At 37.4% G+C, this 51,694-nt stretch overlaps 1 protein-coding gene and 2 long non-coding RNA genes across 3 annotated transcripts; 2 read left to right on the top strand and 1 right to left on the bottom strand.

Annotated features, from left to right (window-relative positions):
• Positions 1 to 5,162: 5,162 nt before the first annotated feature.
• On the top strand, positions 5,163 to 9,536 carry LOC149817904 (uncharacterized). Its single transcript, XM_089986111.1, has 4 exons — positions 5,163 to 5,354; positions 5,806 to 6,078; positions 6,250 to 6,363; positions 9,357 to 9,536. The coding sequence occupies exons 1-4, from the start codon at positions 5,163 to 5,165 to the stop codon at positions 9,534 to 9,536; spliced, it is 759 nt and encodes a 252-aa protein (XP_089842237.1).
• A 30,768-nt stretch (positions 9,537 to 40,304) lies between these two features.
• Positions 40,305 to 41,257, top strand: LOC149817903 (uncharacterized). Its single transcript, XR_016427035.1, has 2 exons — positions 40,305 to 40,414; positions 40,879 to 41,257. It is a non-coding gene; the product is annotated as an uncharacterized LOC149817903 (long non-coding RNA).
• A 6,817-nt stretch (positions 41,258 to 48,074) lies between these two features.
• On the bottom strand, positions 48,075 to 49,038 carry LOC149817902 (uncharacterized). Its single transcript, XR_016427034.1, has 2 exons — positions 48,938 to 49,038; positions 48,075 to 48,455 (listed from the first exon to the last, which is right to left on the bottom strand). It is a non-coding gene; the product is annotated as an uncharacterized LOC149817902 (long non-coding RNA).
• Between the last annotated feature and the right edge of the window lie 2,656 nt (positions 49,039 to 51,694).

The raw sequence follows: 51,694 nt of genomic DNA, 5'->3' as shown, positions 1-51,694 counted from the left end.
ATATTTGCTAAAGCCTGCTATTCGGATTTAGTGCTAGATCTTGAAACTGTTGACTGCTTCTTGGAACTCCATGATATTAAATTTGTTCCAACATATATAGCATAACCGCTTGTGGATTTTCTGTCATCGGGGTTCCCTGCCCAGTCAGCATCTGTATAGGCATTAATAGAGTAATCTTGATATTTCTTAATAGAAAAAACATGATCAATAGTCCCCTTGAGATTTCTGAGAATCCTTTTGATCGCCTTCCAGTGCTCATCAGTAGGGGAGTGCATATATTGACATACCCTGTTTACGACCAAAGATATATATGGTCTAGTAAGAGTGGCATATTATAGAGCTCCGACGATGCTTCTGTAGAGACTTGGGTCTTTAAAATTTGAGCCTGACTTTGCCGATAAAGGAGGGGATACGACCATAGGAGTATTTGCAGTTCTGGCTTCTAACAATTTTGTTCTGTTTAGGAGTTCTCCATTGTACCTTTTCTGAGACAAAGATATTCCTTGAGAGTTTTTTTTTACTTCAATTCCTAAGAAAAAATGCAGATATCCAAGATCTTTAAGATCGAACTCTTGTCCAAGCCTGCATATGAAATGATGAACAAAATCTTTCAAATTTCCAGTTATTATAATATTATCAACATAAATGAGTGCATAAACAATATATTTATTATTTTTAAGAATAAATAACAAATTATCTGTTTTTGCCCCTATAAAGCCAAGTTGTTAAAGGAAAGTACTGGGTCTAGAAAACCATACATGTGGTGCTTGTTTAAGACCATATAGAACTCTTTGGAGTTTGCAAACATAATCAAGATGTTTGTTGTCTTCAAAACTTTGAGGTTGACTCATATACACTTCTTCCTCGGTATACTCGTGTAGAAAAACATTCTGGACATCAAGCTGTCACATATACCAACCTTGATCAACGGTCAGAGAAAGCACAAGTCTAATAGTAGGGGGTTTCACGATAGGACTAAAAGTTTTGAAATAGTCAATTCCTTCTTGTTGACTATAACCCTTGGCAGCCAGGCTGGGCTTATGTCATTCTAAAGTTCCATCAGCCTTTCTTTTGATTTTATAAATCCACTTGCATCCAATAATGTGATGTTCCTTGGATCTTGGAACTATGATTCAGGTGTGATTTTTTTTTCAATAAATCAATTTCCTTTTCCATGACAGAGGTCCAATTAGAATCTCTTATGGCTTCTTCAAATGTCACATTTTCTTTATCTTGAAACAATGAGGCAAGTAAAACTCTTGGTAAAGAATACTTGGACATGCCATATACCTTTGGTTTCAAGGTTTCATCTTGAAACCGAGTTATCATGTGATGAGTGCGTGCAAAAATCACTTGAATACTACTGTTAGCGTCATCGCGGACTTGATTTTCAGGCATCATGGGCTGAGCGAGCTCTTGGCTGTTGGATGACATGGATTGAATGTCCTCACCTTCAAACCGAGATTCTTCAGAATTGGACTCAATCATAGAGTCACTGAATTTTTCTTTGTTTGAGAAGAGAAATCTTAAAACAATGGGATCTTGATGGATCTTTCCATTCAACTCAAAGTTTTTTGTCTTTGTTTCTATATTCATCAAATATGACATGCCGAGAGATAATCATTTTTTTGGTTTTCAGGCTTAAACATAAATAGCCATGATGCTTGGGAGCATAACCCATGAACACACATTTTTTCGGATTTATCCTCCATTTTATGTTTTCTATAAGTACACAAGCATGAAAAACATACACAACAAATATTTTCGGAAATTTATAATTTGGTTCCATTTTGAAGAAGACTTTAATAGGACTTTTTCCTTTTAGAATCATAGTTGGAGTTCTATTCATAAGATATGTGGCAGCACTAAAGGCATAAGACCAAAAATTTTGAGGTATACTAGCTTCAGCCATCATAGTAAGACCACATTCAACGATGTGACGATGGCGTCTTTCAGTAGCCCCATTTTTGTTCGGGAGTGTGAGGGCAAAATATTTGATGACCAATGCCATGAGATTCAAGAAATTTCAAGAGTCCTTGATATTCACCTCCCTAATCCGAGTGGATAAATTTAATCTTAGTGCCCGTGACTAGTTCAATATGGGCTTTAAATTTTTAGAAAATTTGAAATAAATCTGATTTTTGCTTGATAGATATAGCCATGTGTACTTGGAGTGAGCATCAACAAATAAAGCATAATAATGAAAACCATCTATACTGGTGACTGAGGCTGGGCCCCAAATATCAAAATAAATAACATCAAGCAAACTGTTTACTGGTGTTGGCTTGTCAAATGGTAGATGATGACTTTTTACCACCTGACATGCCTCACACACTTTATTCTTAACAAAATCTTGAAAAGGCAAACCAAGTTTATTCAATACTTTCACCACTATATCAAGAGCAGGATGGCCCATACGCTTATGCCAGAAATCAATGGAGTCTTTTTTCGAGATACATGCTTGATTATCCCCTGCAAGAGTCATCTTGTAGAATTCTCTCTCTTTGCCCTTGGATAAGAGTTCTCCCTATGTTGTAGTCCTTCACATAGCAACAACTTGGATGAAATTCAAAAAATACATTGTTATCTTTAGCAAATTTTTGAACCGATAGAAGATTTTTTGAAATTTGAGGTACATGTAATATGTCATTCATTATGAATTTATCAAAAATGGAGGAATTGATATGCTTGATACTCAAACCTGAACCGTCTCCGATTCTGACGTTATCATCACTTTGATATTATGAGTGAATGGATAAATTGTTCAAGTCACTTATAACATGCTGTGATGCACCTGAGTCCGTGTACCAGTTGTTGTCGCTGCTCGAGTCATTGTGAGGTGTCACATGATAAGCACTGGGAGAAGGTATTGGATTGTTCTGAACATACGACTGCAGTTGATAACATGCCCAAGCTGAATGACCTGTTTTTTCACAGATCTGACATATGATACACAGTCTATCATTTTGGTATCAACCACCTCTACCGCGAAAGCAACCTCGGTTGGCACGACCTCTTGGAGTAAATCTTCCATGATTTTGGTTTTCATGGTTAGGTTTGAGTGCAGTGTTTACAGAGGCATTAAATTGATCATACTCAGTGTTGTTGATGCCAACAAGATGTCTTTCTTGAATCAGGAGAAGACTATAGAGTTCATTCAGAGAGATTTGATCTGAATGAGTTTCTATGGAGGTCTTAAAAGCATGAAATTATGAGGAAAAACCTCTTAGGAGTTGCATAACCAGATCCTCTTCAGGGACCAGTTTAGATGCAACGGTCAACTGATGGGATATAGACCTGGCTTGTTGAAAATATTCATCGATAGATTTGCTTCCTTTCTTGAGATCATGAAGTTGTCCTTTTAATTACATTATACGAGATCTTGAGTGTGCCACATATGATGCCTTGAGGGTGTTCCAAACTTCGAAAGAAGAGCTTAGGCCAATCACTTGGCAGTGAACCGATTCACTCAATGAGGAAATCAACCAACTCATTAGGAGTTGATCATGTTTTATCTAAGTAATATATGAGGGATTTAATTATGTTGATCCTTCGACATAACGAGAAGGACACAGTTTGCTACTGTCGACATATCCCATAAGATCATATGTGATCAAAATAGGTTTGAATTGTGATTCCCAAAATAAATAATTTTCTGAAGTTAATTTGATGGATAAAAAGTGTTGAAGATTAGTGGGAACCTGAAGGAAAATCAAATTGCTGACATCTTATGAAGATTGTTGATTCCTGGTGCCATTGGATTGAGAGGATGATATCGAACTTGAGGCCATGATCGCAGAGCTCTGATACCATAAAAGATGACACTTTTAACGTGGTTCAGCCTCAAGATGAGAGCCTACATCCACGATTCCCTCTCTCTCTCTCACGATGAGAGAGTGGGTTTCCATTGAATTTATAGCTTACAATGCAATTCTGATCCCTTGATTCAAGGGATTTGTTACAGGGAGATTTACATGATAATGAGAGTTATCTTCGGTAGTTTCATATTTTAAAAACTCTCCATTTGTGTCATCCTTATCTTTTCTTCTTCTACCAACTGTAGAAGACGTCAATGCTATAACCGATCTGGACTTTGGGGTGGGATCCGGTTCATGATATCGTCTAACACTAAAAAGCCCAAACTGGGTCAGGTGTAGAATGCTTGGGCTTCTAATATCGGTTCAGGTAGTAGATGGGTTTAGGTTTGGGTCGGTTCGGGTTCATACGCCATAGAACCAATTGGATTTGGGTTTCTAAGTTTTTTTTGACTCACGACCAACCCTGTTTCTCTGTTGTTCTAAATTTCACTCAACCCACTTCAACAAGTCTCAAATTCGGGTCGGTTTAGTCAGGTTTCTTTAATTGCTACCTGATCCACTTAACTAATCTACTGGATCTGCCATTGGTTGCACAAACCTAAATTGGAATGCTGAGCGCATTTAGGTTCCCGCCTTACCATTTACAACTTTAGACGTAAAGAAGCGTGCTCATATCAGGTCCCGCTGAAGTCCATGGGTATCTCCAGACCCAAATCCGAGTCCAAACCGGAGCCAATCAACCCAGAACCAAAGTTCTGGGTCGGGTTATAGACCTACATTCAAATGGATCTTGTTCATTTTCGTAAAGTCAAAGGCTATTTTAGTCATAAATATGGTCGTCTCCACATCAGCAATCAGGTCGAATTTGAATGTCCAACGGCTAGTGCCTCAGACAATTCAAATCTAACATAGATTATATATATGGGTGAGAGAGAGAGAGAGAGAGAGAGAGAGAGAGAGAGAGAGAGAGAGAGAGAGACTAAAATTTCTCCCTCTCGCATTTCCTTCCATTCACGCACCTTATCATATTTCCCCAAATTGTTCTCCTTTAGTTTTGAGTCGGAAATCTCTAGGATTTCTCTTCGACAGCCTCTTCCCCAAGTCGTCCTATCGGTTGCTAAGTTTGGGGATTCTTTTGACTTCAGGAGTTCTGGGGGATGATTTAAGGATCAAGAGCAAGATTTTTGGGTTTTTGTTCTGTCTTGGATCGAAATTCGACCCATTCGCTGTTAGGATTTCATTCTTTTCGCTGGGTTTTCTGATTCAGATTTCTTCCGATTGGCTTTCTTTGGTTTTCGACTTGTAGTGGGTGTTTTTTCTGAAGGAACTCCAGTCATGAAAGAGATGGATCACTCTTTTGTGATGGACAATTATATTCAAGAATCGATAGAGAACGCGCTCGGGCTCCCGGTATCTGCTGACACATTGCAGTCGAAGCTCTTCGCCATGGAAGAGTCAAGAGGGGTGCTTCAGTGCCAGGTTTTCGAGTTGCAGGATCTGGTGAATGACCAAAACAAGAAGATTGAGCAAGCGAAGGTGAGAGATCTCCTTCTTTTCCATTATTTTATCTTCCCCTTTTTTGTTTCAGTCATCCGATTTTTTAATAATTCTTTTGGTCTGTTTTCTTGTCTATATATGCCAAGATTTAGTCCTGTGAATGATTGTCTTTTCTTTTTTGAAAGATTTATTTATGTTACGTATCTTTGTTCCAAAATTATGGTTTGCTTTGTTCTGTTTGATTTCTTTTTCTTCTGATATTTTTTTTCTTCTACTTTCTTTGCTGGCCTCTTTTATTTCCCTGTATTTCCATATGTTTTTCTTTGGTAATTCTATCAGTTTCAAATACTTACTGTTTGGCTTACTTGTATTTGAACAATTGTGGGTCTTCTTTTTTCCCCTTTCTTTATATAGTTTGTGCATCTTATAGTTTTGTTGTCCATCATGAATAAAGAGATTTAGCCTTATTATGAGATATTTTTGTCTACAGTCTGAAGCAGCCATGAATGCACAAGCATTGAGAAAGTCAATCGAGCAAAATCAACGGTTGCATTCGGAGGTGATCGACCTAACAATGCAGATTGCAAGGCTGAATAAGGAATGTTCGCTGTATGATCATGACAGAGAGGCTCTCATGGATTTTGGGAATGATGCAGATGAGAGAGCAAAAGCAGCAGAGGTTCGAGCTCTGGTGGCAGAGGATGCCTCTAGGAGATTATCAGAAGAATTGAACCAGTCTAAGCGAGAAATCGAGATGCTGACGGTGCGTTCCAAGCTTTCTAGTTCTTCCTCTTCTTTTCATTGTCCGGTCAATTTACTGTAATTTTAGTAATGCTTGAAATTTGTCTCTTCTATACATATTTTCACAGTTTTAGGTACTTCTCTTCGTTGATGGAATTTGGGATTCACCTGATTTAGTTTTTATGGTTTCCAGATGAAAAAAACCAGGGTAACCGAGGAGCTGCAGTTGCTTAGGCACAAGATTGTTGAACTCGAAAATGCAAGCGAAGACAACAGCTTTGTTTGCTGTCAATGTTCACAGTTGAAGGTACACACAAAAGAATCCACATTATTTTTTCTATCTGGAATCCCAGGAAGCCATGTGTTGAATTGGAACTTCAATAACATTTTCTCTTATTGAACGGTATATTGTGATTGGTGTTTTATCATTTTGTATTAATTGTATATAACACGACAATTATGCTATCCTTTTTGTGAAATTAAAGTTGCCAGTGCAGTCGTGTGAGTTTGGTTGAGTTAAAACTCAAAATGAAAATAACACTAAATTACACTTTGGTTGAGTTAAAACTCAAATCATACCATACAAAAAATACACTTTCTTGCTCTCCTAAAAGGCATGGTAGAATAATCAAAATGTTTGTGTCGAAATTAAATTTACCAAGGTTTCTGTTAAAGCTTCATTTTATTTAATGGGTGGATGAATACACCAACTGATCATGCTCACTGGTAGGAATGGCAGTGGACTTGGGGAAAATGGGGCCCCGACCCGCCTCAGCCTGTTTGCACCTTGGATGGAGGACATGAAACGGGGAATGGACCGGGGATGGAGGTTAAAATCAAAACCCATGTGGGGATGGAGGCGGGAATGAACTTACTCTTTTCCCACCCCGCCCCCAATCCCCATTAAGAAAATTACTATTATACCTTATACATATTATAAAATCTTATATGTATATATTTCTAACCAACATAAAACCCTTTCTCGAATCTCTCCTCTCTCCTTCCTCTAATGAGCCGTGCGAACTCCCAATTTTCTCCTCTCCTTCCTCTAACAATGAAAGGAAGGACCGGAAAAACGGACCTCACCCAGTTTGGAGCGAGGATGGAGGACATGAAATGGGAAACGGACAGGAGATGGAGGTTAAAATCAAAACCCATGCGGGGATGGAGGCGGGGATGTAGCACAAAATTTTGAGACGGAGCGGGGGTGGAGTCCTTGTCCCCGCACCCACCGGGTCCCCTGCTATCCCTACTCACTAGTTTATGTGTAATTAGGACACAAGCACCCAAAAGGTGCATGATTTCCCTTTAATACAAATGTGGATGTATAAGTTTCCTATATTGTTATGCAACACAGTTTCTTGTAAGCAATTCTTTTATCTAGAAGATTTTGGCTGTTTTGGAAAGTGGAATCCTGAAGAAGGGAATGGAAGATTTTTTAAAATGTAGACAAGTAATAAAAAAAAGAAAAATTAATGAATTAAGAAAAAAAATTAGCTAATATGAACCAGAGTTGCTAGTCGAGAAAGCGAGAGTGGGAAGCGAATCGGGAAGTGAACCACTTATAAAATGTTAGGCAACGAGAAGCACTGGATTACTTAAAAACGAACTAGGAATCGTCTCGAAAGTGAGACGGAAAGTGAACTGTAAGCGACCTAGAAAGTGAATCACAATTCAAAGGGATAACAAAGAAGGAAGCAACCTAGAATTCGAGTAGGAAGCAAATAAGAATCGAAAGGAAAGAGAAAATATAATTATATTTGTTCTAATTTACCAAAATATAAGATTTATATTATATAACTCAAAAACATACAACCAAAAATATAAGTCATATAACTTTGAAGCAGTAAACCAGAAATATAAATTATATAACTCAAAAATATAACTCACAAACATAACTCAAAAAATAGTCAACCAGAAATATAACTCAGAAACAGTCAAACAGATTATATATGAATTACATACACAGAAATTTATACATAACAGGAACACATAATATATAATATACATATTATAATAATTGAAATACAAAATATATAATATAACTGAAAAACAAGATTATCAGTTATATATGTAACTGAAAAACATAAACTATAGCAAAAACAAGAAGATAGAGAGAGAGAGAGAGAGAGAGAGAGAGGAATAAGAAGAAAAAAACAGGAAGAAGAAAGAAAAATAGGAAAAAAAAGTAAAAAAGAAGGAAAAACAAGAAGAAAAAAAAACAGAAAAAGAAGAAAAAGGAAAAAACAAGGAAAAACAGGAAAAAACAGAAAAAATAAGGAAAAAAGGAAAAAAGAAGGAAAAAACAGAAAAAAGGAAAAAAGAAGGAAAAAACAGAAAAAAAGGAAAAAATAGTATTGCTTTTATTTTTTGGGTAAAATTTACATTTTTGAAGGCTAAAACTGGAAGCTCGCTTCCCATTAATGGGGAAGCACACTTCCCCTAAATGGAAAGTGCACTTCCATTTAAAACTTGTGCCTCCCCCACAGGTTTCAGAAGCGCTGCATTTCGCGCTTATGAAGTGCATTTTGAGGAAGTGCAATTCCTCACTCCTATAGGCTTTTCCGGTAACCCTAATATGGACAGTATTATGTTCCAATAATTTGAGTTTGTTTTGAGATAAGGATACCTTCATATCAATTGTTTTATGAAGGACACGTTTGCAAAATTGTTGTGTTTGGATTGGAAGGAGTAGCAAATCACGGCCCTTAAAGCTGATCTTATGTAGTTAAGACTTGATTTGGGCGTAACCACAATATTAGCACCTCTGTGTGTGTGTGTGTGCGCGCGTGCGTGTATTTTCAATTTCTGGTTTATCAAATTTCTCGGGGATGTAAATATTTTTAATTCCATTCGACTTTGTGAGCCTTGATCACATGATATTTGATAAGCAGTGGATTATCAACAATATTGTCGAACAAGATGAAAATCATTTCCCGTAATAAATCACGTGTATTTGAATCTTTCTACCATTCCCATGGAGGATTTTTCTGAAAAATAGTTATAGATTTTTCCAGCAACTGTAGTGTCTATTTCCCTAGAAACAATGTATTCCTGATTTTTACTCTTCAGCAGTTGATAAATGATTGCATGAAATATCCTTTCTCGTCACTTTTTTTCTTCTTGGCTTTCAAAATCCGCCTTGTTGTTTACTGTTGTCTTCTTGTTGCCTTAATATATTAGCTGAAAAATGATTTGCTGATATTGTATAAGGTAGTGTATATAGATTAATATATTTTAATTCTCAACACCAAATTATAAACACATGGAACTGATAGATTTGACCATAAAATGTCAAAGGATGGTACACTTTTCAATGGCGACAGTCTGGAGGAGAACTTACTCAATTCTTTGGTTGAGTCAACCCTCAGCAAAGACAATCGCGAGCTGGAAGAAGTTGTTGTGGAAGGGCGCTCATTTTTGGAGGCACATGCAGGAGAAGAGCCATATTGGAGGTTGATCCAACTCTGGGAAAAGTAAGCCATCCTATTCCAGATTGTTACGTATTTTTGAACATTTTAATATTTTGAATGGAAACTGTAAATTTGACATTTAACAATATTGGAGAGATCCTTTTTTTTGGGCAGTATTCTACTTTGCTATCAAGTACATAAAGCAAGCAACTCTATATTGACATTTTTCTGTTCATCAATTTTATAATGATCCTTCCAGGTTGAAGCCATCAATGCGATACATAGTAGCATTGGCTGCAGTAGTTGAATCTCTTCATCAAGACAAGGATCACCTAAGAATTAACCTTCACAGAGCAGAAGGAGAGGCATGGATCTCTCTCTCTCATGCACACATTGTTTCTATTATGGAAGTTATATTGAAGTCAAGTTCTACGTTTCAGGTTTCAGTGTTATTTGAAGAAAACAAGCTTCTGGATGAGGAGAACAAGAAATTGTTAAGACGGTGTTACAGAGAAAGAAGCCAACAAGGTTCTCCATGCAGCAATTCTGCAAAAGTAAGAAGATTTTTTGTATTTTTGCTAACTTTTGATCAGAGAATTAGCTCTTACTGTCTTCTGGATGCATTTTTGGTCACTATTATTATTATTATTATTATGAATTGAGAACAAGAAAGAATATGGACGGAATGACCTAATTTTAACTGGATATTTGAGTTTAATATGAAATCTCAATGTATATATTTTTTTTAAAACATTACATAAAACTCTTGGTTACTGTTTTTGGATTGGATCAATGTTTTGAATCAGCACCAAAAATATGATTACGAGTAAGGCATATATTCACTACAACTTGGGAGAACTTGCATCCTTCTGATTATTTATTAACCCATTTGTTTCATGCAATTTTTATGGGAAATTTCTGAGCTGGAATCCTCTTCCCTTCCTTTCCCAGTATAAGTGAACAAACATCGAATCATTATGGTCAGAAAATGCCTTGCTGGCACAAGTAGGCCCCAGTTTTCCCCACCAGCTACTGATTTTCATGTGCAAATCCTTCCATGCAGGATTTTTTAGAAATCCATGCCCTTTTCCATGAAAGGCTAGAAATGAAACAGACAAATCCTAAAGGTAATCCATACAAACATCGAATCATTATGGTCAGAAAATGCCATGCTGGCACAAGTGGGCCCCAGTTTTTCCCACCAGCTACTGATTTTCATGTGCAAATCCTCACATGCAGGATTTTTTAGAATTCCATGCCCTTTCTCATGAAAGGCTAGAAATGAAACAGACAGGTCCTAGAAGTAATCCATACAAAAACTATGACCATACAAAAACTATGAAATTTTAGGTTAGTGTCTTCATTGACAAAGGCTGCACTGCAATCAAGAATCATGACTACATCTTGACCTGTACTGACTTCTCCTTTTGAAGATCTTAACAAATTTTTTGATGATAATTGATCTGCATTCTTGCTACTAATGAAAATATTACTTCAGCCACTTCTTGGTGTCTCCAGTTTCCATTCATTTTCTCTGTTAGTTGGATTCTGAAGAATCTGCACTATCACATTTTCTCATTTGTATTGATCTGCATTCAATACGCTTTTGTAGAGCAAGAGAAAAGGGAGCCCAAGAATGAGTAGTGCTACCGAAAGAGCAATTGATTTTGATGGACCTGATTCGCCGAGGCAACCTCTTTCACCGCTGGAAAATAATGTTCAGGCATCCAGGATATACAACTGCAAGTAGTACCAGTTCTTGTGTTCATTTTTTCCCTGTATCTTTTGGGGTTGTGTTCATTGCAGTAACTCCTGAAAACGAACTCTTCTTCTCAGCATCTTTAATGAAGATGTTTTCTTTTCTCTTCTTTGTACACTTAAACATGCAAGCTCCCATGAGAGAGAGAGAGAGAGGGTCACAAGGACAAGCCATTTTGTCTACATGTCCCTGTTGACACGGGCAGACGTGTTGATTCGAACACAGATTCATACAGCCATTGTTTTAATATTTAAATAATTTTATTACTTTTTAATAATAATTCGAAAAAACATTTTTATATATTAAATATAAAAAAATAGTTTTTATTGATTGAAAATCACTCGTCTCTTTTTGAAAATTATCATGGTCGTCCCAATCATAGAGAGTGGAATTTGGACTGGATCTGGTGGGAACCACCCAAAGTCTGATTTTGATGTGGGTCTGGATGATAGCCACAGATGTCAGACATTTTTGGAAAAATGTCCCGATTTTTATAAATGAGATTTTCAAAAATCCAGTATAATCCGAAGAAAAGTGTGATCTTTTTCAAATATCACCTATTTTGAATATATCATGTTTTTATCATGATATTATCATGTTACTAATGTGATATTTATATTTTTATGTTTTTAATGTGTTAAATTTTAATTATATCAATATTTATCTAAGAAAACAAAACTTTTAAAATTATCTCGAGATTTTCCTTTACTGAGATAATCCCGATAACAACATTTGTGACTAAGGTTTAAATGTAGTTGAATGCAACATATTATAAGCTATGGTCATGATACTCAGACCTTCTAATATGGGATTAGCCATGCATGACATGTTTCTTGTGATCTAATAATTCTACAATAATTTCATTTGTTTTATTGTTCATGAGAAACTTTTGATTAGATGATTAGAGGTGCTGCGCTGCTACGCGCTATTCACTGTGCTACTGTAGAAAATACTTTATTGGAAGATGGATTCATTCTGTGCCTTTAATCCAACTCAAGCTGAAGCCACCTTACTTTATTTATTTGCCTAGGTCAAAAGATACCCCTCCATCACCAACTGCACATTGGCAGGTTCTCCGGTTGGTAAATGACCTTGGTTTAGATATTTTCAAGCCACGGTTGTGTCCAGTCAATGATTATCACGTCCTATATGTAAAATTTGATACGAAAATCTTTGTAAACTAAAAATCAATATTTTTTATTAAATTGGTTCGATCCGGAACATAATTTTTTAGTGAATAAGTAATGATAAGTACATCTACAAGTTTGGATTAAACAAACTGAATTGGCCTGAGAGATAAATGGAATCGCTTAAAATATCTAAGTGTTAGATCACGTCACATGCCATATGACGCTTTCTCATTGTCGGTCGTGCAAACAATGAGTTCCACCTAATTTTCATAACTACACTGATCACTCTTGAGATGCCAAATCACCGATGGTTGGTGATTTGGCATATGCATATCACCTAATCCGCTCCCAAGAATCTCTTTTTAAGTACCTAAAAATATATAAAAAACACAACTGCTGATGGCTGATATAATATTCTTTAATTCTTCTTTAAAATAAGAAATATCTGTGAAATATTATAATATGTAGTGTACTTTTCTTGAAAAAAAAAACATATTGTATAATGTGGTTAATTTTTTTTTTTTACATAGAAAGCTGGTGTTAGGCAGACCTCTACCAGTTATACAATTATACCATAGGGATTTGAACTTGCAACGTCCCAACACAAAGTGACATGATGCTCCTGCCACACAAACCAATTTCTATCAAGGTTTCACTCAGTTTTGCAAACCATGCTCGTGGGGACTGTTTCAGCCCACACAGGGACTTTTTTTTAGTTTGCACACAACATTTTATTTTTCCTTAACTTCATATCCGGGAGAAAGATCCATGAAAACTTTCTCTTCTAATTTCTCATGCAGGAAAACATTTTTAACATCCAATTGAAATGTAGGCCAACTTTTACTACTGGCTATGGCAATTAAAATTCGAATATAATTCATCTTTGCAACTGGAGCAAAGGTTTCAGTAAAATCTACCCCTTTTTCTTGGGTATATCTTTTGGCAACAAGATGAGCTTTGTACCTATCTATCTTCCCATTACTATGCTACTTTATTTTATATATCCAACAACATCAAACAAATTTCTTTTTAGAGGGAAGTTCAACAAGTTCCCATGTTTGTTTTTTTTCAAGAGCATTCAACTCTTCTTTCATAGCCTCTTTCCAAACTTGACTGGATTTGGCTTCTTCAAAAGTGTTTGATTCTTTGCAAGCATAAACAGATAGAAGGTAGTTTACATACCGATGATGCAGATTTTCAAAAACTACATTTTGTTCAATAGGATATTGAGTGGATTGTGAAGCACAATAAGTGTAGAAATCCCTGAGATGAGCAGGACGTCTACTTTCCCTTTGAGATCGTCTAAGAGTAGTTACCTTATTGGTGTTGTTACCCTGTTCTTGACTAGTCTCCATGTGTATCTCAGCCTGTTTATAAGCTTGATCATCTTCATTAGCATCTAGGGCCGGCAGAACATGCTTCAAACTATCAGACTCCCCCTGACGACCAACATCAACTATATGAGAAACATGATTCTAATACTATGGCTCCTTTTTAAAAAAGGCTACATCACATGAGAAATAAATTCATTGACAAACTAGATCATAGCATTTATATCCCTTTTTAACACTGGAATAGCCCCAAAAAACACATTTTAAGGCTTTTTTCAAAAACTTGTTTCTCATATGCCTTGAACATGAATAAAGCACTTGCAACCAAAAACACGAAGATGATTAAGAGAGTGTTTTAGATTCTTAAGAACCTTAAGAGGTATTTTATTGTTCAAAGAAGAACTTGGTATCCGGTTTATAAGATGACAGTGAAGTGGAGGAAGTAAATTCTCCCAGATTATTCCGGAAACATGATTCAGATGAGGATGATGTCAATCCAGCAATGTACAAGATATTTCAAAAGATGATGAAAAAAATGATGTCCGAGCAAGCTGGGGTAGGTTCAAAGAAAGCATCCTCTAAAAATAAGGTCAAGAGAATGCCAGTGAAAAAGCATGTCAGGATTAGCAAGAAGAAAGTCTAGCAGGACAACACATCGGAGGGTACAAAATCGGCAGAGGAGGATTCTGAGGAAGAACAGTTTGTGTTTGTCCCAAAACATCTGAGACAACCCAAAAAGGTGGCAGAAGAGCCTGAATCAGTAAACAAGCCTAGAGATGAGGTCTCGGTAGAAGATTCAATCCAAGCACTAACTAAGATGGTCAAGGACCTGCAAATCTGAGATAAGGGAAAGAAGGTTTACACCAGGCAAGACTTCTACCTTGGTCTAGATGGGGACATCAACTTGGAAGACCTCCCCAGAAAATTCATTAAGTTCGACGGATTCGGCAATCCAAAAGCCCACCTCGCCATGTTTTTCGCAGAATGTGCTAGGTTTAGTGAAGATAACCATGCTCTTTTCTTATGTTTCCCATGCAATCTTGAAGGCATAGCAGCTAAGTGGTATGCAGAACATATCAACTCCATCGAGTTGCAAGATTTTGATAAAGTCGTTAATCTATTTGTAGAGAGATTCATGTTCAACACTGAGGCACTGCCGACCCTCAATCATTTATACAATCTGAAGCAAGAGAACAAAGAAAATGCCATAGACTTCATTCGAAGGTAGAGAGACACATGTAATAAAATGAGAACCCCCATTTCAGAAGAGCACGCGCTCCAAGTCATCCTGAACAACTTCTCTCAACCTCTCCAGAGCCTTATTTCCACCTTCCGATCAAAATCATTCATCAAACTCATTGAACGGGCTGAATGGCTTGAGATGGAAATGGATAACAGAGTCTATGACGGTATCACCCTGGCAAGGGGCTGTCAAGATGCAAAGAAGAAAGCCCATTTCACTCTTTCTGCTAGTTCCTCATCCGACAACAAGGGTAACAAGGATGATCATGTCAACAATTCAGAAGGATTCAGAGGTCAAAAAGGGAGGTTTTTCAACAATAATAAGCCTTCCCAATCCAATCCTCCGCAATGGGAAAAGGATCAGGAAAAACCGAAATGCAAGGACTGGAGTCCTGACTGCGAGTTCACCCCTTTAGAACAGACACTCGAGGAGGTTCTGGAATATATGCTCACGAAGAACATGATCCGCCTGCCAAAAGTTGTTGATCCTCTAGTAATCTTGGGCAAATTCAAGGAACAGTTCTAAAAGTTTCACCAAACTGTGGGGCACGACACATAGCACTGCTTTGTTCTAAAAAATATCATCCAGGACTGCATCAATAAAAATCTTTTGATAGAGGATGAAGATGAAGAGCAGCCCGCTGTCCTGACCAAGCCTTTCCCAGATCATTCAAAAAACTGACAATGCTAGACTCTTTCTGCTTTCTTCCATTTTCTTTACCAACCATCCTGTAAGGGCAAGTCAGCCCGAGTCTTTTGAGACCATTTTTGGTCAAGATGCTTGTGAATATTTCAAGTCTTTGTTATCGATTTCGCTTATAAATGAAATGCCAATTTTCTTCCTATCTTTTGTCATATTGAGGCATCTTTTATTATTTAAATTACATTTACACTTAAAATATTCTGTTCAGGATAAGGGGGCAATCCCGATATCATCCACGAGAGAAATGATATTACCTATGAGGGTTTTTCAAAATCATAAAAATCTTAAAAATTTCTGCCAAATCTTCGTCATGATCGCCCAAAGTTCAAAATTTTGATCCAATCTTTTTCAAAATCAACCAACGTATTGATTCTCCTTTTCAAAATCGGTTTCAAACCATTGTTTTCAAAGAATTAACCCTTATGATGATCTCTCTTCAAAATCAACCCTCACGTTGATTCTTCTTCAAAGATCAGCTCTCGTGTTGATTATTCTTCAAAATCAACCTCACGGTTGATCCTCTTTCCAAAAATGTTTTTCTCATGAATGTTCTCCTCTCACTTTAAAGATCCCACGTGCAGGCAGGATCAAACAAACTCTTTTCTCAATTTTTATCCATTTTTCGTTTGTCAATCTTTATCAGTCTTATCAGTTTTATTCATCTTTATCAATTTTATCAGCTTTATTGATTTTTCATCCATTTTTATTTCTTCTTGTCAATTCTTATTTCAAAATTACCCTTTCAGGTTAAGGGATAAATCTGATGCCTCTTTTCCATGAGGTATTCCTTTTTTCTTCTATTTCCCACTCAAGTTAAGGGATAAACCTGAATTTCCCGCTCAGGTTAAGTGATAATCCTGAAGTCTTTTCATCGTCTTCCAAAGTATCCTCAGTTTTTCTACCAAATTATACAATTTTTATCAAGATCCTAGTCAATCTTTGTCAATTCTTTGTTTATTATTCTTTATCAATTTTATTGATTCTTTATCAATTTTTATCAATTCTTTTCGTTATCAACCTTTTACCAGTTTTGTCAAAAATTTGCCAATGTCATTCTCCTCCCATTCAGGATAAGGGATAATCCTGAGACCACTCATAGGGGCAACAATGCTACCTATGAGAATTCTTTTACAAAACAATTTTCCTCAATTTCCTTAAAATTTTCTCTTCATTTTTATCAAAATTTCCATCAATTTCTATCTCTTTTCATCAATCCTTCTCAAATTTTATTGATCCCCGTTCAGGATAAGGGGTTAATCCTGAAAACAGGATCACATACAGCAGACTATGATGGTCCATTCAATCCACGAGTTGAACCCTCCCTTCTTAAATTGTGATCTTTAGGTTGAACCCCTATGGAATCAATAGTTCGTAGTTCGAACCCCTGTCAAACCCATATGGATCACCTATTGAATCCCTTTGTGAACCAAAATTCTTTCTCAACCCATTCGATCTTTAGGTTGAACCCCTACTGATCCGCGATCTTTAGGTTGAACTCCTACTGATTCGTTGTCCTTAGGTTAAACTCCTTTAGGACCATTCCTTTAGTTGATCTTTAGGTTGAACCCCTACTGATCAACGATCTTTAGGTTGAACTCCTACTGATTCACAGTCCTTAGGTTGAATCCCTTTAGGACCAATTTTCCTTTTGTCGATCTTTAGGTTGAACCCCTACTGATCCACGATTTTTAGGTTGAACTCATACTGATCCGCAGTCCTTAGGTTGAACCCTTTTAGGACCCTTCTCTTCTATCGATCTTTAGGTTGGACTCCTACTGATCTGCGATCTTTAGGTTAAACTCCAACAGATCCACAGTCCTTAGGTTGAACCCCTTTAGGACCCTTCCCTTCCATCGATCTTTAGGTTGAACTCCTACTGATCCGCGATCTTTAGGTTGAACTTCTACAGATCCGCAGTCCTTAGGTTGAACCCCATTAGGACCCTTCTCTTCCGTCGATCTTGAGGTTGAACTCCTACTAATCCGCGGTCTTTATGTTGAACTCATACTGATCCGCAATCCTTAGGTTGAACCCCTTTAGGACCCTTTCCTTCCATCGATCTTTAGGTTGAACCCTTGCTGATCCATCGATCTTTAGGTTGAACCCCTACTGATCCGCGGTCTTTAGGTTGAACTCCTACTGATCCGCAGTCCTTAGGTTGAACCCCTCTAGGACCATTCCTTCAGTCAATCTTTAGGTTAAACTCCTACTGATCCGCGATCTTTAGGTTGAACCCCTATGGATCCGCAATCCTTAGGTTAAACCCCTCTAGAACCATTCCTTCAGTCGATCTTTAGATTGAACTCCTACTGATCCACGATCTTTAGGTCGAACTCTTACTGGTCTGCAGTCCTTAGGCTGAACCTCTTTGGGACCCTTTCCTTTCATCAATCTTTAGGTTGAGCTCCTACTGATCCACAATCTTTAGGTTGAACTCCTACTGATTCGCAGTCCTTAGGTTGAACCCCTTTAGGACCATTTCCTTTCATTGATCTTTCGGTTGAACTCCTACTGATTAGCGATCTTTAGGTTGCACTCCTATAGATCCACAATCCTTAGGTTGAACCCCTTTAGGACCATTCCTTCAGTCGATCTTTAGGTTGAACTCCTACTGATCTGCAATTTTTAGGTTGAACCCCTTTAGGCCCCTTTTCTTTCAATCGATCATTAGGTTGAAGCCCTATTGATCCGCAATCTTTAGGTTGAATTCCTATCGAACCAAAGTTCCTAAAAATGTCAATCTTTAGGTTGAACTCCTACTGATTCACAATCCTTAGGTTGAACCCCTTTAGGACCCCTTTCCTTTAGTCGATCTTTATGTTGAACTCCTACTGATCTGCGATCTTTAGGTTGAACTCCTACTGATTCGCAATCCTTAGGTTGAACCCCTTTAAAACCCTTTCCTTCGGTCGATCTTTAAGTTGAACCCCTACTGATCAGCGATCTTTAGGTTGAACTCATACTAATTCGCAATCCTCATTTCAAACCCCTTTTAGGACCCCTTTCCTTCAGTCGATCTTTAGGTTGAACTCCTACTGATCCACGATTTTTAGGTTGAACTCCTACTGATTCGCAGTCCTTAGGTTGAAACCATTTAAGACCCTTTCCTTCGGTCGATCTTTAGGTTGAACCCCTACTGATCAACGATCTTTAGGTTGAACTCCTACTGATTCACAATCCTCATTTTGAACCCGTTTAGGACCATTCTCTCTGTCGATCTTTAGGTTGAACTCCTACTGATCTGCGATCTTTAGGTTAAACTCCTACTGATTCGCAATACTCATTTTTACCCCTTTTTTAGAACCATCCCAAATCGATCTTTAGGTTGAATTCCTACTGATCAAGGCCCTTAGGTCGAATTCCTCTTGGACCTATGTTCTTCAAAAGTCGATCTTCAGGTTGAAGTCCTACTGGTTTCCGACCCTTAAATTGAACTCCTTCTGAACCCATCTCATTTTAAAAAATCTATCTGTAGGTTGAATTCCTACTGATCCATATTCTTTTGCGGTTCTCAGATTGAATTCCTATTGAACCAAAATTCATTTTTCAAAATTCCAATCTGTAGGTTGAATTCCTACTAATCCAATATTCTTTTGCGGTTCTCAGGTTGAATTCCTATTGAACCAAATCATTCTTCAAAAATTCAATCTGTAGGTTGAGTTCCTATTGATCCAATATTCTTTTGTGGTTCTCAGGTTGAATTCCTATTGAACCAAAATTCATTCTTCAAAAAATCAATCTGTAGGTTGAATTCCTACTGATCCATATTCTTTTGCGGTTCTCAGGTTGAATTCCTATTGAACCAAATTCATTTCTCAAAAATCCAATCTGTAGGCTGAATTTCCACTATTCTTTTACGGTTCTCAGGTTGAATTTCTATTTGAACCAAATTTGTTTCTCAAAAAAAAAATCAATCTGTAGGTTGAATTCCTACTGATCCATATTCTTTTGGGGTTATTAGGTTGAATTCCTATTTCATTCTTCAAAAACTCAAACTGTAGTGTGAATTCCTACTGATCTATATTCTTTTGCGGTTTTTAGGTTGAATTCCTATTGAACCAAATTCGTTTTTCAAAGATTTAGTCTGTAGGATAAATTCTTACCCGTCAAAAAGTTCTTTTGCAATTCTTAGGTTGAATTCCTATTAAACTAAATTTTCCAAAATTTTGGTCTGTAGGATGAATCCCTACAGATCCAATATTCTTTACGGCTCTTAGGTTGAGTCCTTGTTGAGCCAATGTTGTCTAATAAAACCAATGTTCACATGTTATTTCTTCCAAATTTTAGATAAAGGTCCTATCAAAATTTATATTGAGTAATTATTTCATAAAGGATTCTCGAAAACTTTACCAATCTGCTAAAAATGTGTTGATTCCAATATTTTACTGCACAAAAGAATCACCTTAAATTACCTCTAGTATTCTTTTCAAAAGGGTGAAGCTTCTCGCGAAAAGGAGTAAAATTTAAATCTTCTCTCTGTTGATCAACCAAGAGGATGTAAGAAATATCTTTGGTATGATTAGCGAAAGAAATATTCAATGATGTTGAAAGGCTAGAAGTGAATCGATATTGATCATAGCTATGACGCATGTTTGAATACAACTTTTTGGCAATCAGGTAGTGGAAATACCCTGAGCGATAAAAAGAATCCACTCAATCCATATCTCCTCATTCATTCATTTAAGCTACAATCAAATATCCGCAAAGAGGATCTCTCAATTGTCGTCAAGATGAAGGCGAATATGCGAGTTAAACCCCCGGGGCCAAAGAAGATTTGAATCATCTCCTAGATGAAAGAGTTTGTGATGGATCCTTCCAGGGAATGTTCAGATCACTGTCAAGATAAAGGCGACTGCGCTGAGCCTCCCGACAAACCCTAAAAGATATTTTATTACTGCTATCATCAAGAGATTTTTAACCAATGAGCCCATATCACCAGTATGATTCCTGAGAAAAAGAAGGATCAGAGCATCTCCAAGATGGAGTTTGTGACGTACCCTTCCCCGAAGAAAAAAAGAAAAGCCAGGACATCTCCAAAATGAAGGATGATGTAATAAACTTCCCCGAAACCCAAGAAAGCTCAATATCTTAAAAATGCCAGAAAGATCATTATGGAAAAGCCCCAGGATATCAAACTGCTAGAATTGCCAGAATTCATCTTTTCTTATGCGAAATCCTTTCATCAATGTTTTTTCACTACTTGGTTTTATGAAATTAAGAGTATTTCTTCTCTATTCATGTCAAGGAGATGGATAGCTTCCTTGAAGAAACTCAACAGCTTTAAAATTTAAATTTGAATTTGACTTTGAAATCCGGGGAGTTAACCTCGTTGGAGGAAATACTCTAGGTAAAAGAGGGAATATCTTTCGCACATACGTGCACACTTTCAAGCATTTGAATCAATTACAATTTCATCTTATTGGCAAAATTTTCTAGTTATCCAAAAATAAATAAATGCCCAATATCCATTTTGATGCAACCTACCGTTGTGCATATTTTTCAAAGAGAATTGCCTCATTCTGAGGAGGTATTTCTCCTAGTCCCATCACGGTTTTCCCCATCAAGGAACCCATGCTTTGTATATCCATTCAAATAAAGATTATATATGAACCTCGTCTCACGAGGTATTTTTAAAAAATATCCCATCATGGTTTTTCAAAATATCTTCGTCCCATCTAAGTTAAGGGCTAAACTTGTGTCTTTTTAAAAAAATCTTATTTTTGTCTCAACCATAAGACCTCTTCAAAACCTCTCCTTTTTCCATTTCAGGATATTTATCCCAAAAACCCCATCATGATTTCCTCATTTTCTGCCCAAATCACTTTCTTCTCGAGGATCTCGTTTCTTCCCAAAACCTTTCAAGATAAGGTGTCGAACCTGAGAATAATATTCCTCAAAAATAAAATTCTTCCACTGTAATTTTTAGAAGAAATACTCTTAATTTTTTATTATCCTTTGATTTCTTGTTTCAAGCCCCATTAATGCACCCCTTGTAAATCCGATTTGCAGATAGAAACATCGGTTTACACAGTGCAAACATCAATGGAATACAAACATTCCAACATATTTTCCTTTTATTATTTACAAATTTCTCGATTCATCTGTAGTCCTATGGTAACATATAGTTTCTCTGCAATACGATCAAGATCATCACCATCGATTCATTTTTATGTATTTATTTTGATTATATTCCTGTTTTTGTTTTATTTTCCGTTTATATATATTCTTATCTGCATTTTGATTCTGATTTTGCTTCTCGAATGACATCAGATCCCTTGCTTCCCTTTGGTATACTGCTTTGCATATAACCAGCATCATTTTCTCTATTTTCTTTTCTTTCACTGGTTTTAGTTAAGACATTATCACAAGCCCTCGCTTCATGAGTCTCGATATGAGCATGTGTTTATGCTTTACCATAGCATAAACATGGGCTCTGAGCCTCATCGCAATACATGCTTCTGCTTTTGCTGTAGCATAAGCTCGCATTTCCACCTTCTCTGAACCTCATCCTTTCATGCGTTTAGGCTTCAAGATAATATAAATTTGTGCTTCCTTTCTGCAAATTTCATATTTATTCTTGATGTTAGTATAAACACATGCTCTTCTCTTCCCAATTCCCATCACCATGTACAGTCCCATGTATTTATGTTGCAGTACATATAGACATTACTTCATTCCTTCATTTTATTTAGATTTGTTATGGATTATGTATCACTATTATATCTCATTGCATCGGTAGACTCTGGATTCCTTGATTTCTCAGTTCAACACAGTAGTAACAAAGGTATGTAATCTGCTTAGTTTGCTTGATTAGTGTTCTAAATGCAATTCCATACTCTCTACAGTTTGTCCCATTGAGGGCCAATATTAGATCAAACTATGGTTAGAGTTGCAGTGATCCCAAGCCCTTGATGTCAAAGAGAGCCCATTTTGAAATCCCCGTTGTACTTCTGTAGCATCTTGGATCCTGATTGAGGCTAATTTCCCATCATCTGTTTTGCATGATCTTTCTTTTGGGGGTTATTGCCTCAATAACAAGATCATTTATAGGTTGATATTGCATGGAGATGAATGAAAACAAGATATTTTTTTTGACGCACATGCACATGTTCTTGTGAAATCTGCTAGGGTTTCATGCACAAGGTACTTCTTTTTCATAAAACACATGCTTCGTTATTTTCTACTCCAATAAATCATCTTGATGATATGATGCCAACCTTCTGTCATCCTAGTGATGAACCTTTTCAATTCTTAACGATGGAGAATGCCAAAAACAACAAAAGTTTTAGTTTCAATGCAAGAAGTTGGAAGCTGTGAAATTGTGGTATTGATGAACGTTTGTACTCTAGATATATGTTACATGCTGCCATATGGTTTCAAAAAGTGGCAACTTTATAAAGATTTGGCATGAATCTTACCTTTGTGTTTTCTGGGAATCAACTTAGCAAGCAGGTTGAACTTTATTTGTTTGTATCATGCATCTTGATTAGTTCAAAAAAAAATCGTATATTGTTTTAGTTTATTCTCACCGTTAAGTATTGAGTACACCAGCCTTATTCATATCCATCAAAGAGTTTGATCTGGGTATTGTCATCTGGCATACTACTATGCTGTCTCTGAAGAGACAGATCAACCCATCATTCGTTCCGTATAACCAAGTTGCAGCCACACACAAACTGACTGGACCATCACAACTCATCAGGTATTGAATCCCTAGTTTGTCATCACCAGGCCTGTGTCATTTATCTTGCTGATGTTTCTACAACCCCTAAGGTCACCCATCAGAGGGTGGCTTTGTTTGCATAAATCAATTTGCAGCAACATTTAACAAGCGTTATTACTAGTTATTAGAAGCTCTTTGACTCGTATGTTCGTGTAGCGAGTAATTCCAGAATGTTCAAAGTAGGGTATGTGTTACCTTACCCCAGTTTTCCTTAGTACTCTTTGTGGCATTTCAGATTTCAAACCCTTGTCCATTATCTTCTAAGTCCTTATGTATTGTCATTAGCATACCTCTGTATCACCATCCTGAGTAGTAGGGTCGGTAGGTAAAGGTAGTGTTGATATTCCAGTTGGTTGACAAAGATGATGAGGCCAAAGTGGTGAAAGGGGAAAGAATGACAAAAGGTATTGATGTTGTAATTATGGCTACCGCGCCACAAGTGTTGTTTATATTCACCTGTTTGTGTTGTATAATCTCTCTAATCATGAATTTTATGCTTCGATCAAGGTTTTTTTATCGAGCATATTTTGGTATCCCATGTTATTTACTCTTCTTCCTTTATTTTTATTTTTATTTTTCTATCACAACATGCATTGAACTGCCTTCATTATTACCTGTGTATGTATTTTTGTTAATGACTTCGTATCCCATATCTGTATATTATCAAATAACACTTGTAATGTCTTGAGTATATAGCAATCATGTCCCCTTTAGTTCATGTACAACCCTACCAATCTATCCATTGTAATCAACCCATATCCCGAGTGCCCACCTGCAATACCCATGCCTCCAGCACTTAACACTGATTCCCCCTGCATCTCCTCTACTATTCATCAGCATAGCAACTGTTATATATCACATGTGTTTCAGTAAACTTCATATTTCCTGCTTCAACCTATGCTCAAACTTTATTCACTCAAATACATTGCAGCTGTTATCATGTCCCTATACACCTCTCTTCATAAACACCTCCTAATGTCAATATTTCCAGCTACCATATACTTCAAGCACACCTGTAATGCTATTAACTTTGGCTGCCAGCAATACCTTCTTTCTACATTTCCCACCATCTGTTTATCATTCAAATACTACTGCAAAACACTCCATCCACTACTGAACACCATACCACAACTACTTATTTGTTGCCTTCCCACTTCAATATTCACCTATGCTCTCATTCCCAAACCCACTTGTTGAATATATATTTCAGCACCACAAGCACCTACCTGTTTCACATGTCATCACCATTATCTTTTGCATGGGCACCTCCACTTCATGCGCACCAATAGGCCTTCATTGTATGTCATCCATTATATGTACACCCTCTACTGCCACTATGTATCCCATGTCCTTCACATTTGCAACCAGTTCATATGACCCTCACAGCACATCCTGTACATTACCTCCACTCTCTATGCCTACTTCACAGCCATCACATATTATATGTTATCTTCACTACACTGTTAACACATCTCCATCATCTCCACCCCTTGCATTGATACACCATGTTCATCGGATGCACACATCTCATCTCTCCACCACACCTTCTCACGACATCCCCTCCTCCATCTAATTCCCACCTTGCAACCTCTTGCATTCGTTGTTACAACAGCAACCTATATGATCTCAGCTGCCTCACATCATTACCACTTCTACCCACAACACACTCATTGCCTTAACTTTCATTACCTGTTAGTCTCATCACTCCCTGCATTCTTTCCAACATTTAGCATCTATGCCCTGGCATGCATCTCATACGTTCTATAATGCATAAACATCATTGAAGCTTCATCATATGCATCATAAAACTCAGTGTCCCACTAGTTTAGTGTGCATCTGAGCATCCATTACATCATTTGTATGCAACATGTTGTCTCTTTATATGCATATTTTTTTTAGCTTAACATCGGATTTTTCAGAAATTTGGCAAAAGAGATTATTCTTCCTCCCTAGTCTGGGAATTTGAACTTAAATTTAATTCAAGTTTGTAATAGTTAGATATAATGGGAATTCTTTACATTTCCTATCTTAGAATAGAATCTATGAGCATGCATATTTTTTAGAAATGCTCGTTTCATTTTCCTCTTTCGTTTCAAAAATTCACGAATGAGAACACGAATGTCACGTGCACCATTCTAATAAAAGGTGATTAAATCCTAAGTTGATGATTTGCATCAATGGCCATAGTCAAGGTGTGAACAAAACTTATGATTTTCACCTTTTATGGAATAATACTGGATCCACACTGGATCTTTTTAAAAAATCATCATATTTTCAAATATTTTCTTCCTTTATTAGAGTTTAACTTAAAATTAACTCAATATATATATCAATGGCCATAGTCAGGATATATTGAGAGTAAATTTCATTTTAAAACTCTATAAAGGCATCAAAATGTGTTTTATTCTTCACTTGAATTTAAGTACGATTATTATATAATACATCTTATGACTATGGTCAGAGATGTATTATATTTTTAATTTTATTTTTAATTCATTTAAAGAATGAGATATGATTTTCAAAACCAAATTTCAAATTCTTTCATTCATTTCATCATTTAGGATAGAATTAAATCATATTTTCAAAATTCTTTTCCAAGATCAAGTGATTTTGAGATATATTCTTCAAATATCTTCTTCACCTCTCAGGTCAATCTTCAATTCTCATTTGTAAATTCAAAATCTCCTTTCTATTCTCAAATTCTATCTTACTTCAAAAATTCAAAACTTCAATTTCAAAAGTTCAATTTGACTTTGAAATTTCAGATTCATTTTATATTCAAAGATTCAATTTCAAAGTCCCATTTGACTTTGAAAACTCAAATTCATTTCTAAATTTAGAATTCAATTCTCAATATTCCAGATTAAATTTTAAAGTTCAATTTAACTTTGATTTCCCAGATTCATCATCTGATTCCCAAAAATTTGAATTTTAAATTAAGTTTATTCTCTCTTCAAATTCTCAAATTCTTTCTGTAATTTTCTGAGTTTAGATGTTCAAAAATTCGATTCATTCTGGAAATCAAAATCAAAGCTTTTGAAATTGGCTCTAAAAATCGATTTTCTCTGAAGTTCAAAAATTAAAAATCAAAATTCAATCTGGATTCTCAAATCCAAATCCATCTTCAAGATTTATCTGGATTTCTTGAATCCAATTCCAATTTTCAAAGTTTCACCTTAAATTCTAGGTTTTTGAGATTCATCTTGGATTCTAGACTTTGGATCCAATTTCATTTAGGATTCCAGATTTCAGATTCAACTCTATCTTGGATTTCAGACTTCGGATCCAATGCCGTTTAGGATTCTAGATTTTAAATTTAAATCTGTCTTGAAATCTAGATCTAAAAATCCAATTCTGTTTTCAAATTCCACCTAGACCCAAGATCCATTCTTCATAATTTCAAAACTACTTGATAAAATTTTCAAATTCTTCTCAAAAGAACATACAACTTTTGCATTTACACAAGCATGATTCTCTGTGCATTTTTTTGACTTAGAATAAATTCTTAGATAATATTTAGGCAAAGCAAAAAGGCATAAATTTGATCCTTGGTTCGATTACCCCAGGTAAAGGTGCCAGAAATGGTCGAACCTCGTACCGACGAGCGAGCCCCGTCTCCCAATTTTCTCTTAAATATTTCAAAACGGAGGCGACTAATCTTTTTTTTTTAAATCTTTTCAGAATTTAAAGTCAAGTGAGACCTTCGCAAAAGAGTTTCTCTCTCTCTTCTTTCTTTTCTTTTCTCTTCTCTCTTCTTATCTGTCTTTTATTTTTCTCCCTTTAAAAAAGAGAAAGTAGAGGTTAGAAAGGAAAAGAGAAGGAAGAGAGAGAAATACCAAGAGAGGAAAATTTTTGCGATGATCACAATAAGAGAATAATCCTGAAATCACACCACATATAGCTAACTATGATGGTCCATTCAACCAACAAGTTGAACCAATTTCCTTCCTGGATAATCGTTCTTAATTGAACTGATATTGTTCCCAGCGAACCGATGATCGTTCTTAATTGGACTGATATTGTTCTCAGTGAATCGATGCTTGTTCTTAATTGAACTGATATTGTTCCCAGTGAACCGATGATCATTCTTAATTGAACTAATATTGTTCCTAGCGAACCGATGATCGTTCTTAATTAGACTTATATTGTTTCCAGTGAACCGATGATCATTCTTAATTGAACTGATATTGTTCTCAGCGAACCGATGATTGTTCTTAATTGAACTGATATTGTTCCCAGTGAACCGATGATCGTTCTTAATTGGACTGATATTGTTCCTAGTGAATCAATGATCGTTCTTAATTGAACTGATATTGTTCTCAGTGAACCGATGATCATTCTTAATTGAACTGATATTGTTCTAAGTGAACCGATGGTCGTTCTTAATTGAACTGATATTGTTCTGAGGATGAATCCTTATTGAATATTTCAGTTGATCTTATATCAAATACTAAATCCTTTGTTAGTCTAGCATAAATCTCCTCCTTTAGGGAAAGGTGAGGATAATTTTCGTCACGGATGCGTTAAGTCAGGCTTTAAATGCTCTCTTTCACCAAGGATTTCAAGAACATTTTGCCAAATTGTCAATTAATTACTTATTGATTTCAAAATCTTTGTTGCACAAATCTTTGCCTCAAAATACCTTCAGCATTACTCCCATAAGGGAAAGCTTTTGCGAAAAAGGACACAAAATTCAAATTCTTTCTATTGGTCAACCGAAAGGATGAAGGATAAATTCTAGATATGGCCAATAAAGAAGATGCAATATCATTGCAAAGCCATAAATGATTGATATTGATCGCAGTTATGACATATCTTTAAAGACCATTCTTGTAAAAATAAGGCAGTGGAAATATCCTGAGCGCTAGAAAAGACAGAATTCACCCAATCTATATCTCCTCAAATCACCTAAGCTGCAATTAAATATCTGCAAAAAGGATCTCTCAATTGTCGTCAAGATGAAGACGAATTAGGCGAGTAGACCCCCGGGGCCAAAGAAGATATAAATCATCTCCAAGATGATGGAGTTTGTGACGAATCCTTTCAGAAAAAGTCCAAAGCACTGTCAAGTTGAAGACAGGTGCGATGAACCTCTTGACAATCCCTAAAAGATATTTAATTTCCGCTATCATCAAAAAATCTCCAACCAATGAGCCAATATCATCAACATAGCCCCTGAGGCAAAGAAGGATCAGAACATCTCCAAGTTGAAGGAGTTTGTGATGTACCCTTCCAAAACGAGAGAGAGAGAGAGAGGGAAAAGAAAGAAAGAAAAGTCAGGACATCTCCAAAATGAAGGATGATGTAATAAGCTCCCCCGAAGCCCAAGAGAGTTCAAAAGAGTGCAGAAAGTTTTTCATGAGAGAAGCATCCCAGGATATCAAATTGCCAAATTTTCCAAAAATTTTCTTGAATTTTGTGAAATTCTATTATCAATACTCTTTCATCAATTGCTTTCATAATATTAAAGTCTCTCTTTCCTACTCATATCAAGGGAATTGATAGCTTTCTTGAAGAAGGTCAATCGTAAGCAATTTGAATTCCAAGTCTTGATTCTATAAAGTCAATCCCGTTTGGAGGTAATACTTCAGATAGAAGAGAAGGAATATTTTGCAACAATGTGCATCATTTTCAAATACTTTGAATCAACTATAAAATTTTCAACATTTTGACAATATTTTCTAGCTATTCTAATGTGAAGTGAGAGCTTGATATCCATTTTTGATGCAACCTGACACCATTTTCAATCCTTCTTTAGGACTTGATTACAGGAGTTTTCAAAATTCCTTCCCTTCTTGTATAATCTGAGTGCCCGGGCTCTCAGTCCCACCACAGGCAGTTCAATTTCGGTTTGAGGTCGAACCCCCAATCATTTTATCGCAAAAGGCAATTTCAAAAGCTGATTTAGTCTCAACAATGAGGCGCACAAGATCAATCCCTTTTCAAGCTTTAGGGACTCTATTTTCCTTCTTTTTGCAAAACCCTTGTAAGATTTATTGTGCAAAATCCGAAGGTTCCATCATGGTCTCTTCCTTCGAGGATTTCATTCAATTTCCGCCCGATCAGGTTAAGGGTACAAACCTGAGCCTCATTTGATGAGGTATTTCATTTTCCGCTCGATCAGGTTAAGGGTACAAACCTGAGTCTCATTTGATGAGGTATTTCATCTTTCGTTCGATCAGGTTAAGGGTACAAACCTGAGCCTCATTTGATGAGGTATTTCATTTTCTGCCCGATCAGGTTAACGGTATAAACCTGAGCCTCATTTGATGAGGTATTTTATTTTCCGCCCGACCAGGTTAAGGGTACAAACCTAAGCCTCCTTTGATGAGGTATTTTATTTTCCGCCCGATCAGGTTAAGGGTACAAACCTGAGCCTCCTTTGATGAGGTATTTCATCTTCTGCCCGATCAGGTTAAGGGTATAAACCTGAGCCTCCTTTGATGAGGTATTTCTTTTTCCGCCCGATCAGGTTAAGAGTATAAACCTGGGCCTCATTTGATGAAGTATTTCATTCCCCAATCAGGCTTCGTCCCATACGAGGCATTTTTTGTCCCATCCAGGTTAAGGGCAAAAACCTGAACTTCACTGCCATAGAAAGAATCTTTTCCTCTTCATTCTCCACTTCATATCTACCATCTTCATCAGGGCTAATTTTCTCATACTCGGTCAGATCCTTCTAACTGGGGCATTTTATATAGCCCAAATTTGACATGTTTTTCTTTGTCACTAAGCTCAGCCACAAGCTGGCTTAGTAGTAAAGAGGGGCATCTGTAAACACCCCAAATTTTCACTCACCTCCCTGACATCTCCACCAACCACTGTGAACCATCCTTTAGGATCACCGAAGGGCAAAATGGTCATTCTCTGAGCTTGAACTCTGCAAAACTCCATATTTCATCCCCGGTTCTCAAAAAATTTCTATTATTTTGCTCAAAACCATCTCCAGTCACTAAATCTCAAAGTCTTATTCATATCAAGAGATTGAAATCTTCAATTCTTCATGCAGTATGAAATCCCCTGAGACATGTCATTGCATATCATCACATGAGCATTTCATATCACTACACGACACATCATATCATTTTGAGGTCCATAACTCCTCTTTTTCAAAATTCTTAATCCAGATTCGAGTTTTTAATTTTTTCAAAATTGATTTCAAACCCACTAGGTCTTCAAAATTGCCAACTCTTTCCATTTTACCCCCAAGACTCTGAATCTCAAAAGATTTTCTCAGGAAAATGATCTGAATAGTTTTCAATATGGATTTTGAAAATTTTTAAACTAGATCAGCTCTACTCTAGAGAAAGGCACGAAGCTTTGAATTTAGCAATTTTATCCCAGATTTTACCCTTTTATCAGCAATTTCAAATATCATTCTTTTACAAAATCGCCCTATAGCGGCCACCTCTTTTGCCTTTATACTATGAGTAATTGTCTATAAAGGTGACAAAATACTTTTCACCCGTATAACATGGTGAAAATGGACCGCAAACATTCGTATGCACTATCTTCAACTTTTTATTGATGTATTGGGTATCTTTCTTATACGTATTAGACTGCTTAGCCTTTATGCAGTCAACACATGACTTTATATTTATGAAATCAAGGGATCCAAGGTTTCCTTCTTTCACAATTCTTTGGACTCTCTTTTTCAAAATATGTCCTAACCTTCGATGCCAAAGCAAATAGGATTGATCTTCCTTTAGACCACGTTCATTGTCAATCAATATGTTCTCAATAGAATAAAATTCTTGAATTTGGAATTCAATTTTTAACCGATATAAACCATCACAAACATATATAGAACCTATATTAATAGATTTTTTTATAATAACAAACTTAGAGTTTTCAAATTTAAAACTAAAACCAAACTTATCAAGTTTCAAAATTGAAATCAGGTTCCGACTATAGGATAAAACATAAAATGTATCAACCTAATCCAAAATGAATCTTGATTCCAACATAACTCTGCAGGTCCCAACGTTCTTGATATTTGAACGCATCTTATTTTCTGAGAAGATGCTTCTTTAAAGCTCTGTTGGTTTCCTTTTGTTGAGAAATGTCTGCAAAGAGTTGGCAATGTATACTGTGGTACCAAAATCAATCCACCAACTATGCAATGGAACATGAATCAAATTACACTCATGAGAAATGAATGACTTATTACTTTTATTTTTTAGTAATTTCTTATGCTTCAAGCAATCCACCTTCTTATGCCCCTTCTTCTTGCAGAATAAACACTTTATAGAAAAGCCTCCTACCTAGGATTTGACTTTCGCCTAAGAGTTAAAACTCTCTCCAGAGGCCTTCTTGTTCTTCCTCTTGAAAGAGTTTTTTTTTAGCCATGTACTCTATTTTTTCTTATGAGAGGCCATATATGCACTTGACACCCTCTCACCTTTCAGACTCTTCTCTTCTTCAACACACTGGGACAAGAGGTAACTAAAAGACCACTCATCATTATGTGTGTTATAGGAGATTTTGAAGGGTCCATATTCAGTATGCAACAAGGTGAGAATCAGATAATCCAAGAAAGAATTAGAAATGGCAAACTTTATGTCATTCAGCTAAGTTACAATATTTCTCATTTTTAAAATATGTTGTCGGATGTGATTGTCACTAATATATTTTATAGATACTAATTTAGACATGAGTGTACTGGCTCTTACCTTATTAAAACTGACAAATTGAGCCTCAATGGCTCTAAAAAATTCTTTCACTATCCTGCAATGAGTAATGACACCTCAAATATTCTTAGCTACTCGATAAGTCTGTTTGAGTGCTCTCACTTCTCAAAGGCAGCCTTTTGTTTGGCTATGCTCTACTCTGTAAGAGTAGGAGGTACCTCAGTTCTAAGGGCCAAATCAAGGTCCATGTAACCCAGAGTGAACAATACTATTTTTTCAGTCTAAAAAATTAGATCTGTCTAATAAGAGAATGTTACTAGAACCGTCGATAAGGTAATAATATGATACAACAAGGAACGAAAGAAAAGTCTTTATTATTGCTCAGACGAGACTTGTGATGAAAAAGTAAAAGTGAGACCCTTTATTATTCATATTTTCCGAGACAAGTATAGTTGAGTAATTATTGTTCTACTTTGGTGAAAACGGCAATACCCATAGTTGTTGTCTCTTCAATTCATAAGAAATTGACTTCAGTTGATGAAACTAGCAGATCATGTAAATAAAGACAATTCAACACTATATATTTGTCTACGAACATGATTTATGGGTTGAAATACATATCTACTATTACACCATGTGTGAATTTAGAACACAACAACCTACCTTTGGATAGAATCATTATTTCATAGTCACACACAATAATAATAATGAATCTTAATGCAGTCTAAAGAATTCATAATCAACACAACTCACATCATTTTAGTGATTGCATGAATCGGTTAATAAAAATATTTTACTGAAAATATATTTGTATTATGGAGCATATTTATGCGCACATATTAATGCATGTATATTCATGATAAAATATATATTATATCATCATTATACTAGTTAATGCTTCAACTTATATGTATAAACTAATTTTGATGATAAAATGTCATGAATTTAGTCATAGTTCATGCTTAAAAATATTATGTATAACTTAACCAATATAAAACACATGAATTAACATGCATAAGTCATGCTTTCTTAATAATGAACACATATAAGGCATGGAAAATGACAAAAACAAGCGCATATGGGTAAAACCCGGGGTCCTCAAGTTGGAACCAGTCTGAAAACACCTCAAACTGATCTGAAACAACCCTAAATCGGTTATCTTATGGTATGAACCGGTTCTAGACACAATAAACCAGTGTAAAACATGAACAAAAGCTCATAAAACCCAATAATCGTATGATAAAATCTATGTATTTTCATAAATTCATGAAAACAGGATCTCTACATCTCAGAACTGGTGAAAAATTGTAAGAAACCAATCAAAAATAGTTCTGAACCGGTCCCAAAATGGGTCATATCAGTCACTAATCTGGTTCAGGTTTAAATAGTGCTTGGACCCTATTACTGATTTTATCCGATCCAAACAAGATTCGGGTCTGACCCAGTCCAAATAGAATTCGAGTTTGACCTGGTCCAAACAAGATCCGAGCTTTCCAGATTAGACCTAGACCTGGAACCCTTATAGGTCTGGGTCCGAACCTGGGTCAGGACCGACCCAAGGAACCGGCAGACTTGATCCACCCAAATGGGTCTGGATCAGGACCTCCACCGGGTTGGTATGCTTGACCCGACCAGGTTTCAACTTTAAAACAGTTTGCAGTTTCTGAGAAAACCGAAAACCCATTTCTGTTTTCTTAGAACCTGAATGGCTCTCCACCACGAATCATGTCGCCCCACGGCGACGGATGGTCTCTGACATCGGCGGCCAACCGAAAAGCCACCGGCGATGGCAACCCTGAGCCCGACGATCTCCGGCGATGACTGCAGGATGGCCGACCAGAGAAGAAACCAAAGAGGGCAAATGCCCCTTCGGTTTCTTAAAAATTGCAAAGTTTATCTCTTCCCCACGTCGCCCCCATGATGACCCACGTCGTCGTAGGACGACCGACACCGGTGCTCGACCGGTGAAGGTCACCTCCCCCCGATGACATCTAGTGCCACTGCCGAGACGTAAGGCTGCATTGATTTTTTTTTCTTAATATAGGGTCGTCGGGGCTGCAATCGCCACCGGCGGCCGGCAAAAGGGCATCGACGATGCTCTGAAGTCAGCGATCAGTCGTCGACTTCCACCCCCGTTCGTCGACAGTTGCAAGGGAACGACACCTCGGATGCCAAAATCGCCCCCCTCCGACACCGGTGAATCCGTCGGCGTGACCTCACCACCGACGCAGGCATTGAGAGGGGCTCCACCACCAGCCAGGCCACCTGATAGTCGGGTTTCACTATACATTGCTACAGTGGAAACCCTGACTTGCGTTCGGTTTTTTTTTTTTTTTTAAATCCGAACGCCTTCGATTTCAGAAAGAGAAACCGAATGGCCTCTAGTTTACTTGTGGTTACTGACACCAACGACCGGCCGAAATGTCACCGGCGACGGTGACCCCCACTCAGCCGATGGTCTCCCTTTGCGGGTGAGTAAGGGCAGAGGCAGGCAATGGCATAAACCAGAAAATTTGTAGAAACAGGGAAACCCTGTTTCTGCAGTGACCGTCGGCTAAGCTTTGATACTGCACAGCGGCCGGCCCCGATCCTGCTACCCGACCGGTCACAGCAACTGTCGGCGGCACGGGAAAGCAACAACAGGGGAGAGATGGATACCCCGACATCAGCAAGCGTAATCTGAATGCTCCTGATGCAACCACATGCGCAGTAGAATGTGCGATGGGTAGCCCATAACCCAATGTTGGCGTATTCACAAAAACATAGCCTAAATGTAAATGTGGACCTGTAGACGCCGTGTAAATGACCCGACCTGACTTTACTAAAACCAAGCGTTCAAGACGAGTCCAAAATCTAGACCAGTAAAAAAAAGGGTGGGTCACGGATATTATAAATGAAGACCTGAACCTGTTTGGATACGACCCATGTTTCATGCTTCGTACTCAAACTGGCCCAATTCTGCACTGATGATATACACAAACACATTCTATACATTAATCAACCGGAACCGATCCTGTTGAAACCCGACTAACTATATTGTTTAGAATGGTTAATAAGCTTCTCATTTTGTTAATCTTCCTATTGAATAGTTGATTCAATTGATTTGCATATTTTTTATTGGTGAGTAATTAGGTCCAGATATCAATCAATTATGACCTGAAATGAAACACGAATCTGTGAAGACCTGAACCAATTATACCTGAACCCTTTAACTCATATGGGTTTACATTTGTCAGTCATACCCAAACCTCAACCCTTAACCAAATCAAAATATTATACCTGATAACCTATATGGGTCCATACAATTGCCAGCCATACCCGAACCTGGACCCAAACCCAAATTAGTTTGGGTCAGGTTAATTTGAGTCTAACTTTTGGACTCCGATTCGAAATCAGGTCTGATAAACTGACCCAGTTACACAATACCCACCACTATTTTGGAGCCATAAGAGCAATATGGAATGAGCAAAAAAAATCTCTGTTTGTATGGTAGAGAGCCGAGAAGAAGGTGCTGACCAATTCGCCTCAGGTTCCAACTCCCATCAAGTAAGTGGGTGTCTTTAATTGATGGGTCATGTTAGTTAGGACTTATGTATCAGTGACCCCACCAGGAGTTCAACTCGCCGAGAGAAAGTCCGTTAATTTATGTGGTAGTCAATAGTCAAAGCAGGTTATATGTTCCCCCCTGAACAGGGCAGTTAGCTACATCTCATGTTCGGGGGCCCCAAAGAGCACCACGCATGTAAGCATGTGCGTCTCGTATCCCCATGTTTGTCAGCATTAATTAGCGTTGGAGTTTGATGTGATTGCAAAGACTTAAGTACCTTCTCCTCCATTGGTGCAAAAAAAATGACGATTCTTGAAAAGGAGTGGTTGTAAAAACTTAAGTGCCCCGAAGATGATTATTTAAGACCCAGTCTCTGCACTGCAGGATTATCCGAGAAAGAAATCTCCCCTGAAGGAGGCCATGAACATCAACCCTCTCACTCTCTCTCTCCCTTCTCTTTTTGCTTTTGTGCACATCCAACAGAAAATCCAACATTGCTCCATCAAGCACCGACTGATCTGCACATTGACTGTTGTGGAGCCTGATTCAGAGTTTTTACCCTTACAAGAGGAGGGTTTGGGGGCTCCAGCTCCCAGCGTGAGTAGCATCATTCAACTAAATGAGTTGTGAATCCTGATTTAGAGTTTTTACCCTTACAAGAGAGGGGTCTGGGGGCTCCTCCCAGCATGGGTAGCATCATTCAACTTAAAGAGTTGTTGAGCCTGATTCAAAGTTTTTACTCTTACAGAAGGGGGGTCTGAGGGCTCCTCCCAGCGTGGGTAGCATCATTCAACTTGATGAGTTGTGGAGCCTGATTTAGAGTTTTTGCCCTTACAGGAGGGGGGTTTGGGGGCTCATCCCAGCGTTGATAGCATCATTCAACTTGATGAATTGTGGAACTTGATTTAGAGTTTTTGCCCTTATAGGAGGAGGGTTTGGAGGCTCCTCCCAATGTGGATAGCATCATTCAACTTGATTTGTTGTTTAGCTTAAAATGAATTCATGGACTCACAGCTCAGCAAGGAAGCACTCCCTTTTTACAAAATATCAAAATCATTTCTGAAAGTAGAGTTATAATCAAAACATGAGAGCATTAATTTCAGAAACAGAAAATTGAATTTTAACAGACAGATTTCATTAAACTGGATGTTGTAGAGGCTAAACAGACCCAATTTCTCCCAAATTTTAGGGAGAAGTTGCTTAACTCAATCAAGAAACCAACCCAATTTACAAAATTAAAAAATCGATTTTGGTTTGAAAATGGCGACTTCGAGAAGTCACTGTTTCCAAACAGGAAATGAACCTGTTACAGAATTTAAAATTCTGTAACCAGTCTCAGTTTTTAACATGTTTGAAATATTAAATGAGTATAGAAAGTTATGAAATTTTCTAGATATAAACTAGACACATAGAGGAAGAAAACCCTTTTTACAGATTTGGAAAATGATCTCTCATTAGGGAGATATGACTCTAACAAAATGAACTAAAAACTGTGTCATTCAAATAAGGCAAACTGATAGGGGTCTGGTTTTTTATCAAAATGGGATATCAAATGACCATAGAAATCACTTAAAATTTATAGGAATAAACTAGACTTCATAAAAAAGACACCATTTTTTACGGATTTGAAATCCAATCTCTGGTTAGGGAGATATGACCCTAACAAGTTTGTCCTAATTTGGGTAGCGATATACAACGATTTGTATTGCAAATCATTGTAGTGTTTATCGGAAAACACTATAAATTTGTATAGCGAGGTTCAACAACACTATAAATCACTGTGGGTCTCGTTAGAGACCCGAAAATACTACAAATCGTAGTTAAAAGATCGGACAACACTATAAATCGTTGGAGACCCAAAAATACTACAATTAGTAGTTAAAAGACTAGACAACACTATAAATTGTTAAGGGAGAAGTTGCTTAACTCAATTAAGAAACCAACCCAATTTACAAAATTGAAAAATCGATTTTGGTTTGAAAATTACGAGTTCGAGAAGTCACTGTTTCCAAACAGGAAATGAACCTGTTAAGAATTTAAAATTCTATAACTAGTCGCGGTTTTTAACAGGTTTGAAATATCAAATGAATAGAAAGTTATAAAATTTTCTATATATAAACTATACACATAGAGAAAAAAAACCCTTTTTACGGATTTGGAAAATGATCTCCCATTAGGGAGATATGACTAACAAAATGAACTAAAAACTGTCATTCAAATAAGGCAAACTGATAGGGGTCTGGATTTTTATCCAAATGGGGTACCAATGACCATAAAAATCGCTATAAATTTACAGAAATAAACTAGACTTCATAACAAAGACACCACTTTTTACGGATTTGAAATCCGATCTCTGGTTAGGGAGATATGACCCTGACAAGTTGGTCCTAATTTGGGTAGCGATATACAACGATTTGTATCGCAAATCGTTGTAGTATTTAGCGGAAAACACTACAAATCACTATAGCGAGGTCCAACAACACTATAAATCGCTGTGGGTCTCGTTAGAGACCAAAAAACACTATAAATCGTAGTTAAAAGACCAGACAACATTATAAATCGTTGGAGAACCGAAAATACTACAAATCGTAGTTAAAAGACCGGACAACACTATAAATCGTTGCAGGGATCGTTGGAGACCCAAAAATACTACAAATCGTAGTTAAAAGACCGGACAACACTATAAATCGTTGTAGGGGTCATTGGAGACGCGAAAATACTACAAATCATTGTTAAAAGATCGGGCAATACTATAAATCGTTGTAGGGGTCGTTGGAGACCCAAAAACACTACAAATCGTAGTAGGGACACATTAGAGACCCAAAAAAACCATAACAACGATTTGCTGAAGAATATTGTCAATCAAATAGCGATTTGTTGAAGGAGGGCTACAACAGTCATGATATGGGGGCCAAAATTAGAACATTTACAAAATCTGGATACAAGGTTCTGGTATTAAATCAAAATAAAATAGCAATTGATCATGAAAAATTCTAAACATTCACAGAGATGAACTAGACACATAAACAAAGAGAACTCGTTTTACGAAATTAAAAAATGATCTCTCATTAGGGAAATAAAATTCTGACAAAATGGATCAAAATCTGAGCCATTAAAATGACACAGGGTGACAGGGTTGTAGTTTTTTACCCAAAACTGGTATGAAAACACAATATAAATCGCTAAAATTTGGTATGTACAAACTAGATTCAATTTAAAAACAATCTTTTTTACGGATTGGAAAGATCATCCTTGGTTAGGGAGAAATCACTCCCGCAATTTGATCTTGATTCTGCTAAAATCCTGACGGTGCAAAATAACAGGTTCTTAACCTTGATTTTTAAAGTGGGCCAACAAATTCAGAATGATTTGATTTTTGGTGGAGAGCATGAAGACATATGCATGAAATTACAGTAAAAAATTCAGATCGAAATGAGCTCCGATTACATACAAATCGATGGATTTAAAATACACCAGAATTGAAAGTACAATCTAAAAAGCAACTGAAAATGATAAGAGCCAACTGCACATTGAAAAAAAAGTAACAGGTTCCAATGAATCCGAGAAACATCTTTGTATTCTCCTATATATATCAACTCTTCAAGTTGAACGATGCTACAGTCAGTGTGCAGGTCAGTCGACGTTTGACGGAGCAATGTAGGATCGTCTGTTGGATGTGCAAAGAAGTAGAGAGAGAAGGGAGAAAGAGTGAGAGGGTTGATGTTCATGGCCTTTTCCAGGGAGAACTCTTTGCCTCCCTTGATTTCTTCTCTAGAGAGAGAGAGGGTTTTACAGTGTTTTACGGAGAAAGAAGAAGAAGACTTTGAAGAGTCAACATCATCCTCGACTTTCTGGATGGAGGACATGTTTGTCCTTTTTTTGAACTGTTTGTTTTTTCTTTTTTGAATGAAGGGTATTTTTGTCATTTTCTCAAACCATCACTTTATGAGAAGAATAGCAAGAAAGGGTACTTAAGTCTTTGCAACAACACCAGAGTTTGATGCAAAGTTACGTCAACATACACGGGAATACGAGCCCCATGTGCTTGTATACGTGGTGCTCATTCAAAGCCCTGAACACAGACGTGATTCAGTGAATCATCGGGGGGGGGGGGATACACCATCCGCTAGTCAATAGTGGATCTACTTCTGATTTCATTGAAAAAAGGGTCATGACTTCATGGAAGTATTGCTCGAGTGGTAGAGAGCCTAGAAGAAGGTGCTGACAAATTCGTCTCATGTTCCAACTCCCATCAAGAACGTGGGTGTCTTTAATTGATGGGTCATGTTAGAACTTATGTATCAGTGACCCCACCTATAGTTTATCTTGCCGAGGGAAAGTCCTTTTAAGTGATGTGATAGTTAGTGATGAATCTTGGTCCATCCTGAACGAGGATAAGGCTTATCTTCTCTGAATGAGGATAAGGCTTATCTTCTCATAAGAAAATTCCTGAATGAGGATAAGGCTTATCTTCTCATAAGAAAATTCGTCCAAAAAGTCCTTCCCTCCTAAAAGATGTACCAGACTGATGGGGATAATGTTCAATGCAACAGTCAATAAAATGTTAGGACTTATATGAGTGACCCCACCTAGAGTTTATCTCGCCGAAAGAAAGTCCGTTAAGTGATGTGGTAGTCAGTGGTGGATCTACTTTTAAGGTCTTCAGCTGATTTCATAGAAAAACAAGTTCATGACGTCATGAAAGTAAACACAAGATCACTCCAGTTTTGTTTGCCCATGAAAGGATGTCATCTTATTTCCTATAAGTAGAGGTGTAAATGAGGGGGTGTGTTCTCCATAGAAAACAATGGGGTCCTCCAAGAGCAATGGAAGCCTTCTCCCTACCTTCCTTCTGCTGGCCTTGCTTCTACTTGTCTTGGGTACACACTGGTCTCTCCCTCTCTCTCTCTTTTTATTGATACAAGTTGACTGAATTGATTCTTTAATGAAACATTCTGTTGGATGACGGTCTCACAATTAGAATCCCAAGAGCCACAAAACTTATGCATTGAAATGATTTAAAATATAATAAAGTCAGATGTAAACGGCTACACCAAGCAAAGACTACTTACCCAAATCACCATTTGCTTATCTTCTTTCGTCTGTTTTTCTCCTCACTGCACACATCCCCGATCCAGAATTCCAACACATTCGTCAGTAAACAACTATTTTCCTTGTGAAACTGATCAAAGAAGGGAACATTGATTCTTCAACGATGCCACTATTCTCAAAGATATAGTGTAAAATAGTGTGCAACATAATTGGCTTCTTATTAAAATACAAGTATCTAGATTACTTTGAAGGCATTGGCAACATCTAATTCTTTTCTAAGCTAATTGAACAGGGCGTGTGGAAAAGGTCGAGGCAGCCACCTGTCCAAAACTAAGTGGGAAATTCAGCGGTCTGTGCTTCAGTAGCAGCAAGTGTGCAAACATCTGCCGGAGTGAAGGCTTCCCTAGCGGAGAATGCGGGGGCGTCTTTAGATGCTTTTGTGATAAGCCATGCCCAGTTAAAAACTAGCAGCTCTTCTTCTAACTATAGTAGCCTTTTGGGCATGGAATAAATGGAACTTGGGGGAGTCGTCATACTCCATCGGCATCCTGCTACTGCTTTTGTCAATGTTTTTACTTTTCGTTGTGCTTTTCATGTGAGAAATAACATGATGGCAGTGTTGTGAGATGATGTACGCCTTAGAGTTATTAAACTAAATATATCCTTCATAATATGAGTATGGACTTTTTTTTTTTGGATAATTATCGAGAAGAAACCATTATTATGGTTCAGACCATAGTTACCAGAAAATTAAATGGATATGAGAAGGTGAAGTGGAAGGAGGAAAGCTAGTGTTAAAAAAGTAGCCAGATAGGGGCCAAATGTGTTACCAGTAAATGGATTTGAGAAAGTGATGATGAGTTTCTCTTTTACAAAAGGAGGACAAATGTGTTTTCTTGAAGTTTTTGTCGTTAGCTGATAGGGGCTTTATTATTCACTTTTGCCATAGTTTGACTTGAGGTCGGACAATTATGAGTCTCATAGCTTCTCAGTTAAAAAGAGATGCTCTTAGCTATCCAACCTCTACCTTGGAAGGCCAAATGATCCGAGTCTGCTGCCTTCCACGGGTGTAGAGGTAAGTATTGGCTTTCTCTTATTATAAGATTTCTTGTTCTAACATTTACTTTTAAAATAACCTCATGATCAGAGTTTATCACCTGGTCATGAGCTTAGAGTAAGTGTCAGCATTGCTCTTTTTTTTATACTTTGCGCTTTCTTTCTTTCTTTTTTTACTGAACCTGTAGCATCAAATGTATTCAACATCCAAGCCTTTTCCTAAAAAGCCTGATGTCAAGATCAAGATTTAGATAACAAAAACAACTTTGGAATCTGTTTGAACACTAAGGCAGTCTAAATACGACCCATGTTTCATGCTTCGTACTCAAACTAGCCCAAATCTGCACTGATGATATACCCAAACACATTCTATACATTAATCAACTGGAACCGATCCTGTTGAAACCCGACTCACTATATATTGTTTAGAATGGTTAATAAGCTTCTCATCTGTTAATCTTCCTATTGAATAGTTGATTCAATTTATTTGCATATTTTTTATTCGTGAGTAATTAGGTCTAGATATCAATCAATTATCACCTGAGCTGAAACAGGAATCTGTGAAGACCTGAACCAATTATACCTGAACCCTTTAACTCATATGGGTTTACATTTGTCAGTCTTACCCATACCTCAACCCTTAACCAAACCAAAATATTATACCTGATAACCTATACGGGTCCATACAATTGCCAACCATACCCGAACCTGGACCCAAACCCAAATTAGTTTGGGTCACGTTAATTTGAGTCTAACTTTTGGACTCGATACCAAATCAGGTCTGATAAACTGACCCAGTTACACAACACCTACCACTATTTTGGAGCCATAAGAGCAATATGGAATGAGCAAAAAAAATTTTGTTTGTATGGTAGAGAGTCGGGAAGAAGGTTCTGACCAATTCATCTCAGGTTCCAACTCCCATCTAAGTACGTGGGTGTCTTTAATTGATCGATCATGTTAGGACTTATGTATCAGTGACCCCACCAGGAGTTTATCTCGCTGAGAGAAACTTCGTTAATTTATGTGGTAGTCAATATTGGATCTACTTTTAAGGTCTTCAGCTGATTTCATTGAAAAAAGGGTCATGACATCATGGAAGTAAACAAAAGATCACTCCAGTTAAGGGTGGCAATCGGGTCGGGTCCACGGGTTGGCGGGTCAAGTTAACGGGTTGGCGGGTAAGAATACCTCAACACGAACACGACTCGTTTATTAAACGGGTCAGATGTGGCAAACATGAACACGACCCATTTATTAAATGGGTAACCCGACACAATTAACCCATTTAATAAACAGGTCGGGTCGACACGACACAATTACACAACACAGCAACCCGTTTATTAAACAGGTCGACCCGATAACATAGACATGATAACCGACCCGAGTAACCCGAATAACCTATCTAACCTGAATAACAGGTTAGATAAGTTAATATATATATATATATATAAATGGGTTGTGGGTTGACGGGTTCGTGTAAACGGGTTGGCGGGTTGGCATACCATTAACACGAACATGACCTGTTTAATGAACGGGTTAGGCGGGTCAACCCATTTACGACACGAACCCGTTTAAGCCAAACCCTTACCCGGCTAAGAAGCGGGTTGGTAGGTCGGGTTGATGGGTCGGGTCATATTTTGCCACCCCTAACTCCAATTTGGTTGCTCGAGTGGTAGAGAGCCTAGAAGAAGGTACTGACAAATTCATTTCATGTTCCAACTCCCATCAAGTATGTGGGTGTCTTTAATTGTTAGGTCATGTTAGAACTTATGTATCAGTGACCCCACCCAGAGTTTATCTTGCCGAGAGAAAGTCCATTAAGTGATGTGGTAGTTAGTGGTGAATCTTGGTCCATCCTGAATGAGGATAAGGCCTATCTAGGAGAGTCTTCTCAAACGAAAATTCATCCAAGAAAAGTCCTTTCATCTTAAAAGATATACCAGACATTTGGGATCTAATAGGGATAATGTTTGATGCAACAAACAGTAAAATGTTTTTGTCGTCCAATAGCTGACAACATTCAGCCTTGCCATCCTGTAACGAAGGACATTTTGTTTCGTCGTTCAATAATAGACGGTGATCCGTTCTGCCATCCCATAGAGGATGACAGTTCAGTAAGTCATCTAGTAGTAGACGGTGATCCATTTTGCCATTTGAGTGTGAAGGGTATCTAATTCTCGTCGGCTACCTGCAAACACTTGTCATCAAATGATATTAGCAAATGAGCATCATGAAATTTTCGTGTCTACAAATGCTCCTCTTTATCATTAATCGATATGATTCGGTTTATGACAAAGAAATACACACTCAAGGCTTGGAACACTAAGTCATCGAGACTAAATTCAGTCCTGCGAAATGAGGTCGGGTTAGTATTTAAAGGAAAACTGAATTTTCCATATCGTGATTGGTCTCGTCAAACGAGGTTGGATTAGTTCGAAGACAACTGAATTGTGAATACCATTTGATTGTTGTGCCAAGCAAAATTGGTGACAATGTCAAAAGGATAAGAAACTGAGATGTGGAGACCGTAATGAGTCTCGTCGAACGAGGTTGAGTCACTTAAGGAACCACTTTATTTATAGTAAAGAGAGAAAATGTTGAGCTTCAGGCAAGGGCAGCACAAAAGAAATACAACTCTCTTTTTTGCCTTTTTGGCTCATTTTGATTTTTGATGCCTTTGTGATGATTTTCTTTTAAGAATTTATAGGGTGCGAGCGCCAAGAGTCCTACACCTCTTGTGGGCTTATGAATATGGCATAATTGCCTCCAATAAGGTCTTAGGGTAGAGATACTTTTTTTAAGATGATCAATTTAGATGTGAGACTTTCTGCCCTAGTGTGTGGAGTCAGGCATACTTCAGTCAGCCTGCTTTGAAGAAAAGGTAGATCTTTCTGTGTACTATTCAGACTCAAGATTCTTAAGGCTAGACTCTTCGATGCATTATAATGCATGCAATGAACTTTTATGATATGTAGTGAGGCTCATGCATTTGTAGCAGAGTTGATAGCCCATGACAACCATGAATGATTGATTATATAAGGTTAGAGATTTTTGTTCTTTTCTTCCTTCTTTAAATTAAAGCTTTCCTAACAAGTTGATTCCTTCACCAGAGATTCCCACACTTTAGAATTTCTTTCTCTTAGGTTGGTTTAAGATAGCGACACTCGACTTCACTGATATTTTTCTTCTTTAATTATGATTTGGTTTTTAAGTGACTAGTTATAGAGATATTGTAAACACCCCAAATTTTCTTGCAACGGTAAAAAATATGAGATTAAGTTTCAAGGTATTCCTGTTTGGTCTGATGGTCCATACTAAGATTTGAACTCTGAAGGACTAGAGTTTGATGACAATGCATTCAAATTCACTTCTTGCCTCCGGGTGAATTTCTTGAAGTTTTTGTCGTTAGCTCATAGGGGCTTTATTATTCACTTTTGCCCTCCTTTGACTTGAGGTCAGACAAGTATGAGTCTCATAGCTTCTCGGTCAAAGAGGGATGCTCCTAGCTATCCAACCTTAACCTTCAAAGGCCAAATGATTGGAGTCTGCCACCCTGCCATAAGTGTAGAGGTAAGTATTGACTTTCTTTTATTATAAGATTTTCTGTTCTAACATTTACTTTTAAAATAACCTCATGATTAGAGTTTGTCACCTCGTCATGGGCTCAGAGTAAGTGTCAGCATATTGTTGTTTTTTGTGCTTTACTCTTTCTTTCTTTTTTTACTTTTCTTTTTTATTCTTTTCAATGTTATTCTCTATCAAGATAAAAGAAAAAGATGGGCGGGTGGTGTATGTTCTCCCCCGATGATTCACTAAATCCCACGTCTGTGTTTGGGGGGCCGAATGAGCACCATGTATGTAAGCACATGGGGCTCGTATTCCCGTGTATGTTGGCATCACTTCACATCAGAGTCTAGTGCAATTGCAAAGACTTAAGTACCCTTTCTTGCTATTCTTGTCACGAAACGATAGTTTGAAAAAATGACAAAAATGTCCTTCATTAAAAAAAAGGAAACAATGGTTCAGAAAAAGGACAAAAATATCCTCCATCCAGAAATTCGAGGATGATGTTGTCTCTTCAAAGTTTAAACAGCGAAACAAACCTGAAGCGCTCTCTCTTTCTTTTTTGTTTGAACTTTTCATCATCTTCTTCTTTCTTCTCCGTAAAACACTATAAATCCCTATTTTTCTCTAGAGAAGAAATTAAGGGAGGCAAAGAATCAACAATCCAATGGTAATCATCATCCTCTTTCTGCTAGCAGTGGTCGGAATGCTGCCCTCGTCCAGCGAGAAACCGACTACGGTGACCCCTTCACTAATTAGCGATGGATTTGGTGATGAAAGTTTTTTCGTCGCTATTTTCGTAAATATTACAGATTTTAGCAACAGATTTGTTTCTTTCGTTAATCCGTCACAAAGTTGTGACGGAAAAAATCTGTCGCAAACTTCTGTTGCTAATGGACATTTTTCTTGTAGTGGTAGTCGTCAATCGTCCCGATGAAAGTCATGAGGTTCGTGATGGGGAAGCCAAAGAGGAACGTTCCATTCTCGACGCCCGTGTTAAGCAGCGTCAAGGTGGCCTGGATGGCATAGCCCTGATCAAAAGTATTGCTGAAGTAAGGGCAGACGGATTATACTTTAAAAGACTCCGTTGTAGGTGTACTGGAGGAAGATTTTGTTGTATGTATCCCTCGAAGGCGGCGGAGGGGCCACCACAGTCGTTTGCTCACTGGATGAGGGAAGTATTCTGACCACTACTAGCAGAAAGAGGATGACGATCACCATTAGATCGTCGACTCTTTGCCTCCCTTAATTTCTTCTCTATAGAGAGAGAGGGTTTTACAGTGTTTCACAGAGAATGAAGAAAAAGAAGATAACGATAAAAAGTTCTAACGGAAAAGAAAGAGAGAGTGCTTCATTTCACTGTTTAGACTTTGAAGAGTCAACATCATCCTCAACTTTCTAGATGGAGGACATTTTTGTCATTTTCTCGAACCGCCATTTCATGGCAAGAATAGCAAGAAAGGGTACTTAAGTCTTTGCAAGAGCACCAGATTATGATGCTAAGTGATGCCGACACACACGGGAATACAAGCCTCATGTGCTTACATACGTGTTTCTCATTTGGACCCCTGAACACGCACTGTGGCATTCAGTGCGTCGTCTTCCAGGGAGAACACACACCACCCTCTCTTTCTTCAATCATTTTCTGCTCTTTTTTTCTTGCTCTGTTTTTAAAATATATTAAATACATTTCTTTCAATTTTATTTTTTGGATTAACGTGGCACCTCTCAACTTCTAACAGGTTATCTCCACTATCGGGGCAGGTTATATGTGCACCCGAACACGCAACACCCTCTCACCTACTATAGTTACCGGAAGCTTTTAGTTACATGAGAAAACTCACTTTTCCTGAAAGCTTCCTTAATAAAAGAGAAACTCATCATTTTCTCAAAGGAGGGGAAGCTTTGAAATACCTGCTTTCAACATATAATAAGCTTGATTCCCTTTAGTGGGAAACTTGTTTCTTCTTTGTTTTCCAAATCGATTTTCTTTCACTTTCTTAGGGCCCCGAAAGGTTTCTGCGAAAATGCACGGTATTCCATGCATGTTCATAAAGCCCACGATGGTTATGCAAACAGAGAAACCTTCTTCCGTGCAGGAGGCCACAAATTAAACACCTCCTATGCGATTTTTTTTACAAATAAAATGGTGATCAATTCGTTATTAATAATGTTTATATTTCTTTCATGGACTGCATTTTTTCTGTTATGTACATAGAACTGTCCTGCATGAGTTTTATAGGTCTGATCACATGCGAAAATCTATGACAATAGAGTTGTATTATTTTCCTAGCATAGCCGGTTCTTGGGTCGGATGTGTGATGAAAAAAAAAATGATGTATGCGTTTGATGATTTAAATTGCAACCGCAGCAACCCTTCCAGTGAGGGGGGGTTGGACTTGATTTCCGTAAAAGAGAGTTCCACAATAACGCTTCCAGTGGAGCTCTCTTCCGTGACACAAATGCACCCTTAATGTTGCCCTCTCCCTTCTAGTCACTTCCTACTCACTCTTCCCTCACTTATATTTTCTATATAAAAATAATTATGATTTCGAATAACGAACATGCATGTTGGTTTTTATATCCGTTTATATATCTGTATTCATGTCATCTATTATTTACTTTCATCTGTGCTTCATAGCTTCATATTGCTTTCTCTGTGTTTTTTTTCATTTTTTGTACACTTGCATAATTGCTTCGTAACTATATCTAGCTTCTCATTTCATACACTTTTTTAACACTAGCTTCCATCCTTCCACTTCACGCATTGCTTCTCATATCCATTTAATTTTCTGGTAACTATGGTCTGAACCATAATAATGGTTTCTTCTCGTTAATTATCCAAAAAAAAAAATTCCATACTCATATTATGAAGGACATATTTAGTTTAATAACTCTAAGGCGTACATCATCTCACAACACTGCCATCATTTTATTTCTCACATAAAAAGCACAACGAAAAGTAAAAACATTGACAAAAGCAGAAGCAGGATGCCAATGAAGTATGACGACTCCCCCAAGTTCCATTTATTCCATGCCCAAAAGGCTACCATAGTTAGAAGAAGAGCTGCTAGTTTTTAACTGGGCATGGCTTATCACAAAAGCATCTAAAGACGCCCCCGCATTCTCCGCTAGGGAAGCCTTCACTCCGGCAGATGTTTGCACACTTGCTGCTACTGAAGCACAGACCGCTGAATTTCCCACTTAGTTTTGGACAGGTCGCTGCCTCGACCTTTTCCACACGCCCTGTTCAATTAGCTTAGAAAAGAATTAGATGTTGCCAATGCCTTCAAAGTAATCTAGATACTTGTATTTTAATAAGAAGCCAATTATGTTGCACACTATTTTACACTATATCTTTGAGAACAGTGGCATCGTTGAAGAATCAATGTTCCCTTCTTTGATCAGTTTCACAAGGAAAATAGTTGTTTACTGGCGAATGTGTTGGAATTCTGGATCGGGAATGTGTGCAGTGAGGGATAAATATTCCTCCTCCTTAGGTGTAGCCGTTTACATCCCAATCTTTATTATATTTTAATATATGTTTAATATATTTCAAATCATTTCAATACACAAGTTTTGTGCTTTTCATGAGTTACGATCCTACCAATTTGAGGCTCCTGGGATTCTAATTGTGAGACAGTTATGGTTAAAGAATCAATTCAGTCTAAAAGAGAGAGAGAGAGAGAGAGAGAGAGAGAGAGAGAGAGAGAGAGAGAGGTGTGTACCGAAGGCCAGTAGAAGCAAGGCGAGCAGAAGGCAGGCAGGGAGAAGGCTTCTACTGCTCTTGGAGGACGCCATTGTTTTCTATGGAGAACACCCCCTCCCTTACACCCCTACTTATAGGAAAGATGACATCTTTCATGGGCAAAACTGTAATTTAATAATGAGAAAAAAGTGGACGTTTTATAACAAATAATTACATAAACGCCATTCCATGGCAACATTGCTTTAGGATGTGCAGTGTCTATACTAATTAACCAAATTAGGTCCACACAAAAGATGCATACTGATGCCATAATGCGCGTGAATGCTTTCTTCACAACACACGTACACACACTCGGACTCCATGCTGGGCGCATGAATGCATGTTTGGTCTAAGCCTAGATACCAGAAGCTTTTAAAAAAACTCACTTTCTATAAATCCATTGTTGAAATGGGCCCATTTATAACCTATTTACCGTATGAATGCATGAACAGGGGAGATGAAATCGGCAAATTTTACAGCATCATCCTCATGAGGACATTGTTGAAGTCGGTCCATTTATAACTACGGATGTCAACCGGTGGGGTTTGGTTCAGTCCATATGAGACCAAACCCAGATTTGATTTGTGATGGTGGTACCAGGTTTGGACTCAAATCTAATCACACCTATCATAAGGGAAACCATACCTGGATCCTATATAGATTACACGAACCAGACCCGGTAACATAATATTTCTTTTATCTTTTCTACGTTGAAATATTGTGGAACTTAATTGCAATTTGGGTCAGGCGCTGTTCTGGTATGAAATTTCACAAACCATACCTAGTTCCATAAATTAATCGAAACCTTTGAGTTTGATCCAGATTCTAATCAGACCTCCTTATTTATCACCAAACCCTGACCTTATAGGATTTGGTATGGGTCGGGTCCAAGTCAAATGTGACCCATTGACACCCTTATTTATAATGTCATTGCCCCTCCCCGATGCCATTTTGATATCCATCTCTTCTCCCAAACCATCATCCGATTTACAGAGATGACTGGGATTCCATGAATATTGCCGCTCCCAACTAGGCCTCCCAGACAGAGTCTAAAACTCACTTTGAAGCTTGAAACCATACTCTATTCAAGCCCAAAAATTGTAGTTGAATCTCACTTCCTCCAACATAAAATTGTAATTTTTTGTTGATGCTGGAAATACATTCTATATTTAAAAAATTGTGTTTTTTTTCTAAGATGTTTCTTTTATTGTAAAATTTATATGTAATAGATTTTTTTAAAGCAAAAAGCTTCAAGATATACTAAAAAACACTTTTTTTTTTAATTTATTGCTTCTGCCACCCAATTCTTACCTTGACAAGTATATATGGTCCAAACCCTGTGTAGCATATGATTCACCTAGCTTTCTCACCTTCATACTTTGCTCCTAGTCAGGATTATTAACTCAAACCATTTTTCAGTTTGCCCAATTATAAGACATATGCTTAGACAAAACACTGATACATTGAATCCCCACAAAACTCCCAAGTAGATTATGCTTTGATGAGAATAATACTAGAATTGGTGACTTCTTGAGAAGCCCTTGTGTGGCACTCCTTTTAGATATTTTTAAAAGAAAAAAATACAAAGCATGCTTAAAAATGCATAATTGCTCAAAAAGAGTGTCCTCCTCTGACATATGAGATAGAGGAACACATGTGGATCCTAAGCGTTAACTGATGCAAGTGGATGTGTGGATGGCTAAAACCAATCATGGTTCCAAGTGAAAATGTGAAGATTTTTTTTTTTTGAAAGAAGATGGCTAGGATTGAATGCAGGACGCATATGATGAAAGCTGTTTTTGATGGCATATTCAGTCATACTCTTTTACAAAGTAAGGGGGACCGTACAAGCTACAATTATCCATCAATCAACTCTTTGGATATGGCTGGCATATTGTCTCTTCTTTGAGATACCGTCTTCTTTATTTTCTTTGCATTTTCTTTTTGTAAAGCAACAAATCGGTGAAAAATAGTTTTTTATTTCTATGGACAAGTTGGGCATGTTATCTGTTATGGCTTCCTCATATCACAATGACCTATGACCTCTTGACAAATAATCAACGCTACCTTAAAGTCTTTTACTGGTAGCACCAGTAAAGGTATTTTCCTGGTGGAAGATTTTATTGTACCAGTGAAAGGATTTTATTGGCTCTTATATTATGCTAGTAAAAAGGTTTCGCTGGCACAAAAGCTGCACCAGTGAAAGTGTAATTTACTGATAAAATGTAAATTGCGCTAGTAAAAGCTTTACCGACAACACTTTTATTGGGACAGTTATGAGGCTAATGAAGGGTTTTACTGGCACAAACACTGCACCAGTAAAACTGAAATTTCCTCTAGTGCAGCCAACCTCTTGATCTGCTTATTAAGGTACTCACGTAGCCCCATGTATTAAAAAACTTCTAGCTTTAGGGTTTCCTGATCCATGCAAGTTTCTTAGATCATAAACTGCATATGGACGGAGCCCGTTGGTCAGAACAACAATTCTTGTCCTATTGGATCTTGATTATGCTTTCATTTTTTTTTTCTTCCTTGGTTGGGGAGTAGGATCCAATTTGGCTCACAACCAAAAGAAGACAAGAAGATACACGCCCTTCTAAAAGGAAGAAGCCTTAGATAGTGATGAAGCTTTTTTATCCTTTCTCTCTCTAATAATGCACTGGAATTGGAAGGACTGGAAAACGCAGAGAAGGAGCGTGCCCACGCACGGTGCAGACCTTAAATGGTTATTACTGTG

This window comes from Nuphar pumila, chromosome 13 (genome assembly GCF_984573655.1).
Source record: "Nuphar pumila chromosome 13, dmNupPumi1.hap1.1, whole genome shotgun sequence".
Taxonomy (NCBI): Eukaryota; Viridiplantae; Streptophyta; class Magnoliopsida; order Nymphaeales; family Nymphaeaceae; genus Nuphar; species Nuphar pumila.
The sequence above is the reverse complement of the archived record's forward strand: the minus strand, read 5'-3'. Positions and strand labels throughout refer to the sequence as shown.

Bases quoted from the DNA above. Each gene is read 5' to 3' on its own strand.
- LOC149817904 (XM_089986111.1), top strand. From the start codon at position 5,163: ATGGATCACTCTTTTGTGATGGACAATTATATTCAAGAATCGATAGAG. The intron at 5,355-5,805 runs GTGAGAGATCTC...TTTTGTCTACAG, and splicing joins AGAAGATTGAGCAAGCGAAG to TCTGAAGCAGCCATGAATGC. The intron at 6,079-6,249 runs GTGCGTTCCAAG...TATGGTTTCCAG, and splicing joins GAGAAATCGAGATGCTGACG to ATGAAAAAAACCAGGGTAAC.